Source organism: Lytechinus pictus, chromosome 19, assembly GCF_037042905.1.
Source record: "Lytechinus pictus isolate F3 Inbred chromosome 19, Lp3.0, whole genome shotgun sequence".
Taxonomy (NCBI): Eukaryota; Metazoa; Echinodermata; class Echinoidea; order Temnopleuroida; family Toxopneustidae; genus Lytechinus; species Lytechinus pictus.
The window spans coordinates 952,049-1,024,137 of record NC_087263.1 but is presented as its reverse complement, the minus strand read 5'-3'; the positions used below and the strand labels follow the sequence as shown (position 1 = coordinate 1,024,137).

General features: G+C 35.7%; 1 protein-coding gene across 5 annotated transcripts; it reads right to left on the bottom strand.

Moving 5' to 3' along the window:
• Positions 1 to 12,533: 12,533 nt before the first annotated feature.
• On the bottom strand, positions 12,534 to 71,800 carry LOC129283109 (carnitine O-palmitoyltransferase 1, liver isoform-like). 5 transcript variants are annotated; one of them, XM_064113898.1, is made up of 19 exons: positions 71,688 to 71,787; positions 59,087 to 59,268; positions 58,162 to 58,301; positions 57,415 to 57,586; positions 52,980 to 53,081; positions 49,827 to 50,042; positions 47,728 to 47,924; positions 44,918 to 45,028; positions 43,138 to 43,215; positions 39,219 to 39,342; positions 36,634 to 36,705; positions 31,843 to 31,973; positions 31,231 to 31,381; positions 29,969 to 30,133; positions 28,497 to 28,631; positions 19,849 to 20,001; positions 19,266 to 19,379; positions 18,625 to 18,717; positions 12,534 to 17,214 (listed from the first exon to the last, which is right to left on the bottom strand). In XM_064113898.1, the coding sequence occupies exons 2-19, from the start codon at positions 59,225 to 59,227 to the stop codon at positions 17,140 to 17,142; spliced, it is 2,370 nt and encodes a 789-aa protein (XP_063969968.1). In that variant the 5' UTR covers positions 59,228 to 59,268; positions 71,688 to 71,787; the 3' UTR covers positions 12,534 to 17,139. The 5 variants fall into 5 exon arrangements, with proteins under 5 accessions (XP_063969968.1, XP_063969967.1, XP_063969965.1 ...); XM_064113897.1 differs by having other exon boundaries at positions 31,843 to 31,979; positions 71,688 to 71,786; XM_064113895.1 differs by lacking the exon at positions 71,688 to 71,787 and adding an exon at positions 65,123 to 66,269 and having other exon boundaries at positions 31,843 to 31,979.
• Between the last annotated feature and the right edge of the window lie 289 nt (positions 71,801 to 72,089).

Sequence of the window (72,089 nt, the reverse complement as noted above, 5' to 3'; positions counted from 1 at the left end):
ATACACAGTCTAGAGGGAAAGTTGTCTTTATCATCTCTAATAATTTATTTACCGAATTGCCAATTTAAAAATAACATAGTCTTAGCAATCTCGTTTTCAAAACAGCGATATTTTGTTAATGGCTTGTCCAATTTCTTTCAGACTTTCACCATTCTGTTTATTTTTATTTGTCACATCTCTCGTAATTGTATGAGCAAATGGATTCCCCTTTAAATACCTTGTGGCTTTGGGAACTATGGTAAGTGATGTTGAGTTCTTTGAGGAAATCCCGCACCAACAATCAAAACGCTATTAAAAAATGGCAAGTAATACAATGCCACCACAACCATCGTCGTAGAGCTAACACGGAAAAAATAGCAGAGCTTAATAAACGACAAATTTTGATATCATTGCAGTAATTGATGTTTGTAACCAAAAGATGTTGCACAACGTCACTGTTCTCTATGTTATATTAATACCTTTCTCTAGAACTAAAAGAAGCCAACCTTTAAATAAGATAACAACAGTTGCTCCCAACTGACCTGATTAATTAATCATTTTGGCTGATTTGTTTTGAAAGTGTATAATCTGGTAATCCTAATTGTTCGTAAGTAAATCGTTCTATATTCAAAGCTGTAAAAACACCTTGGCAAAACGTACAAAAGGGAACGTACTCGTATATGACACACTTTTTAATGGATCAAGATAATTTTGACCACAAGGTTTAAAACTAACACATATCCGATGTTGGGACAAATATTGTTCATTAGACAAACCTGACAACATAGGCAATGAATTGTTAAGCAAACATAATAAAACATCCAATATTTCATCGTATTATTGTCACGCAGGTCTTATGTTGCGTTTTTATGATTTCGGATACAAAACAAACAAACTCCAAATACATCGTCACAGTATCTGGGTTTCTTTTTTCAAGGATTGTGGACTTCGTATATGATGACCTGCGGATGGCATTGGTTTACAGGGGAAAAAACAACAATGATTGAAATTGGAACTCGTTTATTGCCTGCGGATATACCGGGCTTGATTGAATGAAATATCTTTGACGTTTCTCATCGGAAACCCTGATACATACCATGATGTCTCTAGCAGTCAGAATTCTTCGTTCTCGATACATAATATCATTCCATCCTTTATCCCTTTTACGATTGAAAATAATACTTTTAAAGTTCGCATACATTATAGAATCTGTATAATGTATTTTGACATTATTGGCAACCGAATAAAATGTAACCTACGTACCAAAATACGCGTATAGAGGATAACATTCTCTATTCTAGATACATAATATTACCACTTCCTGTTCATTCTTATAATAATAATAATTATAATTATAATTATAATAATAATAATTCATAGGCATTCATATAGCGCCATCTATCTTGAAATAATCTCTTCCAAAGCCGTTGTTGTTAAACCCGGCTTTAGCTCGAGCTGTCTTTCAGCGCTCAATGCATTCAAGGGATTAATCCTGCTTGGTACTCATCTGGGTTGAGTGCAGCACAATGTGGGTAACTTTCTTGCCGCAGGAAAATACGCTATGGCTTGGATTCGAACCCACGTCCCTCTGATTCAAAGACGGGAGTCGTATTCACTAGATACGGTGCCCCCATTTGATCAACATTGCGGAGCAAAATAAGCGGGAGATTCAATGGCTAGACCAGTAGAGTAACAGAGGTTTGATAATTTCTTTTCCATTATTATCTTTATAACTGTTGGGTTTTTGAATGCACGATCCGTCTCCTCGATGGTTATCTTGCAAAATGAATCGATCTATTACTAAGCAAATATATCGACGTTTAACCGTGTTACTCGACAACAATTCTGCCATTATTATTGGGATCAAAATCAGAAAACGCCAGACTGACCAAACATTCAGTAACGCCGGAGATGTTTGTGCGACTTGTTACAAAAAATTAAATAATAATTATCTAATTCTATAACAACTATGCGTCTCTCTCCCCTCAGAGCCCCCCCCCCCCCTACCTCTCTGACTCTCTCTTAATATAAACTGTTTAAAAACCTTGTTTTTACATAAAAAAAGAAGCTTTTGCAAAAAGCAATAACAGAATCATTCTGTAAATTCATAAAACAGGAATTTTTCTGCAATAATTATTAAACAGAACAGGTCTGTTTAAAAGGGGGAAAGGGTGTTTTATTAAAGGAAATTTGTAAGGTTCCATACATCAAATACCAATTTCTTGTAAGATTACACAATCTGGTAAGATTACAGGTGTTCTCGAGACTCTGTTGCAGGAACTTCTTTTATTTTAAGGATATATTTTCTAACAGTGTAGGTCTATCCCCCTCTATATTTTCTCTTTCTCTCCCCCCCCCCACATCTATCCCTCTTTTTTTATCTTTACTCCCGTCTCTCCCTTTATTTCCCATCTTTCTCTCTTTCTTTCCGCTTTGTCTTTCTTTCTTTCTCTTTGCTCTTTATCATAACCTCTCTCTCCCTCTCTCTTTATCCCCCTCTCTATTTTTTTTCTCTCTTGACCCTCTCTCTCTTTCCATTCCCGTCTCTCTCTCTCTTTCTTCCTCTCTCTCTTTATTTTTTTCCCCTCTTACATTTTTTCTCTATATATTCTCCTGACATCTGTGCCCCTGAGCGATTCATAATTGATTGGCACTGGTCCAGCGTGATCAATGCAACTATTAGTTTAATTGGAAAGAAATGCTTCACATCAATGCTTGCCTCGAAGAACTCGAGCGTAGCATCTATTCTCTGTCTCAACTGATTCGATTCCCAATGGTGACCTCGTGACCTCACCAACCTTATTGGTCGTAAGGGCCTCAAGAAATTCATCCATCCAATTAATTCGATTTCTCTAAGGATTACATGAGTTTTGGCTTCTCGTAACTCTACAACTTGACTAGTGGCGCCTGCAAGAAGTATTGCAAATGGCATTGTGTGCTATTATATTCTGACCTGTGTTCTCTCAGCAACATCCGGACTTTTCGCATTTACTATTAAGGAGACACTCTATACAACACACAAATTCCTTTGAAAATGCTAGTCAAATCACAATGGAGAGCTAACAGGCTTTTGTCGAAAGTCTGTGGACTGGGACAGCATCGGAATATCTTGACTCTGGACAAAGTCATGTTCGTCCGGTGCAAATCTTCGGATGATCTGCTGTCCCAGTCCACCAACTTTTGACAAAATCCTCTCAGCTCTCTACTGTGATTTTAATGGTATTTTCAAAGGAATCGATGCGTTGTAGAAACTCCTTATTTTGTGCCTAATGCGGGACGATCACATCAACGAAGTCGATTAAAAACGACCGATGGTTTGTCAGAAAACGTAATATTGTTTCCGTCTGAACTGAAGACGGTTTTGCCGGTCAGAATGCAACCCAAAGTCCACCTGTCGGTGGACATGCTGTATGTCTGCTGTAAGTCTGCTGTCGGTCTGCAGTGAGTCTGCTGACAGTCTGATGTGGATCTGCTGTGGAGTCTGCTGTATGTGCGTCTGTTGTCAGTCTTCAGTGAGTCTGATGTCAATCTGATGTGAGTCTGCAGTGAGTCTGATGTCGGTCTGATGCCAGTCTGCAGTGAGTCTGCTGTCAGTCTGCAGTGAGTCTGATGTCGGTCTGATGCCAGTCTGCAGTGAGTCTGCTGTCAGTCTGCAGTGAGTCTGATGTCGGTCTGCTGTCAGTCTGCAGTGAGTCTGCTGTCAGTCTGCAGTGAGTCTGATGTCAATCTGCTGTGAGTCTGCAGTGAGTCTGATGTCAATCTGCTGTGAGTCTGCAGTGAGTCTGCTGTCAGTCTGCAGTGAGTCTGATGTCGGTCTGCTGTCAGTCTGCAGTGAGTCTGCTGTCAGTCTGCAGTGAGTCTGATGTCAATCTGCTGTGAGTCTGCAGCGAGTCTGCTGTCAGTCTGCTGACAGTTTGCAGTGAGTCTGATGACATTCTGCTGTAATTCTGATGTCGGCCTGCACTGAATCAGTTGTCAGTCGGTCTAGGGTCAGTCAGCTGACTATCCAGTGTCGTTATGTGCAGTCTTGTGTCTGCTGTCAGTTTAAAATTAGTCTGTCATCAGCTTTATTCTAGCCTGTTGGCGGCCTGATGTCGGTGTTCTGTCCGTGGGTTTTGGTCTCGTGTTACTAAATTTTGTTTAATGTCGTTCTCCTGTCATGTTCCCGACAACCAGCGCTGTCATGATTACAAGTAAAATCGATTCAGTATAATTATCGTCATCAAATATAATATTTGAATTGTTTTACTGTGAATCCTGTTCGCATTTGCTTTACATACACTCTGAGAAATTCCGGGTCAGATTGACTGGAAAAATCATTCAATTAGAGTAATCTCCGTTGCGGATCAATATCACCCAGACGTCCATTTCTTTCACAAAATATTTAAATAAAAGAGTCGCTGAAGCTGTTGTACATGTATAATTTCTCACATTTGTATAATTTCTCCCATACGTGTACTGTATCTAAGCAATAGCTTTGATCCAGCTGAGGCATGGCGGCTTGTCATTGTTCAAAACCCCACCTACACCCGACAAAGGAAATTATAATTGGTATAGTGTCGAAAATCTGTCTATCTGACGGTCAGTCGGATCGGGGTCGCCCTAGCCAATAACCCGTCTCTGTGGTCTAGTGGTTAAGGCACCGGCGTTCAAAGCAGGGGGCCCGGGTTCGATTCCCGGCAGAGACATCTTTTCGGTATCACAAATTTTTCCAAAGGGCAGATAGCTCTGGGGAACCTTGAGTTAAGCTACGCCTACCATTGTTCTCTTCATCCATTTCTTTCACAAAATATTTAAATAAAAGAGTTGCCAACGCTGCAGTACATGTATAATTTCACACATTTGGATACTTTCTCCCATACATGTACTGTATCAAAGCAATAGCTTTGATCCAGCTGAGGCATGGCGGCTTGTCATTGTTCAAAACCCACCTACACCCGACAAAGAAAATTATAATTGGTGTAGTGTCAAAAATCTGTCTATCTGACGGTCAATCGGATCGGGGTCGCCCTAGCCACTAACCCGTCTCTGTGGTCTAGTGGTTAAGGCACCGGCGTTCAAAGCTGGGGGCCCGGGTTCGATTCCCGGCAGAGAAATTTTTAGGCATCACCAATTTTTCCAAAGGGCAGATAGCTCTGGGGAACCTTGATTCAAGTTACGCCTACCAGTGTTCTCTTCATCCATTTCTTTCACAATATATATAATTAATATATATATATATTATTTATTTATTTATTTATTTTATTTATACATGTATTTTGGTATATATATGTATGTATATATATATATAGAGAGAGAGAGAGGGGGGGGGGAGAGACATTTTATAGGCATCACAAATTTTTCCAAAGGGCAGATAGCTCTGGGGAACCTTGATTTAAGTTACGCCTACCAGTGTTCTCTTCATCCATTATATAATTTATTTATTTATTTATTTCATTTATACATGTATTTTGGTATATATATATGTATATAATCATATACGATCTAGAGTAGATATGAAATCATCGCATGCATACTTAAAACCGGAAATCAGCCCGTTGCTATTGAATTATAAATTCATCAGGAAAGGAATATGCATACAATTTTTTTTTCTAGCAATATGCCAATGCATGCAACTAAAATAATTATTGAATAATAGTCTTAACCATCAGAGGAAAATTAAATATTTCCTTGGTATTCTCCAAAATATGTTTATGTATGTGGGTGTGTATGTATAAGCTTTCACATATATATATTTTATAATTAAAATGTTTATCCATTATTGCTGGACAAACTTTTTGATAAGATAAAAAAATAAATTTAATGTTTACGACATTTATTGCTTAAATGTTTTTTCATTTTGGATGGGCTTACTTTTAGCAAACACAAACATGATTATGATTGGCAATTGCACGGTAAACCTATACCAATGTTTTCTGCGGTAAATAAGTGTTATTTTAGCCAACTTTTAATGTTCGGTGTGGCCAAGAAAGAATAGATTGCATCAACGTATCCAAAACCCAATTAACCCCTTCCTACCCTTCTCCCATTCTTTCTCTGAATATCATTTAAACATCATTCATTGATAACAATTTTGTTTGAAGATTGTTTGATTTAGTTTTATTGAAAATGGAGCATTTTGGGTGAATTTATCTGCGGCTGTAAAAGTAAAGGTCAAATGACTGCAAGTCCGTGTTTGGAAATGCTAAAAGCAAAGAATCATCTTTTATGCCTTCAACATTGTCATATAATGAAATTTGGTTACTTACCTTTTCGCTATGAACGAGGTGTATTTTTCAGGAGGGGAAGAGCTGTATAAAAATATCTGAAAAGAAAGCGTTCTTGTTGGTAGTAAAGCTCTCACTGGATACTGATGAGAAGATGTTTTTTCAGAAGAAAATACTTTTCAGACAATCAGTTGGTGTTTCCTGTCTTAAAAACCGCATCTCTTTAGAATAAACCAGTCAAGTCGCATATGGCCAATACATGAACTTCAAGGTTCAGTTTAATCACAATTCTCTTGTTTAACGCAGTATCCTGTTAAAATATCCTCACTAATGCACGCATCAAAATCAGTTATTTTGTAATAATCGTAATAGGTATTCCACAGGTATCCTTTGCTATGTAGGCGATGAAAGCTGGATGAAATTTTGACGCGATTATAGCATCGATTTTCTGGGCGACCGTCTCGTCTGTGTTAAGATTGTGTGCGTGTCTGTGAATGTGCGCGGCGGGAGAGCGGAATCCGCATAATCAGATAATATTCATTTTATGCATCAGTAAAACCTGTTGACAGGGTAGGAAGACCTCTGACAATATGATGATCGAGTGACTTCCCTTGTAGCCGTTTTGAATGATTCTAGCTCGGTAACTTCCATGAAACGCGATGTGATGCAATTTCATAGAAAAAAATAAACCTAGTATTACTAGTGCTGGTATAAGAGCAATAAAAGTATTAGTAGTATAGTAGTAGTAGTAGTAGTAGTAGTAGTCGTAGAAGAAGTAGTAGTATTAGTAGTATAGTAGTAGTAGTAGTAGTAGTAGTAGTAGTAGTAGTAGTAGTAGTAGTAGTAATAGTAGTAGTAGCAGTAGTAGTAGTAGTAGTAGTAGTAGTAGTAGTAGTAGTAGTAGTAGTAGTAGTAGTAGTAGTAATAGTAGTAGTAGCAGTAGTAGCAGTAGTAGCAGTAGTAGTAGTAGTAGTAGTAGTAGTAGTAGTAGTAGTAGTAGTAGTAGTAGTAGTAGTAGTATTAAAAGTAGTAGTTTGAGTATAGTGGTAGTAGTAATAGTAGTAGTTGATGTTGTTGTTGTTGTTTTTTTTTTTGAATTTTTTTTTTTTTTGAAAAAGTCGTTGGAAATATAAATCATCATTCATTATAATTTCGCGATGAAACGGATACAATCATTGGAACAAGGTCATATATACCTCGTAATTCGTCGGCGTCAAAGTACATTCAAACCATCGTTATGCTGGTAAGATTGGGCGAGGAGTGAATCGACCAAGAGAGCGATTTTACCTTCTTAAAAAGGCAAATTGTTTCCAAAGTAGCCTTAAAACAACATCTAATAGTACATTCTTACGACTTAATAAAAAGTAATCTGAGCATTATCTGAAGATGTCTTTTCTCTCTCTTTCTTTTGCTGTTATGATTAAAGTAAAATAAGCAAAGAAAAATAAAGAAAAAAAACAGATTCAGGAAAAGAATTCCCTGAATCATGTCATGAGTAATTTTTTTTAATCAAGAATAGTATAAGTGGGGTGTGTGCTTTGCTTCTGCGAGAGAAATGAAGGTAATTTGATAATAAAATCAGTGGAAGCTGTCAAAGAATTATATAATTCCCCTCTCTCTGTCCATTTCATTTCTTTCACTTTCTCACCTTGCCCCCCCCCCCCTTCTCTAACTCTCTCTTTCCCTCCTCGATAGTTGTACAATAATTTTCGCTATCCAACACTGCGACGTTTATTAGCGCTGATGTTCGATCAATTACAACCGGTTGCTATAGAAACCATTATCCACCGAAGGGGACTTGTTATCTCCTAACCATATAGCAGGGTTTACATGAAATTAAGAAGCAAACAATAACAATATATGTCTTCCCCATGCCATCATTTGTTCGTTAAGTAGCGTTGCAACGAATCACGGCCATTCCATGTAGAGATGGAATCGTACAAAACGAGCTCTCATAATGACAGTTTATCGCACTCGCATTCAATCTGTAATCTCATTATATTTGCCTGGATGACAATACTACCTGCCTCGATATTTTTTTTAAGGGAAAACACCCCTTTTGTCAATTCTTATGACAACATAGTTTATAGTATGATATCCAGTCTAAATGAACTCCCTTTCTCATGGAATGAATTTATTGCGCCTTGCCACAGGCGGAGACTGTATATATTTATTTCATTGTATTGGCAATATCATATCGCTCTCCTGAAAATTTGCTGTTGCTGCTACTACTACTACTACTACTACTTCTACTACCACTACTGCTACTACTGTGTAGAAACTTGAGACTCAAGGTAAAATTAGCAACACACTACTACTACTACTACTACTACTACTACTGCTACTACTACTACTTCTACGACTACTATGACTACTACTACTACTACTAATAATAATAATAATAATAATGTACTATTACTACAACTACTACTACTACTACTACTACTGCTGCTACTACTACTACTACTAATACTACTAATACTAATACTACTACTACTAATACTACTAATACTAATACTACTACTACTACTACTACTTCTACTACTACTACTACTACTACTAATACTACTAATACTAATACTACTACTACTACTACTTCTACTACTACTACTACTACTACTAATACTACTAATACTAATACTACTACTACTGCTTGTACTACTTTGTATTCTACTCTAATACTACACCACATCACACTTTTTAGAGGAAAAAAACCCACACATCTACATAAATGTAACCCACAATAAAACACATATCAACAAGTATAGTGGAGTCACACAACTTATTATATTTGCACTTAAAAACACAACTCAAAACAGTATACAAAGAAAAATCAATATTATGCGTAAATTAAGACTTTGCCTGAAGAAAACAGAATGCACATAATGTCAATATTTACAATGAAATCAAAGTCTAGGGAGTTCTGATAGGGATTTGCAACTTGCCAAAACTTGTCCTAACCCATTTTTGACATCTTTTGACATTTTGTTTTATTTGACAAGCATGAAAAATTAAAATGGGAACACTACTCACAACAGGTATAGGTTTAATCATAGAATTATGCGGTCAAGGAAATATATATATATATATATATATATAAAATCAAAGGTAAATAAAGAATTAACAAAGAAAAATAATGGTTGAATTTTAAAATATTTGTTGGTATAGAACAAAAATGCAGGTGTGAGGAGGAAGTGAGAAAGATAGATAGTGGTAGAAAGAGATGAAAAGAGAGTGATGGAGATAGAGAGAGGGAGAGAGTGCACAAAGGAAGAAAGACAGAGAAACAGAGAGAGAGAGACACGCATACATACGCGCAGAGAAAGGTAAACAGAGAAAGAAAGAGGGAGAAACAGAGACACTGAGGAAGAGACAGATAGATACAGGGAAATGATCGACAGACAAGGGGGAGAGAGATAGAGAAAGACAGAAAGACGGGGGAGAGAGAAGCAGACAAAAATACACACACACGCACAGAATAAACGCACTTAGAGTGAGTAATAGAAAGACAAATATAGGAAAGGGAGAGAGAGATACAGAGAGAGGGAAAGAGTTTACATAACACAGGTACATGTATGACTAAATTAGTTCAGATTTAATTACCCAAGCGAATAGCAATGACATGTAGTGATGTACTCATTACTCTTATCGCCACAAAAGCACATGATTGAACAACATCAATTGTTATTATCAATGGTACTTGGGCAAGCTGAAAAACCACTTCACAATTATGGTTTATCCAAAGTACTTCATTTCAATCTTTCCCTTAACTTCCTATCACGTTAAAGGGTTACTCCAGGCTGAAAATTATATGATTTGAGCAGATAAAAAAAATCAGACAAACAATACACTGAAAATTTCATCAAAATCGGACAAGGAATGAGGAAGTTATGACATTTTACAGTTTTGCATTATTTTGTGAAAACAGTTGTATGCACACCATCATGAATATTCATTAGTTGGGCTGATGATGTCACATCCCCACTTTCCGGAGCACCACTTTAAAGGAGGAGATGCACTGTAAATCACTTTTTTCTAATAACAAGCCTTAGAAGTGCTCAAAAATTCTGCTCTTTTCAAATGAGATAAATATCAATTTCAAACAGAACACATCAAGCACTACAACGATAACACATGTTGAATGAATACATATCACATGGAATTAAAGGAGTATCATTATTTGGTCAGGAGGAGCTAAAATATTTTCAAACATGTTTGCAAAACCACTTCCACATCAAAGGTCATCGTATAGCAAAGATAGAAAATATATATCAAGCGCCGCTGGGATGTTATCATCAATGGCAATGGACCGCTTAATCAGTTCCCTGCGGTAATAGATCCCAATTCATCGTAAGTGGTGATTGATCATAATGAGTGATCTATGATTAGGGTCGTGGGTTCGAATCCCAGCCATGGCGTAATTTCCTTCGGCAAGAAACTGATCCACAATGTGCTGCACTCAACCCAGGTGATGTAAATGGGTACCGGTAGGAAGTTATTCCTCAAGAAGCTGTGTGCACTATGAACGCCTAGTAATATAGGAGCGCCTTGAGCACCTAACAAGGTGGATATGTGCGCAATATAAATACCCTATATTATTATTATTATGATTACTTGTGAAAACGTTGCGATTATAATAACAAATCCTGATGATACCAATAACAATTTACTAATCACCACTGGTTCTAACTAGGCAGGATAACGTTAATTGCATGGTGACTTTGGAAAATCAAACGTCATGGCACTGCCAATGAAGAGAGTAAAACAATGTTGGCTATTGCAACTGGCAAGCAGTGATCTTAACATGCTACTGATCACTGATCGTGCTATCCATCTCAACCAGTGATAACATGCAAAGTTGTCAACACTTTTTATCGTGGGTAGTGATAATGTCTGCATGACATGTTGCTAATCACAACTGGTGATGGAAAGCGCTATCTATCGAGTGTTGATAACATCTGGAACTTCCCATAGATATAAATGATGTATGATCCATCATACAATCTAACTGCACATCTAATACTCAAACCATATGCACAGCAACACCACACTCAAATATGAATGATTCATTGTTTCATACAGTACAGCAGGGCCCCGTCTTACAAAGAGTTGCGATTGATCCGATCAATCAAAACTATGGATGGCCAGCAACGTCAACATCTTAAATGAACGTTCATTCAAAATATTTCCTACATATGTTCTATATTTATCTATTCATTGTTTTCTTGAAAATTCTATATGCTTCTCTCTGTTTACAAAGGACGTTGCGCAAATTCTCTGTAGAAAAAAATATGACATTGATGGATTTCCATACAGTTAAGGTTAATCGAATCAATCGTAACTTTTTGTAAGGCGGGGCCCTGATCTCCACACATTGCTAACTTTAGATTACAATTTGGTTTTTTTCTTCAAACGGGTGAGTTTTAATCTTCACAATAAATGTGCACCCAGCCTCTATTTTCAGAATCGCATATTGAAAACACATGTAAAGTCAAATCTGTCTATTGAATTAACCTAAGGGAAACAATGTTCCATGACATCTGCTCCGGCGACAACATGTCTATTGACCCTAAAACCATAAAAAACAAATTCAAACCATGATTTTTTTTCATTCATAGTTGTTAGCAATACTATGAAGCATATTTACACCAAAAACGAGCATTCTAGGAGCAATTTTTAGTGAATTAGAGCAAAATGTATGTTTTACACATAAATTAGCATAATTAATTCATTTAAAAAAAATCTAATTTGGGGGGAAACTAAACCATAAAGCCTTGTAGATTAAATCCCACACTATTATCATGCCTATTATCACAGCGTTCATATGATCGGCAGCCAAGATCTCAAGGGAGGTGGTTGAATCAACCCTTCCCCGGGTTTTCTAGTACCCAAAAAAGCCCCGCCTGGTTAGGGTAAGGTCATCCAAGACAAACATATTAAACAGGTTCTGTGACAGATACCTCTTCAAAATGGGAGACAATTTTGGTGGCCATTAATGCCATGCAGGTTTTCACTATAGACAGGTGCCCGCCAAGTGACTTAAAAATCCAGTCAAATCTAGAAATTTGTCATCTTCTTTACCCCTATTTTAAAAATTTCTCTTTTACATCCCCTCTTTGATTTCAAAATCCTGGAAATACCACAGCCACGTATCTCTGAGTGCACATCCCCTGCTCTCTATCAATACATTCTATATATACTCGATTTACAATCATATCAATCAAAATTTCAAGAGAATTGTGCAATAGCTTGGGAAGATCTGAGGAACTTTGCAAAAAACAAAAATATGTACAAAAATATAACTATATCACATCATACACGCTCATTAGATTACGCCATATAAATTCATTAATCTTGATATAATTGTCCTATTTTATTCATTTTTCAGTGGTCTTAATCAGGGATGCAAAGTAGAATCGGGAAAAGAAATAGAATGGGCAATTCTGCACAACTAAAAAAGTGATTTAGAAAATCATGAATTTAAACTTCAGTCTGAAAAAGAACATTCATTTACATGACCATTCCATCTTCAAAGAAAAGATTGATATAGATGATTTAGCAATCAAATCATTACAATCTATTCAAATGGGAGATATTTTTTAGCTTAAAGATCTCAAAACTGGTTTATAGATGATTTTGATTCAAAAACACCTCTTCTTAAACAGTCACAGTGGTTTGAATGTCTAAAACATAAAATTCTGGGTAGTAATCAAGCATTAAGAAAGTCTAGATGTGAATGTGAACGTGCATGCTGAATCAGTACGAACATGATATTGAATTTAAAAATCTCCATGTTTAATCTACCTCAACCAAATAACTACAAAGGTATCAAATATGATACAAGCACTTCGATTTTCACAAAGATAAGAGCCATAGATAGATCTGTTTTCTTCATGTAAAGAAGCATTTCTTGGTCCCATTTTATTGTTTTGCGCTAATCAAACACTGGGGAACATTCCATGGATAAGATATTCACTATTGTGGCTCAGAGGATATTTGTCAGTGAAAATCACTGACAGGACTACTTCATGAAAGACTCCCCTAGCCTGGAGAATGGTTGCATTCATGCTTATCTCAATGTCGGCTTTCACAAGAAAAATGTCCATATCCCTAGACACTTGGTATATATATCACGACACTGCTCATCAACTCCTTGCTTATCCACAAACAAAATGCATGAACTCCGTCCCTACTATGGGGGGCAGGGGGAAAAAAGCATGTGGGCTCAAGGTAATTTAGCTTCCGAAATGCTAAAAACGAGCCACGGTAACTCAAAGAGAATTCCTGGAAAATCCTATTCATTGCAGTGTTAAAATTTTGCTAATGTTGCAGATTTAGGCAGTACGTTGTTAAAAGTAGCCCCCCCCCCCAAAAAAAAAAAGTCAGTTTCTTGTCCTCTTAGGAGTATTGGCCTATTCTTTACATTACTTTCCCTGTCTGAAGACCAAGGAATGTCTGCAGTTGAACACCTGAATTGGCTGAGCCACAATGATTCAACGATATTACATATATTTCCAATGCTATTCAGAGGATCTGGTTTCAGCAAATTATAATGCTGTAATGAATAAATGTTCAACATGGAGTATATAAAATATATTGGTCCCATTGCTAAAGAGGTTTTTTTTAAATAAATCCAAACAGATAGTCCATAAATGCACAAGTCGACCTTCCATAAGTCGAATAATCACCTAACACATTATTATCAATCAGAATATGAAAAACATGAGTCAAATTCTGAGAAAGTGGAACAGATTCCTGTGGTCATAAGAGATTCAACTAGGTGCGGATCCAGGATTTTCCAAAAGGGGGGCATTTTTGTACAGAAAATAAAATTAAAAAGCCCCCCTCACCTCTCCCCAAAAAGGGTCTTCACTCCCAATTCACAGTGATTTATGTCAGGAAAAAGTTGACAAGCTAAAAAAAAGGGTTTTCACTTCAAGATGGAGGTCATTTTGTTCCAAGAAAAATTGTGAAAACAAGCAAAACAAAAAAAGGGTTGCACTACAAAATACACTGAGGTTATTTTGTTCCAGAAACAATTAGACAAGCAATAAAAATCTCTTCATATCAGTCGTACAAGACTAATTTAACAAAACCTACATGGATGACGAAACATAACCATAATATTTGACTTCTTATGGATAAATAAAGGATCGATACATCAGACAGAGGTGTAAAAGGAACAAGAATGAATGAGGTACTTGTTAAGTATGAGGTAAAATTACTGAAAAAAGTCAATCTATAATCTATTCATATGCAAAGCATTCCCTCAAAAAGCAACTGTTATCATTATAAAGCCAGCGTCAGTTTTGAATGAAACTAAAGACAGGATAACAAATTCCCCCAAAACAATTGACACATTATAGACAAATCTAAATCAGCACTTAATTTACTCACCAGTATTCAAAATATACCTCAAGAAAGGAAACTTGGGAACACATAAATTTCTTTTCAATAATACTTTTATCACTCAACAAATATTTCCTTTGATTTGATTACTACAAATAATAATTACATCCTTAAGCGATTTTTGTTGGGGTCACAAAACCTTATACCTAGAATTTCAAGAAAAAGTAATCCCTTTTATTTGTTTTCATGACTAGAAGATCAAACAATATCCTGGCCAAATCCCAACTCTTTTAATGTTCCTATAAAGAGGTTTTCCCATATAATAAAGTGCATTGGTAGCCCCCTTTTTCACTCACTTTTTTCTTTTTTTTTTGGGGGGGTGCTGTTGCATCCCCTAATAGCACTATAAAAGACATCCACATGGCTGATTGATTATTTCCTCAACACACACCTTGCGTAAGGCTAACACATAGCAATACCATACCAGTAATAGAATAACGGCAAGAAAATATTCTACATGGACATCCGTTCACAAACACTTATTTCATACAAGAGTGCTTTTGGCATCACTCGCCTTAAACAACGTTTTATATCTTTGAATCTAATCTCAATATAAAAGAGGATTTAGCAACAACAACAAAATATATGTGAATAAATAACATGCAGCAAAACTAGACTATTTCTGAAACAGGGGGTATTTCAAATAAATGTATTTCTCCCAAAAGGAAAGATATAAACCATGTTTGATATCAAATAGCATTGATAACAATGTTAATTAATAATAGCATAATTAGTAAACTCATCTTGGGAAGTTTACTTCTATCTTAATAATATCAAAAACCATTAGTTCACCACTTCAATTTGAAACACTTCAAAACTTTGCTTATAACCGATACACAATCATGTGAACAGCGGATCATACAGAATACATGATAAGATTAATGTAAAGTGCATCAAAATGTCTAATCAATGTGCCATATACATTGATATCATTATTATAATTATTATCATATTTATTTATGTACATGTACTTATGTCTTTTTTTATAAAAATCTCATTCAAACAAAAAGGTTTGCTTTACAGGGGGGGGGGGGGGTCGGCCAGCTTTACAAACTATTCAAATCTCAAACATTATGCATATTTACTCATTTAACTCTGCAGATTTACATTTGATATTTATATATTATTCATATTACTATAAGTATTGCTCAAAATGCCTCTATCAAGTTAAATACGAGGGTATTCTAAATGAATAGCTTCTAAACGAGTAACTATTTTTGTATGTTCAAGACTGCAGAATAGGTCTTTAAGTGTTAATAAGTGTAGTTTTCTATTTCAGAATGCACTCAATAAATATAGAAGTATGACATAAACTTAATAATATGGTATGGACATAGAAAAATATAGGCCGAAGCAATGATAAAGAAAATACTACTATCCTTTGTTACCAAACTTCAGAATAACAACAAAAAAAACATTAAATAATATGCAGCATGACACAAGAAAGCCTAGAACATTTTGAAAACAATTTCAATGATAGTAAAAACACAAAAATATTCATGGCATAGTATATCAAATATGACATCACTGAGGGGGATTAGTTTAAACCGTTAACCAGAGATCTAGAATCTGTGATATACCACAGGACAACTCAAGGGATATAGTTCTAACTTGATATCATGAACAAAATATACTATAACAACAGAGGCAATAAATGTTTATATTGCATCACTAAAAAATGTATTACCCAGAGAGCATTTCATCTACATTTTGTTGTCCAAGTTTTCAAATCTGACAACTGTCCCTTGATTTGCTTTGCTGAAAAGCATTGTCACTATGGTAACCAAATAAAATAGCATGATATTGCATGATAAAATGCCCAAAAAGTCCCTTCACGAAACAGGCTCACAATTCTGTGAAAGGTAGTAAATATATGGTTTATTTCATGGCAATGCAATTCATGCATATATAGTATAGAGCATCAACTATGTTGCAGAATAGACTAATGCACATGACATAGTCTAACGCCCAGCTCCATTATCAACCAATCAGAGGGCAAGATTCATAGACAGAGGTACATATAACACACTATCATCTGAATGAATGGTTTATAATACATTTTAATTACCTTGATTCTTATGTTCAATCTTAATACAATAATCCTATAACTCTTCCAAAAAACATTATCAGTTGGATATCTGACTAAAATCCTGCAAGGGTTTCAGGTACTTCTGTATATGAGCACCATATCATCTAGGAAATAAATACTCCTGCTTCGTATTAAATGAGAGTATTCTACAGGTTTGCTTATACTAACAACGATTCAGTTATTTCTTTGCTGTATTTACTCCGAGATATATGTGCATTACATTCCAAAACAACATTACATAACATGATGAAATTGAAAAGTAGCCTACGTATTATTGTCTAAAACGGGAAGTGGTATTCTTTCATAGCACAGTACACATGAAATATACAACAGATTATTTATCTATTATTATGTACCAATGTATAGAGGTTGGACTGGGGTTGTTCCTGAACTTGGTTTTTGCTGAATGAATAATAATACATTTTTGTGCTGGTCTTGGTTTGTACATGAATGAAGTTAGTTATCCGTGTTAAACATGGCTAAGATGTCAGCCAGGGCCTTCTCGATGTTATCTCCAAAGCGTAAAGCATTCTGGAAAGAAGCAGAAGAAATAAGAGAAGATTTAATGTTTATGTACAAACTTTCTTGATAATAACTGGATTTATATAGCGCTTTTTGCCTGAGGATACAAAGAGCTTGCTATTATTTACCCCGGCTTTAGCTCGAGCTACCATCACCGGCGCTCAGTGCATGCTAGGAATTAATCCTGCCGGGTACCCATTCACCTCACCTGGGCCAAGTGCAGCACAATGTAAATAAATATCTTGCTGAAGGAAAACATGCCATGGCTAGGATTCGAACACACGACCCTCTGTTTGAAAGGCAAGAGTCAGAACCACTAGCCCATGACGCGCCCAATGGATTCATTGATTCATTTACTTACACACTTTTAAACATATATATGCCAGTTGTCGTAACGATCTAAAATGAGTTCGAATAGAATCCAATACAATGACACCAACATGTTTATACCTATCTAAAAATATGTGTCAAATAATTCTTGTAGAAAATGTGTAATTCCTGAGAAATTAGCAATAAAAAAGGTATTCAAGCCAGATCTGGGGTCTTTTCCCAAGCAATAATAATACACTGTCCCACATGTGATTTTCTGTGTTGGTGATCACCAGTGTGGTCAAATTTCAGCTTAATTTTCATGATTTCACCGAGCAAGGTTTATGTAAATAAATCAGGGGTCTGTTTCATAAAGAGTTGCAACTGTTGTAACTTTGCCATTATGGTAACTACCATGGTAACCTTGATTTTGATTGACTGCTGAGCCCTGATGCCATGGTAGTTGCCATAATGGCAAAGTTACAACAGTTGTAACTCTTTATGAAACAGGCCCCTTATCTTAATCTACCATGATGTGATAATGATGATTGACCTTTATTTTTTTTCAGACTTTGTGATTTATTGAAGAGCTTCTCACAAATCAGGAAATCTTCTTTATATATTTCAATCACAGATAATACTCATCTTTCAAAATTTGTGCACAGTGCTATGTGTTAAAGATAATGACAAATAGGTATTGATTAATAATAATAATATAGGATTTGTATAGCGCACGTATTCACCTTGCTAGGTGCTCAAGGCGCTCCTATATTACCCCGGCTAAGCTAGTCTACCGATTCTGGTGCGCACAGCTTTTTGAGGAATTACTTCCTGCCGGTACCCATTTACCTCACCTGGGTCAAGTGCAGCACAGTGTGGATAAATTTCTTGATGAAGGAAAACACGCCATGGCTAGGATTCGAACCCACGACCCTCTGTTTGAAAGGCGAGAGTCAGAACCACTAGACCACGACGCACCCACATTAATAGAGCTGATTTATCAAGACATATTCTACCCTGAGTTGTAAAGGTAAAATAAAAAGGATAAGAGAGTTCCTAATAGTGTCATGTGACCAATCATTGCTATTTTCAAAGATAACTTTGTCTCACCGTGTTGCCGGCAGTGTTCTTGCATGATACATGAAAGAAGATCAGATTTTCTCCAGCGATGATGTAAGATACGCCATAACCATCATCAGCAACCTATTATCATAACAAAATGAAAATCCTTGCTTATTCAACATTAATCACTGTCTTTATCACAAGAATCTAAGCACTCTACAATAATTGTGAGGTATTGTGGGGGTTGGCTTGTTCTTTTGTATTTTATTATATGAAATTAGGTTTATTCCAAATTTTTCTCCCAAGAACTAAAAAAATTGAATTGACAACTGATTAAGTGCATTAGTTATTTATTGCCGCAACTTATTTCATTATAATGGAGACACATCATTTACACATGTATGAAAAAATGAATCAATTATGAATTCATGTGATAACATAAGAAACAGGAAAGTGGGGATATTACATCATCAGTCCACATAATGAATATTCATGATGATGTGCATATAACAGTTTTCACAAAATATTGATAAAAATTGAAATTCAATAACTTTGTTATTTATTGTCCGATTTTGATGAAATTTTACTCTATTTATTAAGATATAAATATTTTCAGCCCGGACCATCCCTTTAACAAAGTCAAATCAATCCACTGTGACATCATAAAAGATAATAAAATGAAACCTTACCGGTCCAAAACCTCCTCCTGCTGACAGGCATCCTGGGTTCTTGTTGACGTTGACTTTACCTGACTGTGAGGGCGCTGTCTGACTAGTAGACAGCCGCCATGGTTCACTCAAAACCTTTAAAGATACACACAGAAAATGAATATAATCAAACTTCAAACAGAGGTCAAATCTATGAGTCAAATGTTATTAGAGTCAGATTATCAACATTCCTTATAACATTTTGAGAAATTCATTCATAAAATAATTTCAGAGCCATTAGACTTAGTTGTTTGCTTGTTTGTTTGAATAATAATAATAACATTTATAACAGATAACTGTTTAAGGAAACCAAAGAGAAGACAATCGTTATAAGCCCAAAATTTTCACAACGATATCAGACTTGACGGGGGATTGCTTGATTATACAATGGTTCATTCATACAAGTACTAATGAAAAAGTGTTTAAAGAGAGAGAGGGAAAAATATTAATGTTTGTTTTTTGGTAAAAGTACAAATTAAATATATTTGTGCATTCTTACACTTCAATTTTCTACCTCCTTTTCCATACAGTGTACTTTAAATCATGAATCTTGATGATGTTTTACCTTCTTCAAGAACGGTGAATCAAGGTTCAGATATTTAGAGACGACATAGAGACAGAAGAGATGCCTGTCAACTCCCTTGCCACACATAGCATCACGGTAGCTCTGTACATGCTTGTTAGCAGCAATCCTTAACTTGGCCAGCTTCTCTTCTTTCTGTAAAAAAAACATACAAGAGCAGACAAATGAATTCTCTTCTCATCTGAAACTTTCAAGACCAGCTCAGAAAAAGCTTTATGAAGGATAACTCATTCCCTGGGCGAGAATGATGGTAGAGTCCTAGAAAAAGCCAATGAGATCCTGACCAACGAGAACCATGCTCTCCATTAACATAATAATTTGATGAGATCAGGCAAACGTCTAAGATTACTTCCCTGTAGAACCTCACGCTTCGTAAATTCTTTCGTTCCAGTTTCAATCCGTGCATTTAATAGCCATACTTGAAATTATATTACCCCCCCTTCTTGCCTTTATCTTAATTTCTCTTATCTTTGTTTGTTGATTGGTCTAATGCTTACAGATATGCATCGTGCAATCTTTGTGTGTATCATATGACATTCTAAATGATTTTGTGTGAACAAATTAAATTTCCATTTGTACCTGATTGAATAATGGACATTAAAAATATCTGAATCTGAAAACACTCTCCTAATTGCTGCAGAGATTAATACCTGGTTAGGTTCATTAGTTTGTCATATTTCTAATGCAGCTACAACATATGGATACTTGCACCTTACCGGCCAATCACGTTTCTGCATGATATGTTCTAACACCACTGTAGTGCATATGGAATACTTTCTATCTAGGGAGAGGATGTCGCGAGGCAAGACAAAGTCTCAGCGGACGATATCCTGACCAAAATAGACTGATTTTTCGGTCTAGGTCTAAATGCGAGGGGGTTTTAAAAAAAAATTTTTTTCTCTATTTCAATTTTGAGGTGCAAGGTTTGAACAGCCCATGGACGCATTATTTTATATATCATAATGATCATCAATATTAAAGGAAAAGGATTATTAGAAGGAGAAATAGATAATGATAACTAGATTTTAATTCGTCATGCGGACGAATTAGGTGGTCTGTCGTATAGATAGATAAACAGGAAAAAAATATTTAAACAGATATTAGATTGAAAAATAGATAGACAAACAGATTTACATAATCAAACAGATACATACAAGAAAGATAATTATATTAGATGGATGGAGTGATGGATGGAGAGATAAATTATAGGTGGTTATATTAATAAAACATAGACATATAAAGATAGATATAGAGAGACAGACATATAGATAGAGAGACAGACATATAGATAGATAGAGAGACAGACTTATAGATAGAGAGATAGATTGATAGATATATAGATATATAGATAGATAGAGAGATGATTGGTGGTTATATTAATAAAACATATATAAACATATAGATAGAAAGAGAGACAGACAGATAGATAGATAGACAGATAGATAGACAGACATATATATAGATAGAGAGACAGACATATCATGAAGCTATTACGAGCTATCTCGTAATAGCTTCATGCTGCGTGGTCCTATCGCGTTATGTAAGCGGGCTCTAACTTTCGCCTGGCAGCTCGCCAATTGATGTTAGATATCGTTCCTTCGCCCGAAGGAAGCGATAACAAAGGATTAAGAGAGAAATTGGAAGATGGTTCTCCTTCTCGTGATAGCTTCATGGATAGATAGACAGACATATAGATAGACAAACATATAGATAGACAGAGAGACAGAAATATAGATAGATAGAGAGACAGACATATAGATAGATATATAGATAGATAGATAGATAGATAGATAGATAGATAGATAGACATATAGATAGATACAGAGACAGACATATAGATTGATAGAGATCGAGACAGAGATAGATAGAGAGACAGACATATAGATGAATAGAGAGACAGACATATAGATAGATAGATAGATAGATAGACAGATAGATAGATAGATAGATAGATAGAGAGACAGACAGACAGATAGATAGATAGATATATAGATAGATAGATAGATAGATAGAGACAGGCAGATGGATGGATAGATAGATAGACATATCTAAACAGATATATACATATATATTAGACAGAGAGAGAGAGAGAGAGATAAACAGACAGATAGATATACAATGTAGGTAGATAGACAGACAGACATATGGATAGATAGAGAGAGAGGGACGTATTCAAACAGAAAGATATATATTAGACAGAGAGATAGATATGTCATGTAGGTAGATAGACAGACAGATAAATAGATATGATATAAAAAAGTAATTATAATCTGTTTTATTTTGCAATATTTTAGCTATTATTTGTTAGAATTCTTATAATTGATCGTGGGCAAGATTACGAAAGACCATTAGTGCCACGGAGAAAAAAAACCACTATTTCTACTAATCTGTTATAACAGATTACGGTATTTCTACTAATCTGTTTAAACAGATTATAATCTGTTATAACAGATTACGGTATTTCTACTAATCTGTTATAACAGATTACGGTATTTCTACTAATCTGTTATAACAGATTACGGTATTTCTACTAATCTGTTATAACAGATTACGGTATTTCTACTAATCTGTTTAAACAGATTATAATCTGTTATAACAGATTACGGTATTTCTACTAATCTGTTATAACAGATTACGGTATTTCTACTAATCTGTTATAACAGAATACGGTATTTCTACTAATCTGTTTAAACAGATTATAATCTGTTATAACAGATTACGGTATTTCTTCTAATCTGTTATAACAGATTACGGTATTTCTACTAATCTGTTATAACAGATTACGGTATTTCTACTAATCTGTTTAAACAGATTATAATCTGTTATAACAGATTACGGTATTTCTACTAATCTGTTATAACAGATTACGGTATTTCTACTAATCTGTTTAAACAGATTATAATCTGTTTAAACAGATTAGTAGAAATACCGTAATCTGTTATAACAGATTAGTAGAAATACCGTAATCTGTTATAACAGATTAGTAGAAATACCGTAATATGTTATAACAGATTATAATCTGTTTAAACAAATTAGTAGAAATACCGTAATCTGTTATAACAGATTAGTAGAAATACCGTAATCTGTTATAACAGATTATAATCTGTTTAAACAGATTAGTAGAAATACCGTAATCTGTTATAACAGATTAGTAGAAATACCGTAATCTGTTATAACAGATTAGTAGAAATACTGTAATCTGTTATAACAGATTATAATCTGTTTAAACAGATTAGTAGAAATACCGTAATCTGTTATAACAGATTAGTAGAAATAGTGTTTTTTTTTCTCCGTGGCACTAATGGTCTTTCGTACAAGATAGCTAAAAAAAAAAAAAAAAAAAAAAAAAATCATGTTCACCCGCGGACTCGAACCCCTGCCTGCATGATGGAATGAGAAGTAAGTCTGACGCCTAACCGATTGAGCTAGAATATTTCCCATAGACTTAACACGTAAGCAAAACACCAGAATCTCAAATCCAATCTTGCAAGTGAATTACGGGCATGATCCCGACATCTGATCGGAAAATGAAGGAAACGCAACCGAAAGCTTAGAATCTCAGCTACAACATACTAAAAGCTCAGGGATAACTAGCAACAAAAATTGGAGATATGGCTTACGAAATAGAAGAATGTAGAATCTAGTTTTGAGAAAAAGTCATGTCCCATAGAGATTACACGCAAAATCAGTAAAAATGACATGCCATTATTATTTGCAATTTTTGAGGATGATTTGTCTATCAAAATGAAAAATAAAGGCAATAACTCAGAAAGAGTAAGAACTAAGCTACAACATATCAAAAATTGGGTGAAAATTGACCAATATTCACGGAGTTAGAGCAAGATTTGCATAATTATAATGACGTCATAATAGGCAAAATGGATTTTTTGAATTCCGACGCCATTTTGATGACGTCATAATATAATTGAGGGTCAAATGAGACATGAAATTATATCTCTAGTTCATACTCTATCAAAATATGAAAAAAAAATTGGGGGTCCCCATGCGTTCTGAAGAGCTACAGCGGATTTTCTATAGGCATGTTTTTGCCCATATATGGCCTATAGTGAGAGCTCGCGCGCACACGTGCTGCAAACTTTAACGGGTGTTAATTTCCTTATTAATGGTCGTAGAAGGTTGATCAAGCTATCAAATTGCTCAAAATTATATGATCAATGCAATGAAATAAAAAAAAACGGTGTTTCTGAGTTGCATTGAGGCGTTACGCGCGGAAACGCGCGCGCATACGTTTGCGCGCGCAATTTTTTGAAATGCTTAAAATGACCTAAAACGTACTCTGTTTTGGTCAAAAAGTGATTTTTCGCATTTTAAAATTTTGACGCGCGCGTACGCGCGCGTCGTGACCTTCAGGTGACCTTTGATGACATGACCTGATGACCCTTGATCTGATGTTTATGTCATGTGAATTTGATTTATTTTTGATAATTGATAATGGAGATATGATTGATAATGTGATTTTACAAAATGGCGTCTAGATGACGTCATGACATTAAGATTCTTGCAGAATTGAGGTCTTATTGATGTTGATATGTGGTGATATTTTGATGATTATTGAATATGAACTTTCTGAGATTTGCTGTCCACAAGAAATGGAGGAAATAAAAATAAGAAATAAAAATAAATAAAAACTAGATTTTAATTCGTCATGCGGACGAATTAGGTGGTCTGTCGTATAGATAGATAAACAGGAAAAAAATATTTAAACAGATATTAGATTGAAAAATAGATAGACAAACAGATTTACATAATCAAACAGATACATACAAGAAAGATAATTATATTAGATGGATGGAGTGATGGATGGAGAGATAAATTATAGGTGGTTATATTAATAAAACATAGACATATAAAGATAGATATAGAGAGACAGACATATAGATAGAGAGACAGACATATAGATAGATAGAGAGACAGACTTATAGATAGAGAGATAGATTGATAGATATATAGATATATAGATAGATAGAGAGATGATTGGTGGTTATATTAATAAAACATATATAAACATATAGATAGAAAGAGAGACAGACAGATAGATAGATAGACAGATAGATAGACAGACATATATATAGATAGAGAGACAGACATATCATGAAGCTATTACGAGCTATCTCGTAATAGCTTCATGCTGCGTGGTCCTATCGCGTTATGTAAGCGGGCTCTAACTTTCGCCTGGCGGCTCGCCAATTGATGTTAGATATCGTTCCTTCGCCCGAAGGAAGCGATAACAAAGGATTAAGAGAGAAATTGGAAGATGGTTCTCCTTCTCGTGATAGCTTCATGGATAGATAGACAGACATATAGATAGACAAACATATAGATAGACAGAGAGACAGAAATATAGATAGATAGAGAGACAGACATATAGATAGATATATAGATAGATAGATAGATAGATAGATAGATAGATAGATAGATAGACATATAGATAGATACAGAGACAGACATATAGATTGATAGAGATCGAGACAGAGATAGATAGAGAGACAGACATATAGATGAATAGAGAGACAGACATATAGATAGATAGATAGATAGATAGATAGACAGATAGATAGATAGATAGAGAGACAGACAGACAGATAGATAGATAGATATATAGATAGATAGATAGATAGAGACAGGCAGATGGATGGATAGATAGATAGACATATCTAAACAGATAGATACATATATATTAGACAGAGAGAGAGAGAGAGAGATAAACAGACAGATAGATATACAATGTAGGTAGATAGACAGACAGACATATGGATAGATAGAGAGAGAGGGACGTATTGAAACAGAAAGATATATATTAGACAGAGAGATAGATATGTCATGTAGGTAGATAGACAGACAGATAAATAGATATGATATAAAAAAGTAATTATAATCTGTTTTATTTTGCAATATTTTAGCTATTATTTGTTAGAATTCTTATAATTGATCGTGGGCAAGATTACGAAAGACCATTAGTGCCACGGAGAAAAAAAAACACTATTTCTACTAATCTGTTATAACAGATTACGGTATTTCTACTAATCTGTTTAAACAGATTATAATCTGTTATAACAGATTACGGTATTTCTACTAATCTGTTATAACAGATTACGGTATTTCTACTAATCTGTTATAACAGATTACAGTATTTCTACTAATCTGTTTAAACAGATTATAATCTGTTATAACAGATTACGGTATCTCTACTAATCTGTTATAACAGATTACGGTATTTCTACTAATCTGTTTAAACAGATTATAATCTGTTATAACAGATTACGGTATTTCTACTAATCTGTTATAACAGATTACGGTATTTCTACTAATCTGTTTAAACAGATTATAATCTGTTATAACAGATTAGTAGAAATACCGTAATCTGTTATAACAGATTAGTAGAAATACCGTAATCTGTTATAACAGATTATAATCTGTTTAAACAGATTAGTAGAAATACCGTAATCTGTTATAACAGATTAGTAGAAATAGTGTTTTTTTTTCTCCGTGGCACTAATGGTCTTTCGTACAAGATAGCTAAAAAAAAAAAAAAAAAAAAAAAAATCATGTTCACCCGCGGACTCGAACCCCTGCCTGCATGATGGAATGAGAAGTAAGTCTGACGCCTAACCGATTGAGCTAGAATATTTCCCATAGACTTAACACGTAAGCAAAACACCAGAATCTCAAATCCAATCTTGCAAGTGAATTACGGGCATGATCCCGACATCTGATCGGAAAATGAAGGAAACGCAACCGAAAGCTTAGAATCTCAGCTACAACATACTAAAAGCTCAGGGATAACTAGCAACAAAAATTGGAGATATGGCTTACGAAATAGAAGAATGTAGAATCTAGTTTTGAGAAAAAGTCATGTCCCATAGAGATTACACGCAAAATGAGTAAAAATGACATGCCATTATTAATTGCAATTTTTGAGGATGATTTGTCTATCAAAATGAAAAATAAAGGCAATAACTCAGAAAGAGTAAGAACTAAGCTACAACATATCAAAAATTGGGTGAAAATTGACCAATATTCACGGAGTTAGAGCAAGATTTGCATAATTATAATGACGTCATAATAGGCAAAATGGATTTTTTGAATTCCGACGCCATTTTGATGACGTCATAATATACTTGAGGGTCAAATGAGACATGAAATTATATCTCTAGTTCATACTCTATCAAAATATGAAAAAAAAATTGGGGGTCCCCATGCGTTCTGAAGAGCTACAGCGGATTTTCTATAGGCATGTTTTTGCCCATATATGGCCTATAGTGAGAGCTCGCGCGCACACGTGCTGCAAACTTTAACGGGTGTTAATTTCCTTATTAATGGTCGTAGAAGGTTGATCAAGGTATCAAATTGCTCAAAATTATATGATCAATGCAATGAAATAAAAAAAACGGTGTTTCTGAGTTGCATTCAAGGCGTTACGCGCGGAAACGCGCGCGCATACGTTTGCGCGCGCAATTTTTTGAAATGCTTAAAATGACCTAAAACGTACTCTGTTTTGGTCAAAAAGTGATTTTTAGCATTTTAAAATTTTGACGCGCGCGTACGCGCGCGTCGTGACCTTCAGGTGACCTTTAATGACATGACCTGATGACCCTTGATCTGAAGTTTATGTCATGTGAATTTTTTTTTTTTTTGATAATTGATAATGGAGATATGATTGATAATGTGATTTTACAAAATGGCGTCTAGATGACGTCATGATGACGTCATGACATTAAGATTCTTGCAGAATTGAGGTCTTAATGATGTTGATATGTGGTGATATTTTGATGATTATTGAATATGAACTTTCTGAGATTTGCTGTCCACAAGAAATGGAGGAAATAAAAATAAGAAATAAAAATAAATAAATAAATAAAGAAAGAAAGAAAATTCGGACAAACATAAAAGGTGATCTGTCATAGACAGACCACCTAATAAATAATAAAGAAAGAAAATTCGGACAAACATAAAAGGTGATCTGTCATAGACAGACCACCTAATAATAGGCATTTATATAGCGCAGAGCTGCCAAGTTGTATTTTGCATTTTCAGTATTCTTATCCCCCAAAATCAGTATTTTGACAAAGAAATCAGTATTTTTACCGTGTGAGATAAATATTTTGTATTTTTCACCAAAAAAGTGTATTTCATAATAAAATGCTTGGCGCACTCGCCCATCACGGCGCTCAAGCTGCATGCAAGCTAAAATGTGCGCTGCTCTTGCAGATGAAAAAAAAAAAACATTGAAACTTGTGTATATCTCACCCTGGTTTTCACAAAATGATTAAAAAAAAAACAAGTTACCTGAAATTACATTGATCTAATAACCATATTTGTGTACGTTTTATGAAATAGAGACATATAAAGATGATTTTTCTCAATAAATTTCGATTTTTTAATACAAAAACGTATTTTTTAAAGAAAAAAAGTACTGCCGTATTTTGGTTGCAAAAACGTACTAAATACGGAAAAATCGTACTACTTGGCAGCTCTGATAGCACCATCTATCTAGAAATATTCTATTCCGAGGCGCACAAAGTACAGAGAAAGGGTTGGGCCAGAAAGATAAAGGCGATGGCCCGTATTCTGAAGTCGGGTTTAACTTAAACTCAAGAATAATCACTTACTGTGCTATCAGGGTCTTCCATGGTGCGTACAAAGTCACATGATTCTACTGTGCACGACCTGACGGTCTCCGTACGACCTTCTCGGTATAGGCGGGTCATGGATGACTCGTAAGTCAGGCAGAAACGACTAGCATCCTGTTCAAAACAATTGCATGATATTACAAAAAAAATTATTGAAAGAAAGAAGAAAAGCAAGGCACAATAGAGTACCTAAGTGTGACATCAATTTTCCCTTTTGTAATCCAACCATTTTTTTTTATAGCCCCATCGAAGTCAATGTATCATTTGCCTGGTTCCTAACAGATCCAGGCCAATAATTATTGACTTCAATGCAACTAATTATGTATTTATGAGGTATTATCTAAGGCCCTATGGACCGATTCCCACCAAATTTGGGTTGTAGAGGAATTTCATCATGCTCAACAATATGGTATCAAAAAAGCTGTACTCTATAGATGAGAAGTAAATTGTAGACGCGGGACAAATACCTGTTTGACTTCAATTGCTTGTCAGGGGAAACAATCAAATAGTTCAAACAGGATTATCAGAAATCACAAAAATGTTGGCCTTTTTACATTGTCTACCAGTGGTCATACATAATGAGCTAGAATGTCCCAGTACACTGTCTAATGACATGCACATCAAGACAGCTGGATGTCTTTGTCGTGTCTTGAAAGTTAGTGATTGGAATTCATTAAATTTTAGCATAAATGTCATTTGTTATCTACATCTTACTCCTTGTTGTCAAATATCATGAATATCAAAGATTATGGCCATATACTTTCAATAGTCGAATGTCTCAAATCAGTAATCAACATCTGGTGAACATTTGATTAGGGTAAAAGTAATATTCGGTTGGCGATCGTTGGTAAACTAATCAAATGCTTTGATGGCTCGTTGGGGCATTCCAAGTGCCCCTTTGTATTTTTTATCACTGCCTTAAAGTGTTTATTATAAGTATCATAAGTATTTGATCTGATGATGCTCTTATACCTATAATGCTTTATCTTGCAGTATACTTTTTCAAACATGATCACCTGTTCTATAGAACCTTCCTCTTTGTGATTTTTTTTCCCATTTTACCGTTGTCTAAACTTTCTCCAAACCTAATAGATTTGTTTATGGAATTTCAATGTTTGCATTATGTTTTTCATCACCATATAGTAAAATGTTTCTATTCTATAGATTTAGTTGTAACGCATTTGTATCATGTTCCTGTCATGTACATGTATATATCATAATTGAACTTATAATCTGTACATTCAATAACTCACTATTATTATTTCATTATTTACATGTAGCTTCACTTATCACAATATGAATTTGCAACCTTTATTTCTATTAGTCTCCCAACTGTTTAAACGAGGTAGTTTTTTGCAATAAACCGAAATGAATTTGAATTTTTCTAACCATGTGTTTAAAAATATTAGCGATATTTTTCATTACTCCTCAGTACCGGTACTCATACTTACCCTGTAATAGGCAAGTTGCATAGCAAGCTGAATGAAAGCATCTGGACTAACTTTACACTTCTTCATAGCACCTTTACCAAACTTGTTATGAACACGGACATGAATCTGAACATCATCCACAAGCTTCTTGGCGACCTGGTAGCTTGTTTCTATGATGTCTTCCAACTGCAAACACAAAAAGAAAAACAAAAGATTATTAAAAACAAAATGAGTGATCATCTACCTAAAACAAAAAGAAATATCTAAAGATAATATGAATAGTCTTAATGATGTGAACACCATCTACAACTGTACAAGCTTCTTAGCGACCTGGTAGCTTGTTTCTATGATGTCTTCCAACTGCAAACACAAAAAAGAAAAACAAAAGATTATTAAAAAACAAAATGGGTGATCATCTACCTAAAACAAAAGATAATATGAATAATCTGAATGATGTGAACACCATCTACAACTGTACAAGCTTCTTAGTGACCTGGTAGCTTGTTTCTATGATGTCTTCCAACTGCAAACACAAACAAGAAAACCAAAAGATTATTTAAAACAATATGGGTGATCATCTAACTTGAACAAAAAGAAAAATCAAAATAATCTGAACATCTACTACAAATTTCTTAGCATCTTGGTAGCTTGTTTCTATGATGTCTTCCAACCGCAAATACAAAAATAAAAAGGGTAAAATAAAAAATATAATCTGAATGATCTAAACATTATCTACCGGCTTCTCAGCAACCTGGTAGCTCATTTCTATGATGTCTTCCAATTAAAAATACAAAAGAAAATATCAAAATTTAAAAAAATAATCTGAATGATCTCAACACCATCAAAAAGCTTCTTAGCAAGTTGGTAGCTTGTATTTATGATGTCTTCAAATTAAAAACAAAAAGAAAAGGATCATAGAATACTAATGGTGTAAACTTGAATGAGCGCACATACTGTCCAATGTAATGTATAGTGTTACAATCCTCAATTGGTCAGGGGGGAACAAATGTGCTGCCTACAACAGAATGTAGAATCAGTCACCACGTCCATTGTAATCCAAATCAGACATCTAGAGCAATCCCCTTCCCAATCCCCCTCCCATTCCTACATGTATTCTGTTGTGCAATACCTTCATTTGTATTAGGTGGTCTAAGTGCAGTCTACGATGACTTTTATACGGAAGACCCCTTATAAACCAGCAAATTTTATAAATCAAAGTTTCAATCAGGGTCTGTGCCTGCAACTATACCTTCCCCCTGCCAACTACTTTACAATGGGCCTACCTCCTTTGGAACCTCCCATTGTAGTCTCTGAGGGGGTTTCAGCACTCTTGATGATTCTCCTTTAGTGTGTCCCTCCGGAGTGTAACCCATGAAGAGGATGTCCTCTGCGACAGCATCCTCAAACGTGTGACTGTAGATCGGAGCATCAGCCCTAAAAGAACAATAAAAAAAAAGACAAAAGGAAACATTTAAAGCATGTACATGTAGATTGGAGTATCAGCGCTTAAACACGGAAACAAAAAATAAGGATGTAAAATATGTACATGTACATCGGAAGCATCAGCTCTAAAACAAACAAAATTGTAAGCACTAAACATGTTCTGACATCAGAATACAGTGTGGTTTAACCATAACTAGGCCCCCTTTGACGATTTATGCAAAATGTTTGCAACATGAAAAAATTCTAGCTGTGATGTGTTGTCCGTTTCCTTCAAGTCTTCCGCATCTTTCAAGATGAAATTTGCGACACCTGGGTATGTGGTTCTGAAGTTGCATATAATTTTGTACAAGTGTGTTGCATCAAAAATTCATCTAATTGGGGCCAGTAAGGCGGTTCAGACACATGTTTGAGGACAGCTCAGAAGGAAATACATTCTTTACCAATTGACTTACAGTGAGTGCTCAGCGTTGACTCCCATATGACCGTTCTTAAAGACGATGAGATTGAAGCACTTGTCAAACCAGCGGTTGTAGCAGTTGCCGTGGAGAAGTGAAGCCGCATACTTGTCTAACTTTCCATCACCCTCATCCTGTAAGGGATCAAAGGTTAGGTCAAAGGTCAGGTCAAAGGTCATCTATCAATTGAAAAAAAACTTAACAACCAAAATTCACAAAATGGGATTTAAAATAGGACAGGGTATAAAATAATGGACTGTATGCATTTCGTGTAATGTATAATTGTGCTGAATTCTACCTATTTTAGCGCCCTATGAAGCAAAATGTGCACATTAATCATTGGACCTTTCTCAATAGGCACGCTGAATGAAGCGCAATCATGTCTTTGAAATCTGCATAGTCCATGGGTTTGTTGAGAACAAATTTGTGTGAATACAGGCCAACATTTAGGAATTACACATAAAAATTTAACATGCTGAGAAGTGATTTTTTTCTCCAGAACTCATTCAGAACTTGTGCACAACTAAATGCACAAATGGTTCACTCTTTATTAACCCTATTTTGACTGGGCTATTTCAAACCAGATTTTACTGGGAGTCAAGATAGTCAAGTGGAGGTGAAACACAAGGGGAATCTAAAAAATATCATTCCATGAGCAGCGTGGAACAAAAATGAAATCAATAAGCAATACTGAATGAATACAGACTAAAAATATTAAGATACATTTCTTTCAAAAGGCCACAAAACAAAACAACTTTTAGAGCAGACATATCCTGCAGTTAAATTCGCAATTGTACATTTCACTCTTTCCTGCCATGTCAGGTATCCCTCTCATAATGAGCTAATGTGTTAATTTATGGAAACAAAAAGCTAAGGATAAGGCAGTTAACAGTGGAAAGCTAAAATAGAGTTTAGATTGTTAGTCACACAGACATGTTAGACCATTGTATTTATAGCATGAAAAATTTGGCAAATAAATGAAGCATGTACATGTTTGTAGAATTAAATTCTGTGAGAGTTTTAAGCCTGTGTTTGCAGTAAATGACGGTGAGAGGGTACTGTCATTATCATTGTATGTAGACATGAAAAGGTCCATTTAATAAAATTTGCAATTACATACATCTACATGTAAATTAAATAGAGTGGAATGTATGAACTTCTATTACAGGAATAAAGTAATAATGATTAAAATGACATGACTTTACAAGCCTAGACGATGGATACACCAAAATAAATGTATAATGCAAAAAAAAAGGCATTGCTATGATAGTTCTAAGTTATCACTAAAGCATTTGATAATGTACAAATAGCAAAGGGTTACTGCACTAAAAATAATGAAATACAACATGGAATAAATTACAAGCTAGATAACATCAACTTAAATAATATGGTTAGAAATGTGAAAACTGATATATTCAGCAAACTTAAACCTACAGCATGCTACATGTATATTACTCTAGCAGGGATGTAATCATGGCTGGCGATGAAGCCACATTTTGCTGACCTTGTACTATGTCACGTGTAAAAAGTATAGGCCTATAGGAGAACATTTTCATCAGCGGCCTCGTGACTCAGAGCTACCCAGCTTGACTGCATCCCTGCACACCAACAGGGTGCTACATAACATTTTAGAAGCACTTAAAGCACTTTTAACTAGTTCAAATAAACATGTACTTGCCAAAAAAAATATATATTTCACTTGCCCGGAAAAAATCATTGAAAAAAATAGTTTTACCTCTTCAAAAGAAAGTATTGCGGTTTTATAAACCATTGACCTTTTTCTCTCTTTTGACTTGAAGTGATCTACCTTGTTATTGCAATGACCAACATTAGGGTCAATATCATATCATATCGACCCTAATTTTGGTCATTCTACTGTGAGAATTTTACTTGCCCCGGGCAATCGGGCAAGTGCATATGTAGCACCCTGACTAACTACAGCTACAATCTACATGTGGCTTTGAGGCTAATCAATGATTATGTGCTGAAGCTTATATTTTAGAGAGGAACTTACATTGAATTGATGGAGGTTGCAGATGAGCAAATGAGAAGGAAAAAATGTCAACCTTGTGTATTTATCTCACATAAGATATTATTAAAAAAGGAAGAAATTGATAATTGAATATCATTTACTATTCACGGAAGTGGTTTACAGAACATCATGTAGTGGTGTATCGTAAACCAACTCCGTGATTGTCCAAGCCACCTAAACATTAAAACATTATCTCATTTATTATTCATTATCATTGTTTGAATATATATAATTCATAACTACCCCCTAACTGCCTTTCCTAACTCATTTGATATTCATTATCATCATTGGAATACATAATAACAAAATAATAATATTCCGCATTTATATAGCGCTTAACATCCTTAAGATCCTTGCATGCCCGCATACAATGTATGCACTTCTCCACTCCCTGGGGAGCATTCCAACAAGAGTTCCAAGACTCAAATGCTAGGCATACTACATAGACTTTCGCATCCTACCGGGTACCCATTTAACACCTGGGTAGAGAGTGGCAATTGTGGATTGACGCCTTGCCAAAGGACGCTAGACCGCTGTGGGATTCGAACACACGACCCTCTGATAACAAGGCGAGAGTCAGAACCGCTACACCACGGCGCTTCCACTACATGTATGTAATTCACTCCTTCGCTTCCCACACAATGCCTCTCCTAAGTCCTAACTCAGTTATTATTCATTATTATCATTTGAATATATAATTCCCTGCTTATTACATCCCCTCTCTTCATTCTTTCCTATCTCTCTACCTCTACGTATACCCCCCCTCCCCCCCCCCCCCAAAAAAAAAGCATAAATTATGTCATATCTATCTTTCTTTCCGTTTATGTACCTATTCCAACCACTGGAGAAGTTCATCTAATTGGTGCGATGACATTTTTTTTTAATCCCACAATCATGAAATTTACCCTTTTTTGGTGAACATTCACTTGCAAAACTGAAAACTTCATGGAACCTTTGTCGTATATGCAGTACCCAAATCTGATCTAAATACATGTTGATATTTGTTCAAAATACTAGTACATTGCCCTACAAATCAATCTATGTTGAAAGATTGTTTTACAAAATGAAAAAATATGAAATTTTAGAAAAAAAGGAAAGTTGGAAGTTAGTTTAATCTGTGTATCAAGCTGTTAGCTTAAGATGTACATAATTTGACAAAATAATGTCAATATATTACAGACATAATGGAAATGTTTTATCAGTCATGTTCATGCAAGAAAATAATCACTTGTGACCCTGGCAACAATCATATTCCCATGACAACGGAATTTGGGTTTTTTTACTGTTCCATCGTTACTCTGAAGATTAAAGGGGAATCCAACCATGGTAATGTGTGGAAGGAGAAAAATATCAAGAGAATCAGAATGGAGAAAGTTTGAAAGTAATCGGACAAAGAAGAAGAATGTTTAAAAAGTGAGATCGCCATCCTATGCAAATTTCAAACTGCCCAATCCCCGATTTGTCAAGTACTTCATAATCAAGATCAAGAATTAGTGGTTTTCTCCAAAGCCTCTATTCCATTTGGGCAAAAATAAAAACAAAGCTGTCTTAACCCTAAAATGGCCCCCTCAACATTTTCTGCGATCATTCCGCCGCGCAACTTTTTTTGACCGCGCCACTCGCAGAGTTTATACTTTTAAGTCTCGCGCATCTTTTGAGACCAAATTTACGACGCCCGGGTACGCGGTTCGGGAATTACGCAACATTTTGTAAGTGCATGTCAGACCAAAAATTGTTCCAAAACGTGATTTTGTGTACAAAGTCAATGCAAATTGAGTTTTCTCATCTTATTCATAAAGATATGATTATTTTTACTTTAAACAGCTGAAAGCAAGTGATTTTAGCATAATTATGCTTTAAAAAGGTTGTGCAATAAATCTGGTGAAAAAAACAAAGAAAAACAAAAGGTTGAAAAACATAGAAATACATAAATTCATAAAACAATAAAATACATAAGAAATTGATTTCCAAACCGAAGTTTTTTCAATTGCCATTGTTAAGAATGCTACAAAGAATATTTTTACAAAAGTTTAGCATTCTAGGAGCTTTATTTAGTGAATTAGAGCAAAAAGTACGATTTATGCATAAATTAGCATAATTAATTCATATAAAATAAAATCTCATTATTTTGGAAAATTTTACCATACAGCCTTGTAGATTACATCGCACACTACCAGCGTGCAAATTTTTGCGACGTTCGCGCGAGCGGCGGCCGAGATCTCAGGGGGGGTTGAATCAACCCCCCCCCGGCCACAGAACAGCCAAAAAAGCCCGGCCTAGTTAGGGTTAAGAGGCTTTCACAATCGCTCTTGCGATCGTTTGCGATCATTTGGTCACAATATATGTTGCACACAATCGCAACGGTTGTAAGCAGTCACACCACCAATTGTGAAAGGGCTCAACTCTTACATGAAAGTAAAATAACATTCTGAGTATAAATTTGGGGTAAAAATGACATATTTTGGGGGTTATTTTGTATATTAAAGCATTCAGAAAATTTGTCACTACCCGACATCCAAATGAAATCACCTGTGTGGCCAATTTGAATTCACCATAGGTACTGAATAGTGATTTCTGATTTGTCTTATAAATCCCTTTTAAACATTAATAACTTTCTTATTGTATTGTCCATTTCTGTTAAAACTTCAACTGATCTGCTTCTTGAACATTTTTCTGCATGTATTAAACAACTTTTCACCTGAGTTGGATACCCCTTTCAGACAGAGAATAAATATGACTTTGATTGATTAGATTACCTTTGGTGCGAAAGGGTCTCCCTTGAACCAGGCTGGTATTGATTGGTTCTGGAGAAACTCACGGAGTGGTTCCTAAAGCAATGATTAGTGGAGATTATGAGGTGAGAAGCTTTCAACTGCAATCGGGTGATCTGGGGCCCGTAACACAAAGCTTGACAATCATTGTAAAACATTTACTTACGATTGATTGCATTGATTACAATGTATAATCAATCGTGAAAATCATGCGTACAATGAGTTGTTATGCTTTGTGTTACGGGATCCTGAGGCGTTATATGAAACTTGTCAGCTTTGGCGATTTCAGTGAAATTCTTGGTTTTGATTGGCTGAGAAACACTGGTCTCTGACTGTTACTATGGTAACAGTCAAATAATGACTTGCCATCGCTGACAAGTTTCATGAAATGATGCCCCAGTTGTCATGTAATATGACCGGAGTGAAAACATCCCACATTATTTGAGAAAGGCCGGAATGGTGTCTCATAAAGCTGTTCTTAAGTTACCAGCGACTTTACGAACGACAGGTGTTTCTTTCTCAGAAACTACATGATAATCTGGCGTACATCATTTACCATAGGAAAAGGTAACAAGTCGTTCGGAAAGTCGCTCATAACTTACAAACAGCTTTATGAGACACCCACCAGTTCCCCCATTCAGAGAACATACCCATTAGAATATGGAAATGATTGGTCCATAATTGAAGTAATAACCCTTTTTCGTGCCAGAAAAATTGTTCAAAAGTGACTGGGAAAGTGGACCAGACCATTCAGAGATTTCAGGAGTGTACTTCACAAATGGACGACCCAAACTTGTAGCAAATAATGCTGGATGTTTTCAGAGGTTTGGCTTCATAATTATGAAGCTCTAAATGATCACCCGATGAGTTTTTGAAAGCCAAGATATGAGAAGTGAGTAAGAATGAGATCATGAAGGTTGTGTCATTGAATTCAAGTTTAGTTCTATGCCAAAGCAATAATAAAATAAAATGGCCGTAACTTTATATGTTCGTTTAGAATAAGTTGTTTAACCTTATACACTTTTACTGATTAAAATGAATAGTTTCATATTGTCTATGATCAGTGTAATGCCGCAGACAATTTCCATCAATCTGGTATTAACAGTTTGATTAAACTTCAGAATGTTGTGTCCAAATTGATAATGAAAAGATGTTACAATTCAGAAAAAAAATGGTCAGTTTATTTCCACTAACAATTTTCTTATATTTTCTTACATTCCATTGGAAAACTGTAAATTTGTTATTACGCTGCTTTGACTAAATTGAAATAAATGACACAACTGTCCATAAAACAAAGAGTTGAAATAAGAATACAAATAGAAAGCAAAAAGCTGTAGAAATCAAAGAAACATCTGATTATAGAGTTAGAAATACAGAATCTACATGTAGATACATGTAAGAATGCATACATCATTCACAAAATGTTAATTAAAACGGAGAAGTTAAAAATATATGTATATATATCATGTTATGATTACTTATTATGTAATCCTCAAATGCCCAAGAATAGAGAGAGTAAGTAATAAACCGTAACTTCCAGATATATGTAAACAAAAATATGAGAATGTCAAAATAACGGCCTAGAGCAACAACCATTCCAGTGCAGCTTTTACACATAAATGTGTATATTATAGAGGCAAAAATACATAAGAAAATAGCTGTTCTCACAAATCAAGCTAGCTAAAATGTTAACATTTATTTGAAAAAGAAATGGTCATATCAAAGTGTAATTTATGAAGATATAGATGTTTCACTTTCAAGAGATGTCACATGCGAAATGGTAAAAATCTTATAAAACAAGATTATTCTATGAAATTGCATGAAACGAAAATCATGTGATGACATTGTTGAAAGAAATGACATATATTTCACTAGGAATGTATGTATGAAGCAGCTGGATTTCATTTAGCGAGTAACTTTACACTGCAATTTTCAATTGGAAAAAAAATTCTGTCATTTCTTTTATCCAACTGCAATTGGAATACAGTGCTTCTTCCATTGCCATTACTTCAAATCATCTTGGATAATCTCTAAAACCAGCAAAAAGAAAAGAATGATACACTCTTATTGTTCATGTGGAGCTCAATAAGAAGCGATAGTTTTTTCTTTTAGATATTGTAATATCTTGGCCTCAGCTTACAAGGAGATGCAGTTAATCCAATCAACCCCACCTATGGATATCCATCAATGTCATAATTCTTCACTTAGGAAAGGTACAGAACATCCCTTTGAAAATAAGGAGGAACAAATTGATTCATTTAGACAATGACACTTGCATGAAAACACTTTGCATGGATGTATATATTTTAGATGTTGGCATTGCTGGATTTTCATAGTTGTGAATAGTATTGTACAGTATTAATTTTCCGTATAAAAAACACCCCAAAAATGCAAAACGGATGGATAGCCCATATTCACTTTAGTCGACATGACTGTACTGTTCTTCCATGGGGTCCGTGGGGTGAATGATCAGATCAAGCGCAACTCTTAGTAAGGCATTGCCCTGATAACCACAGCAGCAAAAAAATGACAGAAAAAAAAAATTATTTGATTTTTTTTCAACGACTTACGACATCATACTCATGCTCCTCTTCATCCAAGACGACAACAAACGCAGCCGTTTCTATGGCAGCAAGAGAAGACTTGTTCACACCGGACATGAAGAATCGTTGGCGCGCAGCAGCCCAGGGAATTCTGTGGTGTGGAAGGGGGCATAAGATTGTAGTAAAACAACTAGTAGTTATAACAATTGCTTATCTAGGGCTTCACAATCATACTTACAATATATATTGCATTAAAATAACAAATTTTATGGTACTCACTCAAAAGTATCATATTTTTTTCATTAAATTAATTTACATGTACTGTATACAAATAGCGAATAGGCATGAGTGCGATGGTGCGAGATTTCGCATGAGGTGAAAGAAAGATGCTCAATTCAACAAGGCGTTAGCCGAGTTGAATAGAGCGTCTCTTTCTTTCACCGAATGCAGATCTCGCACCATTGCACGAATAAGAATATTCACTATTTGTGTCGTACAACGCCTCAGAATTTAGCGAAAACATGAAAAAACAAGAGTATCTCCCTTTAGTACATGTAATCTATGAAAAGGGGGCAAAAATACTGAAAACGGAAAGCAATTCCCACAAGCGCACATGACCTTGGGCAGCATTGCGCATTTAGCCAGCAGGCTTGTACGCGTATTGCACCTTCATTTTTACTGAGCGCAATTAATTAAATTGTATTGTGACGTCACCTCCTAAAGCCGTGCAACGGTACATCTTGGATGGTACGTCTTTTGTGCAACGGTACGAATGTTTGACATTCAGCCTCCCATTTGCTTGCGTACAACAAGCTAAGTAGGCGTTGTACAATATGTACTGTATAAAGTTCACACTGATCAGGCTTTGCTTTTTGAGCAATGTTAGAGCGAGAGTGATTCCACATCTCAAATGAACTCCAAAGAGCTTGCACGGTCGATGACTGAATCTAACCCAATCCTTTAATCTTATTTGCTATATCATAACCCATAAACACTACCCAACCTTTGAAACCTGATATAGTGACATCATTATTGTGTCATAAAGAGATAAAATATGAAGGTGACATTCACACGATGTTTACATGATGGAGATGGAAATGTTGCCTGACATTTCCATGACCTTTCAATTATAGATATTGGTCATAAGATGTACATAACATATGTTGTATGTGCTATATATCTGGTGAAATGAAGTTCATGTCCAGGGTCAATTCAATGTATCATCAAACATGATTTAGCAGCTTATTGTATGTGGCACTCTAATGAGACTCCAGTCTTAACCCTTAATAGACTGGGCTATTTTGACGCCTAAGAAGACTGAGGGGGGGCTGATTCAGTCCCCCCCTGTCTTCTTAGGGTTAAACGATAAGGGCCCAATTTCTCATGAACCTCGTTTTAATAAGTAGTTTGCAATAATGGTTATAAGCTACTGAAATCATTCAATATGATTGGTTGATGTTAAACATCGTCGGCGTTCATCCAAACCGATGTATTGGTTAATCATTGTTTTTAAAAAATTGATTTGAGAATTTGCAGTAAATGTAAGTACAAGTCCTGCATAAAGCTGTTCGTAAGTTAAGAGCGACTTTAAGAACAACTGGTGATCCCTTCTTGCGGTAAGTGGTATATTGAATCGGCGATGGTTTAGCGCGTAAGAAAGGATCACCAGTCGTTCTTAAAGTCCCTCTTAACTTGCGAACAGCTTTATGAAACGGCCCCGTTCTACACATAATGAAACTTCTAGGCCACAATTTGTTTTAGTTTCTGGGATGTGAGGGGATTTCCATGGCGATGTCATACAAATTGCCGATAAAATGCGCAAATCCCACTGAAAACATGTACTGTAGTAAAGCAAAACAACATCTGTGTGCATTTAATATGCAAATGCTCGGTCAGCCATACTGCTGTATCTGCACTGCATTGACTTAGCACGTGAAAGAGCGAATGTCACGCAATTGTCTAGATCTTTCCAACCATATATTTTTCTATTGATGAAAAAGTTGTAAGGCTGGGGATCATAGTGTGGAAATTATAGTAAAATTTCAAGTTGATTTTCTCTGAAATTGATTTGCACTGTCGTAGAACCCAGATCTGTCAGTATCATAATCTCACAGCTTCAATAGAGGATAAGATAATTCGATGGATCAAGAGCACTGAAACGAGGAAATCAATTCTTTAACTAGAATACCTTTACATGTAGATTACAGTTGAATATGAAATTTCCTAGTTTCTCAGTATAATGATGTTTTCTATTAACTACCACATTCTCTTAATTGTGGAAAAGGGTTATAAGTAAATATTAAAGATAATGAATGTGTATATTAATGACTATTCAACATGATGACAGTGTATAATAATGACTATTACACATTCAGAATCTCTTGGTTATCATGACAAAAGGTGTATAATTATAGTGACTTCCAAACATGCTGCATGTAAGAGTGTATATTAGTGACTATTCAACATGAATGTTTATTAGTGACTTCCCAACATGATAAGAGTTATATAAATGACTATTCAATGTGACAAGAGTGTATATTAGTGACTTCCCAACATGATAAGAGTTGTATAAATGACTATTTAATGTGACAAGAGTGTATATTAGTGACTTCCCAACAGGGTATCTCTCTCTGTTGAGTCTTTCAAAAATGTTCTTAAAACTTTTCTTCTTACTTCTTAATTTCTTTATGCGCCTTGAGCACTCTACATGGTGAATTTTTGTGTTTTATAAGAGACATGTATTATTATTACTAATATCATTATTATTTTTATAATTTAGTGCCTATTCAACATGCTGAGGGTGCATATTAGTGACTATTCAACATGATAGGAGTGTATATAAGTGACTATTCAACATACATGTAAGAGTGTATATTATACAAATAATGAATGTGTATGCGTGCAATGGGAAGAATATTTTCATGAGATGAAAGATGTAAAGTTCCATTCAACGAGGCGTTAGCCGAGTTGAATGGAACTTTTAATCTTTCATCGAATGTAAATATTCTTTCCATTGCACAAATATTTACATTCATTATTTGTTTTATAAAACTCATATAAGTTACAAAGTTTTTAAAAATGTAAAAAAGGAATAAAAAAGATAAAGATTAGGTTGGCCAATTTCCAGCAACTAATTTTTCTCTGATAATTGCTAGTCGGAGGATAACACCATGTATCGACAGCTCATCAGCCCTTTGCTTTCATGTTTGTGACGCGCATTGCTTCATGGATACCGTGTTTACACTTAATCGGCATTTGGTTCAGAACCAAAAGCCGATGCAGAATCGGCTTTTGGTTTGCGTTTACACGTTGTTACAGGTCGCGGTTCAGAACCGCGAGCCGATGCAAAAACCTGAAATGATATGCACACCAGCAATATACGTCATAATAAAGACAACACTGGATCAGTGCGCTTACAATTACGTCACAATGAAAATGCGCACAAAGTGCCAATGCAGAATCGGCTTTCTGTTTACACGTATTAAAAAAGCTGATTCTGCATCGGCTCGCGGTTCAGAACCTACTACTTTGGTGGTGCGAATTGCCGGTTCTGAACCGCGAGCCGATGCAAGTTACTCGCGTTTACACGCTATGAAAAAGCCGATTAAGTGTAAACACGGTATAGTCGAGTGCGCACAGTAAGTTTGATCTGCGCTAACTTCATGCGCGCAAACACACACACACACATACACAATAAGTAGACGTACACATGATTATACTGAGGGAGCGCTAGCGCGCGTACCGTGCAATGGAAAAATAAAATATGCACGGTCACCGTGCAATAGAAAATTACAAAATGCACGCAGTAAAGAATGGACCAAATATTGAACACCTTTCAACCAATCAGATGGCAAGAATCTTCGTTGAGTTATATAATAGTGACTATTCAACATGCTAAGAGTGCATATTAGTGACTATTCAACATGATAAGAGAGTATATTTTTACCTATCTCCTGCAGTGAGTGCTGCTAGACGCTGCTCACCATGGTGCTCATCAGGATCATCCAATATCTGCTGATATTGCCTGAAAAAGAAAAAAATAAATTATCATATACAACTGTATAATACATAAATTCATATAACACTTACATGTAATACAATGTTTCCAAGCGCTGCATACTATTACCCCAGCTTTGGCACGGCTACCCTGATCAGGCATTCAAGCCTTCTAGGAATTTCTTCGTACCAGGTACGTATTTGCTGGACCTGGGTGGAGAGTGACAAATGTAGATGAATTCCCTGCCAAAGAACATGAGTTCTGCAGGGATCTGAACCCTGGACCTTATGGTTTTAAGTCCAGAGACTTGGTGGTGGTGGTGGTTATGATGATGATGATGATGATGATGATGATGATGATGATGATGATGATAGGGAGCAGAAAATAAATACTTCTTATAAAAATCAAATTGGTACTACCAGCAAAATTAATATCAGTTGCATATAACACCATTGGGTGATTTCAAGTACGGTGTTGAAATCTGGTGTTGGTGTTGTCACAACACCAACACCAGCCACAACACCGTACTTGAAATCAGGCTGGTGTTGGGATTGACCTCGGAAAATATGACGTATTTCCGGCAGTTCGTGTTGAAGGCTGGTGTTGAATGTCGTCTGCTGAACCCAGCACTGCGGCTGGTGTTGACGATCTACGTGCAATTTCCCCATTCACCAACACCAACCCCCAGGGATTGGGAAAATCGTGATTTCAAGTTCGGTGTTGGTGTTGATGAACTGTAGCTCACGAACAGGCAGCGAACACGATGAAACATCTCCGTAAAATTATCTTTTACAGATAAGATGAGCGAAAATCATTAGAGTTTTACACATTTAAGTGAAAGATAATATTTATGCTTTCTGATTATTGCAGTGATTTTAACCTTTGCATTCTGTACGATAAGATTTTATTGCAGTTTATTCCCGATTTCACTTTCGTCGTCGAGAATTTCTTGCGTAAAGTTGAGATGATCAGCGGCGCAACACAGGGGCGTGACGTCATAGGTTATCGATAACGCGATCGGTATCGCTCCTCTGAACTCAGCTCGGTGTTGGAGCTCGGTTTAGCAGCCTTTTCACGCTCTCAACACCAACACCAACCCCGAACACCGTACTTGAAATCACCCACTGTTCTACCATAACACACATTTACATCAAATCAGGGGGTCATTTTATAAAGACTTACAACTATGTTAACTTTGTCATTATGGCAACTAACATAGTAATGTGGCTTCGCAGCTAATCACAATCAAGGTTTCCATGGTAGTTACAATAATGGCAAAGCTACATGTAACATAGTTGTATCTCATTTTGAAAACGGACCCCAGAAGTGAAAATGAAGAGGTGAGGTGAATGGGTACCCAGTAGGATTTATTCCTTGAAAGCTTTACCGCCTTTATGGGGGCTCAGCTATTATGATACCAAGTATCAAGCGCAGTAAAATCATACATGTAATATAATAAAATACAATATAGGATTTGTATAGCGCACGTATAGGCGCTCCTATATTACCCCGGTTAGGCTAGTCTACCAATTCCAGTGCGCACAGCTTTTTGAGGAATTACTTCCTGCCAGTACCCATTTACCTCACTTTATATGCATAAAGTAACTGCACTATATAAATGGACGTACTTATTCTCATCCATACAAGTTCTCACTCCTAAAGGGGGGGGGGGGGGTTCTCAAAAGGTGAAACAAAAACTTTTGTTTTTTTTGGAATCTCAGATACTTACTTCTCCAGTTCACATGGTTTGATGATACTTCCATTTGATTGGATAATAAGCTTGTAATAGCGCCCTCTAGACATGACGACAATGTGGTTGCTCGTTTTGTGATGGATCAGTCTATGAGGTGGTAAAGAAAAGTGTTTCAATTTAAACAAAGAAAAATATTACTATCCTTATTATAGTGCTCTCCTCTGTAATTAAAGGGATGGTCTGGGTTGGAAATATTTATATCTTAATAAATAGAGTAAAATTCACACAGCAAAATACTGAAAATTTCATCAAAATCGGATAACAAATAACAAAGTTATTGAATTTTAAAGATTTGCATTATTCCGGTCAAAAAGTTCTAGGCATGTCTTTATGAATATTGATTAGATGGGCTGATGATGTCATATCCCCACTTGTTCTTTTGTATTTTATTATATGAAATTAGGTTTATTCAAAATTTTTCTACTAAGAACTAAAACAATTGGATTGACAACTGATTAAGTGCATTAGTTATTTATTGCCGCAACTTATTTCATTATAAGGGAGACACATCATTTACACATGTATGAAAAAAGGGACATTTATAATTTCATGTAATAACATAAGAAAAAGGAAAGTGGAGATGTGACATCATCAGCCCACCTAATGAATATTCATGACGATGTGCATATAACATTTTTCACAAAATATTGATAAACTTTAAATTTCAATAACTTTGTTATGTGTTATCCGAGTTTGATGAAATTTTCAGCATTTTGCTCTGTGAATTCTACTCTAGATATTTAGATATAAATATTTTCAGCCCGGACCATCCCTTTAAAGAAACCAACAGATACAGGTAGGCAAACATAATAGGTATGTACTTTTAAAAATAATGGAAATTTGTAAGTTATGAGCATACATGCACTGTCTTTAAAAACTTTTGGTGTAACAATCTCTGATTTGTGAAGACAACCCACTTTCATTGGTAACAACTCATCAAGATATATGTTACTTTGTTCAGGTGACTATTACACAAGCGATGAAAGATAATTTCAATTTCCAATGTTCCTGTAAGAAGTACACAACTGTGTAGCATTCTTTACTGGCTTTTTTGGCAACAGAATTGACAAGGTTTTTTAGTTCTGATTTTCCTGAACCCATGTTTTTAAATCTATAATTTAATATGTCTCCTATCTATCAATCAATCTTATCTATCAATCAATGTATCCATCAATCTATCTATCAGTCAATCTTACCTATCTGTCTCTAAGCCTTGGATTCTAGTCGTATTAAAAGTTCTTTCATATTGTTGAGAGCAGAGAGGGACTGTTTTCTGGACCATGATGGGTTTAACAACCTCGTGATCGATCTCTTTATTTCATCTATCCGCCCATCGATCAATCTATCTATCAATGTATCTATCTATCAATCAATCTATCTATCAGTCAATCTTACCTATCTGTCTCTAAGCCTGGGATCCTAGTCGTATTAAAAGTTCTTTCATATTGTTGAGAGCAGAGAGGGACGGCCTTCTGGACCATGATGGGTTTAACGACCTCGTGATCGATCTCTTTATTTCATCTATCCGCCCATCGATCAATCTATCTATCAATGTATCCATCTATCAATCAATCTATCTATCAGTCAATCTTACCTATCTGTCTCTAAGCCTGGGATCCTAGTCGTATTAAAAGTTCTTTCATATTGTTGAGAGCAGAGAGGGACGGCCTTCTGGACCATGATGGGTTTAACGACCTCGTGATCGATCTCTTTATTTCATCTATCCGCCCATCGATCAATCTATCTATCAATGCATCCATCTATCAATCAATCTATCTATCAGTCAATCTTACCTATCTGTCTCTAAGCCTGGGATCCTAGTCGTATTAAAAGTTCTTTCATATTGTTGAGAGCAGAGAGGGACGGCCTTCTGGACCATGATGGGTTTAACGACCTCGTGATCGATCTCTTTATTTCATCTATCCGCCCATCGATCAATCTATCTATCAATGCATCCATCTATCAATCAATCTATCTATCAGTCAATCTTACCTATCTGTCTCTAAGCCTGGGATCCTAGTCGTATTAAAAGTTCTTTCATATTGTTGAGAGCAGAGAGGGACGGCCTTCTGGACCATGATGGGTTTAACGACCTCGTGATCGATCTCTTTATTTCATCTATCCGCCCATCGATCAATCTATCTATCAATGCATCCATCTATCAATCAATCTATCTATCAGTCAATCTTACCTATCTGTCTCTAAGCCTGGGATCCTAGTCGTATTAAAAGTTCTTTCATATTGTTGAGAGCAGAGAGGGACAGCCTTCTGGACCATGATGGGTTTAACGACCTCGTGATCGATCTCTTTATTTCATCTATCCGCCCATCGATCAATCTATCTATCAATGCATCCATCTATCAATCAATCTATCTATCAGTCAATCTTACCTATCTGTCTCTAAGCCTGGGATCCTAGTCGTATTAAAAGTTCTTTCATATTGTTGAGAGCAGAGAGGGACGGCCTTCTGGACCATGATGGTTTAACAACCTCGTGATCGATCTCTTTATATCATCTATCCGCCCATCGATCAATCTATCTATCAATGTATCCATCTATCAATCAATCTATCTATCAGTCAATCTTACCTATCTGTCTCTAAGCCTGGGATCCTAGTCGTATTAAAAGTTCTTTCATATTGTTGAGAGCAGAGAGGGACGGCCTTCTGGACCATGATGGTTTAACAACCTCGTGATCGATCTCTTTATATCATCTATCCGCCCATCGATCAATCTATCTATCAATGCATCCATCTATCAATCAATCTATCTATCAGTCAATCTTACCTATCTGTCTCTAAGCCTGGGATCCTAGTCGTATTAAAAGTTCTTTCATATTGTTGAGAGCAGAGAGGGACGGCCTTCTGGACCATGATGGGTTTAACGACCTCGTGATCGATCTCCCGTCTGAATTTAAGCAGAGCCACAGTAGAATTCGCAGCCCGGGCAGATTGAAGGTAGGTTGGCTTCATAGCTATGCCATCCTGAATGAGAAATCAAAGAAAATTGTTCCTTAATTGTGGATTCACAATAGGGTGCGCCATCTATCGGTTGCAGTGGACAGGCCGAAATTCGCAATGCCTCATTGGAAAAAGTCTACATACATTGCGGGCGCAAGTACTATTTGCATGCGATTATTCAGCCCGGACCGACGCAGCTCGACGGATATGCTGTTTACTAGGGTCCAGGAGGTGGGAGAGAAATTTGCCCGCATATTTCTTTGCGACATTAAGACCGTATTTTGGTGAATTCTTGCCGTATGGTTTTCATTTTTGAAACATCAGTCACACTACAGTATACTAGCACTGTTCACTGTCTGCGCACGATTTCGACCCTTCAGTTAGAAATTTGGCCTGTTCGCTGCAACCAATAGATGGCGCACCATATTGTGAATTCACAGAATTATCGTTGAATAGAGCAGCAAGTAGAAGGGCACCAGCCCCCTTCGGGATCTTACCATGAATTCCAATGAGTGATGCAAAAGACAAGCAAGTGTCAGTAACTTTTGCAAAGTTTAATTCTTGGGAATTTCTTTTTTTTCTGTAGAATTGTTTATATTCATAGCATGTTTAGATACTATTGCATAATTTGTATTCATCATTGTGAATATGTTCATTTTTATACACCTATTCATTATTGTACATTATGTTCATTTTTATGCACTAATTCATTATTGTAAATTATGTTCTTGTTGAGACTCTCATACTCCCAATCGGGGGTAGATAGATTTTAATCAAATCTTATCTTATCTTATAATAGTAGCTATTGATCAAAATTGTCTGCATACCACTTCGAAACAGTGGTTATGGACCATATTACTGGAGAGTACCCTCGAATGAAAACAAATTCTTCCCACCAAACACTGAATTAAGCCCAGCTCACACTATTTGATTAGTTGCGATCTGATTTTCAAAGAAAACATGAAAATATTTGACATAAACATTCCAATACAATCTTAGCGATACGAGGTCAGAATAGTTGTAAGGCTTCTGAAATCAAAATCCAATGTAGTTTGAGCCTCAATTTCTTTGTGGAACTTTCATATTTCATGCAAAATGTGATTTATTAAAAAATAATGTGTGAGACGGGCTTTAGTTAGTAGACACAAGCTATTTAAGGTGTGTATTATAATAGTCTACATATTATTGCTAATGTTGCAGTCACATTTCCACTATGGTGTCCACACATTAAGATGAAAACAGAGGTTTCACAGATTTCTATATGAACCACATAAAGGAAGCTGGTACAAACATTACAAAAACTGCTGTTTTTGACTAGCCATTATAGGCAAAATGTGACTGCACCTTAAATATTTGCTATTGATCCACATTGTCTATATATACCATTCAATAGTATACGAATAGCGAATAGGCATGAGTGCGATGGTGCGAGATTTTGCATGAGGTGAAAGAAAGATGCTCTATTCAACAAGGCGTTAGCCGAGTTGAATAGAGCGTCTCTTTCTTTCACCGAATGCGAAATCTCGCACCATTGCACAAATAAGAATATTCGCTATTTGTTTTGTACAATGCCTCGGAATTTAGCGAAAACATGAAGAAAAAAAAGTTTTTCCCGGTAGTAATCTATGAAAAGGGAGCAAAAATTGAGAGCGAAAAGCAAAATCCCACAAGCGCACATGACCTTGGGCAGCATTGCGCATTTAGCCAGCAGGCTTATACGCGTATTGCACCTTCATTTTTACTGAGCGCAATGAATTAAATCGTATTGTGACGTCACCTCCTAAAGCCGTGCAACAGTACATTTTGGATGGTACGTCGTGTGTGCAACGGTACAAATGTTTGACATTCAGTCTCCCATTTGCTTGCGTACAAAAAGCTAAGTAGGCCTTGTACAATATTAACTATCAACCCAAATTGTCTACATACCATTCCATAATAGTTGCTATTGACCATGATTGGAGAGCGACCCCTAAGGTAAACATATTCTTCCCACCAATCACTGACGTAGTTTGTTGACCAGAGCCATTTCAGCTGTAGATATCGCTGGAGACGATCACCGATGGACGACTGAAATTCTTCAGCGAGACGTTCCATTTCAGCGTACTCTTCCGTGCTTAGGAAACCTTTGACTGATCTCAAATACTGGTAAAGAAAAAGAAAGTATGAGTAACCATCAGAAACTGCATTCATGCTAATAGTTCAATCATGCGCAACCAGCTTTGGCCACATTTCAATTGTTACCTAAAAAAATAATGCAACGATGCACATGTATTTATGATATACATAAATATGTACATGTATCTATAAAGACCATAATTGCGCAGTCACATTTTCACGTACGGCGAGTAGAAAAAGCTGCTTTAACATTTTTTGTACCAGCTACAGTACATATACCTACATGTAGGTGGTTTGAATAAACATGACTAAAACGGCTGTTTTGACTTGCTGTACGGCAGCAGTAGGGGAAATGCGACTGCAGCATAAGTTTGGTTTTAAAGGACAAGTCCACCTCAGAAAAATGTTGATTTAAATCAATAAAGAAAAATCAGACAAGCATAACACTCAAAATTTCATCAAAATCGGATGTAAAATAAGAAAGACATGACATTTTAAAGTTTCACTTATTTTTCACCAAATAGTTATATGCACAATTTTGTCACATGCAAAAGAGAGAATCAATGATGTCCGTCACTCACTATTTCTTTTGCTTTTTATTGTTTGAATTATACAATATTTCAATTTTTACAGATTTGACAGTAAGAACCAACTTGACTGAACCATAAAATGTTAAACAATAGTTATTCCACATGTTCAGGGAGAAATCCAACTTTGTTTCACAGGAAAACGAAAAGAAAAATTGAATATTTCATATTTAACATAATAAAATACAAAAGAAATAGTGAGTGAGTGATGTCATCAGTTCCCTCATTTGCATACCGACCGGGATGTGCATATAACTATTTTGTGAAATAACGCAAAATTTAAAAATATCATAACTTTCTTATTTTACATCCGATTTTGATGAAATTTTCAGTGTTATGCTTGTGGGATTTTTCTCTTTTTATTCAAATCAACTTTTTGTTGGGGTGGACTTGCCCTTTAACTTGACTAATAACTTCATAAAAATCATCTATTTTAAGAACCTTAAAAAATGATCAATCTCCCTTGAGTGATCTGACTGTAATTTCTTAGGGAGTGTTTCAACAACATTTTCACGGTGAAGCCGGTATTCCGGCTTTTCAGGTTCAAAGGGTCTAGAGAATCCAATATATACACCAAAGGGCAATTGTGCGATTACAGGAATACAGTCATTTAGGAGTCAAGAAATGATCCCGAGGGCAATTGTGCGATTACAGGAATACAGTCATTTAGGAGTCAAGAAATGATCCCGAGGGCAATTGTGCGATTACAGGAATACAGTCATTTAGGAGTCAAGAAATGATCCCGAGGGCAATTGTGCCATTACAGGAATACAGTCATTTAGGAGTCAAGAAATGATCCCGAGGGCAATTGTGCCATTACAGGAATACAGTCATTTAGGAGTCAAGAAATGATCCCGAGGGCAATTGTGCCATTACAGGAATACAGTCATTTTGGAGTCAAGAAATGATCCCGAGGGCAATTGTGCGATTACAGGAATAGTCATTTTGGAGTCAAGAAATGATCCCGAGGGCAATTGTGCCATAAAGGAATACAGTCATTTAGGAGTCAAGAAATGATCCCGAGGGCAATTGTGCCATACAGGAATACAGTCATTTAGGAGTCAAGAAATGATCCCGAGGGCAATTGTGCGATTACAGGAATACAGTCATTTAGGAGTCAAGAAATGATCCCGAGGGCAATTGTGCCATTACAGGAATACAGTCATTTAGGAGTCAAGAAATGATCCCGAGGGCAATTGTGCCATTACAGGAATACAGTCATTTAGGAGTCAAGAAATGATCCCGAGGGCAATTGTGCCATACAGGAATACAGTCATTTAGGAGTCAAGAAATGATCCCGAGGGCAATTGTGCGATTACAGGAATACAGTCATTTAGGAGTCAAGAAATTATCCCGAGGGCAATTGTGCCATACAGGAATACAGTCATTTAGGAGTCAAGAAATGATCCCGAGGGCAATTGTGCCATACAGGAATACAGTCATTTAGGAGTCAAGAAATGATCCCGAGGGCAATTGTGCCATTACAGGAATACAGTCATTTAGGAGTCAAGAAATGATCCCGAGGGCAATTGTGCCATACAGGAATACAGTCATTTAGGAGTCAAGAAATTATCCCGAGGGCAATTGTGCGATTACAGGAATACAGTCATTTAGGAGTCAAGAAATTATCCCGAGGGCAATTGTGCGATTACAGGAATACAGTCATTTAGGAGTCAAGAAATGATCCCGAGGGCAATTGTGCGATTACAGGAATACAGTCATTTAGGAGTCAAGAAATGATCCCGAGGGCGATTGTGCGATTACAGGAATACAGTCATTTAGGAGTCAAGAAATGATCCCGAGGGCAATTGTGCGATTACAGGAATACAGTCATTTAGGAGTCAAGAAATGATCCCGAGGGCAATTGAGCGATTACAGGAATACAGTCATTTAGGAGTCAAGAAATGATCCCGAGGGCAATTGTGCCATTACAGGAATACAGTCATTTAGGAGTCAAGAAATGATTCCGAGGGCAATTGTGCCATACAGGAATACAGTCATCTAGGAGTCAAGAAATGATCCCGAGGGCAATTGTGCCATACAGGAATACAGTCATTTAGGAGTCAAGAAATGATCCCGAGGGCAATTGTGCCATTACAGGAATACAGTCATTTAGGAGTCAAGAAATGATAAATGTAGATAAATTATAGGTGACATGACATTTGCTCCTGCGACATTTGCTCCGGTCTTAACATCTTAGAGGGTATTGGGTTAGAGTTACGATTGTAAGTTTTGGGTTCAGAATAATGCAAAGATAAGGATTAGGGTTTATTTAGTTTTTGAGATTAGGTTTATGCTTGGCTTAACATGCAGATTTTCCTTCGGAGTAATTGTCGCCGGAGCAAATGTCTTGGAACCGAATAATTCATTAGCTTACCCTTTCCATGGTGTCTGTTAGCTTTGGTAGAGGTAAGTTTGGTAACGAAGCTTGGTAGCTGTATAGCTTAGGATGTCTAGAACAAAACACTCTCAGGCTCACCTGAAACGGGAAAAGAAAGAAATCAAAGAATATTTACATGTAAGTGGATAGAGAGGTGTTGTGGCTCATGGCGATTCCATGCTAGAAATATCAGCCATTTTCACAACACTTTTTAACCGGCTGTCCAAACAAACGAGGATCTTCAATTTCTTTTGTGGTAATATTAAAGTTCTACTCGGTAGTGATGTAAAAAATGACAACTACATGTAACAAAAATATGTTTAATATCATTAATGAATTAGGGGTGAAAGTGTGTGTTGTATGCAACAATTTTGAGTCCCTACACATTTAATTCACCCGTACTCAAGCATTTTTTGTTGGTTATCAGTTTTTCACATTTACTACCCATTCTAACTTTATCATTGACAAAAAAAAGAAAGTTTAATTGCTCAAGCATTCAGCTAAGAGACTATACATGTACAACACATTTGGAATCGCCCCTCAATGGATAAGTCTCCAGGCTTTGAACCACTTGGCTCGGAGTTCAATTCCACTGCAGCACTCGCGTCCTTTGGCAAGGCAATCATCTAGATAAGCCACTCTTCACCCAGGTGTAGTAAATGAGTACTTGTTAGTAAGGGATTCCTTGAATGCTCAAGCAGCTGATCAGTGTAGCCGTGCTAAGCCAGGGACATAGTATGCAGTGCTTAGAAACATTGTAGTAAGTGCTACATACTTTTAGATGTTGCATATTATTATGATTCACGATTACAAATGCCAGTTACGGCAAAGACAAACTACAAGCGGAAAGCTGGACACAATTCTTTTTTAAATACTCCATATCGTACATGGGGAAGTGTTTCCATTGGCATTGGGTAGGTAAACTATTGCATATCAGCACACCGGTACGGTAAATTGCTGATTCGTCCACTGTCTACTTGTCAACTAATCACATGGTCTATCTTGACGCCAAAGGCTCTGTCTGTATGAAATAAGCCAGCCACAGTACAGTGGATCTAGTCTCACTACTTCAGACTCTGCATTATGCGAAAACCAAGGGTCTGTGAATGCAGACTACATCAGCACAGTGCTGTGTATTTGGGATGAGGGAGGGGGGGGGCAGGGTTGGCACAAGGGGAAATATCCAACATCTTATTTTCCAGAAGATAAATTACTTTCTAATTTTGTAATAATTTTTGTAATTTTGTAATTTATATCAACCAAACATTGTTGGGCACCCATTCCCAGCATTCCAAGTGATTTATCTATCTATTTATTTATTTATCTACTTACATGTTTTTTATTTATTTACTTAATCATTTATTCATACTTATTTCTTATATATTTATTCATTTATATATTTATTTATTTATTGATTGATTTATTAATCTACTTAAAGGTATTGTTTAACTTTGTGAGCAGCCGATTTAAAAAATTCTCAAACCAAGATGAAACATATGTACAAGTGCATGTATTAGAACTAATAAACCCTGAAAACAACCATTATTGAGAATGAAAAGCTAAAACTACAAGGCAAACCCCGATTTTGTAAATAGGCGTCTTATAGACGCCTTAATAGTACACATAAGTGTATGGGATGAAATTAAGATGGTGTTTTCGGTCACTTTATATTTCAATTTTTGAAGCACTAAATAATTATTTTCGAACGCAATTTTTTCTGGGCTTCATTTTTGTAACATATCACAGACACAGGTGACAAGTGTGACCTTCTAGCTCAGATTTTTTAAAAGTGAAACCAATGTTAACCAATCACTTTAATTGTTTACTTATTTTTTATTTACTTATTTATCTACTTAATTACTTATTTTTTATTTATTCATGTACATGTATGTATCTATTCATTAATCAATTTATTTATTTATTCATCTGGTTTAAAACACATGATACAACTCTTTTGAGTGTCTATTCTTCCCAGTGTAGTGTCTTATGTATTAAGTTTTATGTGAGTAACTCAGGTATACATGTACATGCATATCACCATGTATATCACAAGAAAGTTCAAGGCCTACCACCAGAAATTATCCCAATTATGCCCCTTCCCAGTCACCAAATAAAAGTCTTTTTCAGGACAGACTTCTAAAATGAGCTCCCCTGGGAACTGCTTTCATAAGATACATGTAGGTCAGGAGGAGTGAGTCACAAGACAGAATTGATTTTGCTATTAAAGATGTCAAAGGCATTTTTTACTGTACAGCAGACCTGCCAACCTCTGGGAATGAAAAATTGTTTTCTGTGATAAAAAAAACTTTTTACCCAAAAAAGTGTATTTCATAATAAAATGTGTGGTGCACACGCTCATCACGGTGCTCAAGCTGCATGCAAGCCAAAATGTGCACTGCTCTTGCAGATGAAAAAAAAAACATTGAAACATGTGTATATGTCACCCTGGTTTTAACAAAATGATTGAAAAAAAACAAGTTACCTGAAATTACATTGATCTAATATCCATATTTTTGTAGTTTTATGAAATAGAGACATATGGAGATGATTTTTCTCAATACATTACGATTTTGTAAAAAAAAAAACATATTTTTTAAAGAAAAAACGTACTGCCGTATTTTCGTTGCATAAACGTACTAAATACACCAAAAATGTACTGGTTGGCAGGTCTGGTACAGTATAGGGTAAACAAGGGGAGCCTCTTCAGTACATGTATGTTCAATGGCATACAGATGGAGGGGCTTGGGGTCTTTGCCCCAACCCCCAAATTTTTCACGACCAAGAAAAAAAATAAAAGGTACGAACAGGAAAGTGATAAGGGTACAACATGATATTATTTTCTAAATATTGTGTCAAAATCTATCACAAACATGGATTTTCTTTATAAGATGTCAAAGTTTTTACACGATAAACCAGATCGAGCGTCCTCAAAATGTTTGGCTCATTATGCCTCTGTGTACTGTAGAAGCTGTTATTTTCGCGGGGGTTTTATTTTCGCGAATTGCCGATCGGCCGCGAATTTAACAACACGCGAAAATATTGACACATTTCTTAGTCAGTGCCAATGCCCGTAACAGCAAAGCTTTACTGTAGAAAACATCCTGTGTAGTGAGAAATTGGAGATATGCACCTGTATATGTACAAAAAATAAGGATTAGAAAGTACAGTTAGTGATTCAAAAAGTTAGCTAGAATTTCACTTTTTTAAATTTCTCAAACAAAATCAGAGCCTAAACTATTTTCTAATATCATTTTATCAATATTCATACACTCCCTGTAATATCAAAATGTATTTTTCATGAAATAATTTGATTTTATTTTCATCTAATTGACTCTATACACACGTATTGGCAGCTATTTGCATACTCATTAATATTCATAAGTCACATGACCAGAGCTTTTAGAGGTGAAGATTCTGTTCACAAAATTCCAAATTTTTGCACTTTTACCAACTTTTTGAAAAATGAAACGAACAAATCACAAATTCCAAAGATTGCTAAACCCTGTAGATTACAGATCAAATTGTGGCATGATGAATTTTCAGAACTAAAGGTAAAAAAAGGTGAAATTCAAGCCACCTTTTTCCACAGTTTGTAACTGTTTTTACAGGGACATATTTATGTACAAGAGACACATCAGCATGAGGACTTTGAAGAGTATGAATTTGTACGTAATTTCCACTAGTTTTGCTTCTTAGGAATGCTGTGGAAATGTTTTGTACATCTTCCGACGCGAAAATGTCGGGACCCCTGCGATTCGCGAAAAATTCTGTACGCGAAAATAACAGCTTGTACAGTATGTTCAAGCTTTCTAATAGTTAATGTCCTTCTACAGGATGACAAGTAGACCTAATAGATTCCAAAGTAATCCAGGTTATGAAAATGCTGACAGACAAAAACTGTAGATGTCATGGTAAATTACTTTCCCAAGAAACATCTATACCCTGAGCCATCAAATCATGAATGTCAAATTTATCGTGTGTGAGGGATTTTATCATGCGCTACAGAAATATATGGTTCATATGAAAATGCAAATATGGAAACATAAAATTTTAACAGTAATGACATCACAATCCAGTATTCTATAGTGCGTCTCAAACAAATTGAGGTTTTTAGCTTTAATGATAGTGATATATGGCTTCCAAAATGCAAAAATAAAATGCAAAAGATGATGTCATTCCACTTCAGTATTCTATAAGGTGTCCCAATGAAAACTGAGGTGTTTCATCATGCGCTTCCAGAGTGTGGTTATCAAAATGTTGAATTGCCAAAAATAAAGTGTAAAAAATGATGGCATCCCACTTTATTATTCTAAAGGGTTACTCAACAAATCGTACCTACCAACCATTTGCCGCATCGTGAGACAACTGATTATTTCCTTTACCGATTCTATACTACCACGATGATCAACATCTTCTGTAACATTGTACCTACCAGCCATAACTTAGTTTGCCAAGAAATTTTCCCATGCGCCTCATACATGAAACCTCTATAGGAGAGAAGTAGCTTGAGTATGTAACGTAGCATGTAGATTATGAAGAGCCAAAGGAGTGTTACATAGATGATTACGGAGATGGAGCGGGTTGCCATGACACCCAACAGACTCCTGTAAACAAACAATACACAAGACAATATAGTCAGAGATGCAAAGTCTCCATTAGCTTTGTAAAAGTTTGAGGATCAAACATATGACTGCATGACGCGACTTAAAACCAATAAATCTCTGTGAATCAACTCATCCTCATCAAATTAAAATTTGTAAAAATTAACCTCTAAAAAACAACTTGGATTATTTACTTTAGCTTTTAATAATTGCCGGATTCACTCTCATTTTCAATTCTCACTCTACCCATGATTTTGGATTCCCCTACAAGTATGTCATTTTGTTTTATAGAGCAGTTGAAGAGTTATCCTTATATCTTTGTGTAAAGAATATAAACCAAATCAATTTATTACATTGGTAAATAATTATCCTTTTGAAATAATTTATGTTTCATAAACCTTGGGAAAAATAAACATTTTGCTGGTTTTCCAAGCCTGTTATCATATTAATAGCTTCCTCAGCCATATATGGCAACAGAACCCTCACAAAACAACAAAAATGAAATTCCCTTCGACTATAAAAACTCATAAATTTTTAATTGTAATAGTGTAAATGGAAAAAACGAGCTGAAAACTTACAGCGGAAGTAAATGGTCTTTGATGAAATCGATTATACCAAGTGATGGGTCCATTTTGGCTACAAGACAGGCGATGATCGCTACCAAGACGGCTAACCAACTAGCAGGACTCGCTGGATAGGTCGTTGTCACCATATGATTCTATGGAATAAACATAAACCATTATACATGTATAACACCATTTAAAATATATATGTACATGCCAGGTACAGATGTACAAGTAGGGGTGCTGCTTGCTTTTTAACATAAGAAAAACAACTTTTAAAAAATCAAAAGACTGAATTATGATGATGATCATCATCATTGCCGTCATCATCATCATCATCCTCATTATCATCTTTATCACTATCAACATTATCATCTTCAACATCATCATCATGTTGATGATAAATGGTAAATGATGATGCTGATGATGATGATAATGATGATGATGGAAATGAAGATGGTAGTGATGATGGTAGTGATGATGGTAGTGATGATGATGATGGTGATAATGATGGTGATGATGGTGATGATGACGGTGATGATGATGATGGTAGTGATGATAATAATGATGATGATGATAATGATGATGATGAGGATGATGTTGACTATGACGATGATAATGATTGTGATGACGAGGATGACGATGGTGATGATGACGATGATGCCGATGATTACGATGATGCCAATGATGATGATAATGATGGCAGTGGTGGTGGTGATAATGATGATGATGATGATTATGCAGGTGATGACTATAACGTTGATAATGATGATGACGACAAGGATGGCGATGATGGTGATGGCAAAAATGAAGATGCCGATGATGATGATGGTGATGACGAGGATGATGGTAATGATAAGGATGATGATGGTAATGATGATGATGATAATGATGATGATGATAATGATGATGATGATTATCATTATTATTCTAAACTCACCTGGAATCTCCTGAACTTGTCAGCCCATGATCGTTTGCCGCTATCAAAGATAGCTTTGAGTACTTCATGATTGACGTTAAGATCGATTCCCTCAGGCGTGACAGTGAACTGAAACCCGACAGCAGCGTGCGCTTCGGCCATGATGGGGCTCTGATACCCGTTAACTAACTTGGGAATAAAATCTATAAAGAAATTTTGTTTAAAGAAAAAAATCATTAAATAGAATATCAGTACTAAGTTTTCTGCGACACAGAAAACAGAACATTTTCAGCCATGATGGGGCCTTTATACCTGCTATTAGGAATGAAATCTACAAAAAGAAGCTCGGAGTAGAAAAACAAAAAAAAAACATTCTTATAGACAGATCAAGGTCCATACACTGGCCCCTGTTGAGTACTATTAATAGCCTATCTTAAAGGGAAAGTCCACCCCAACAAAAAAATTGATTATAATAAACAGAGAAAAATCCAACAAGCATAACACAGAAAATTTCATCAAAATCGGATGTAATTGTAAAATAAGAGAGCTATGACATTTTTAAATTTCACTTAATTTCACAATATCTAGATCTATTCTATATGCACATCCTGGTCTGTATGCAAATGAGGAACTGATGACATCATCCACTCACTATTTCTTTTGTATTTTATCACATGAAATATGAAATATTCTAATTTTCTCCTCATTGCCAAGTGAAACAACGATTAATTCCTCTCTAAACATGCGGAATTAGCATTGTTTGATACTATATGGTTCAGTCAAGTTGGTCCTTATTGTCCAATCTGTAAAAATTGAAATATTGTATATTTCAAACAATAGAAAACAAAAGAAATAGTGAGTGATGGACATCATCGTCTGTCTCATTTGCATGTCACTGAGTTGTGCATATTTTGTGAAAAATTAGCTAAACTTTCAAATGTCATAACTTTCTAATTTTACATCAGATTTTGATGAAATTTTGAGCTTTATGCTAGTTTGATTTTTCTCAATTTATTCAAATCAACATTTTTTTCTGGGGTGGACTTGACCTTTAATTAAACAAGGTTTCTGGAACATCAATCATGTCATATCAGATCCCAAACAAACAAGATTACAAGTATCTTTATCACACAATCTTTTCAGCAAATACTACATATAAAGATATGGAACGTGCCTCACTCGAGTTTATGGATTCCAGTTTCATTTACGATTATTAATGCCATATAAAAGCCTAATACTATGTAGGGAATTATTTTAATAGTCTTTTTGGTAATATCAATGCTATACGCCAGGGTCGGTATTCAATTTGATACTTAATTATTAAGCCATAATTTTTACTTAGTATTTTGCTGAAAAACTTAACCATCTCTGGTATTCAATTGTATTTTTGGGGTAGGCATTTTTCTTAAAGGGGAATCCAACCCAAATAAAAACTTGTTTTTATAAGAAAAAGAAAATTCAGATATTAAGTTGATAGGTGAAAGTTTGAACAATATTGGACAAACAACCAGAAAGTTATAAATTTTTAAAAGTTGTAAATATTGGTAATCACTATACCCATGGAGACTTCAAATTGGCCGCATATGGGATGTCATAGTGATGTAAGGCAAGGACTACTCTTCCATGTACTCCAATACATATTATGGCTAAAATGTTGTTTTTCCCAAAAGTTTTATTTCAAATTGTATTTTTCTTTCATGAGGACATAAAACAATATACTACCTGGATTATATTTAGTTTACTGCCCCAGGGGAATGGGTAATTAAGAGAAAACCACAAATCCCTGATTATAAAGTACATGGCCTATGGGAAAGTTGTCCTTGTCCCTTGTCATAATTTACTTACCCAGTTGCCAATTTGAAATCTACATACTATTAGTGATCTCAATTTTAAAGCAGCTATAACTTTCTTATTGCTTGTTCGATTTCTTTCAAACTTTTGCCATTCTGTTTAATTTATTTTTCTCCTTCCCAACACAACATTTTATGGCCAAGGCTGGATTCCCCTTTAAATCTCTGTTGCGTGCAGTTTACAAACATGCAGTTATACATATACATACACTGCGCACGGAAGATACATAAATGTACATTGGATGTTATTTGGCATTTATGGCATCACAATGGTAAATATATTAGTAAATATTTTGCTTAAATTTTAATAGCTTGATGTGATCTGAATAGAAATTTTTCATAGCCAAATAAAATGCTATTAAAGTAAAATACTTCAAATTTTCTACCGAATACCGGCTCTACACCATATAAAAGCCAAACAAGAATTTGTACTTTACAATGTATGATTTGGTGCTTATTGGCTTGGGTTTGCATATAACATACCTTTTTGTTTGGGGTAAGAGGTCTGAATATGCAGCCTACAGGCTTGATTGGAACTTGTGTACATCCATGTCAATGAAATAGTAACAAATTTGACCTACATGTACATGTATAATTTTCTCCCAACTCACTAAAAAGTTTCAATCAGCTCTGTGACTCCCGGGGGGGGCACTCGACCAAAAAAGTGGTAGGGGTGTGCCGCGGGCGAGGCAAAAAACGGGGGCCTTGGAGCGGGCTTATTGTAAAAAGGAGGGTCCTCGGAACGGGCTTCGGAAACACAAATGTTTGTGAAAACGGGGGTCCTCGGAACGGATCTCCGTATCTCTGTGAGTGCGTATGCATCCCTATGGAACGGGCAATCGTGCATGATGCAGCTAGCGCAGCCTCCGCCGGGTGCACTCGCGCTTAGGCGATGGTCGAAAAGCGCTCTACGGCCGCTTTTCACCAAAATTGTAGCAGATCAATGCGACCGGAACGGCGTAACGAAAAATATGCGAAGCTTTGGAGCGGATTTCTTTCTTCTTTTTTTCTCGATAAGAAGGAAATGCTATGCCTTGGAGCGGCTTTCTTTGTTCTTTTTCTCAATAAGACAAAAATGCTATGCCTTGGAACGGAAATTTGAGTGTAAAAATGGGGGTCCCCTCCGCGGCACATACCCACTATGCATTATATACTGAGTGCCCCCCCCCCCCCCCCCCCGGGCTGTGACTGCACTGCCCTGCAGACTACATGTACTTTAATACATGTACAGTACAATGTATACCGCTTTCAGTAACTAGCTGATCTGGACCAGTCTCAAGCTATAAAAAGGTCGTGAAATTAAATTAGTTTATGAACGGCGCAGGCTATTTCAGGCCCGAGATATTTTCACACTGCTTTTATCAGCACCAGACCAGCGCCAGGCTCGCGTGCCAGAGTTTTTTAATGGGTGATCAAAAAAGTAGTACGGCTATGCTATATAGTTACTGAATGCTTGTGGTGCGGACTATATTGAGCGTGGGCCTGGTGCGGACCAAACAATCATGAGTTACTGAAAACAGTACAACAGCCCTTAATTTCTAAAGAGGATATCGTCTTTACAGGGGGTCCTCAACAAAGAACAGGATGCGCTTAACTTTGAAAAGGGAAACATCCCTTTAACACAAAGAACTGAGTTCTAATCTTCAAGTTTTCACCAACAAATAGAGCATAGTTTAATAGGATGAATCATTTTATTAGCAAACTTTAATTTCTTACTTCTCAAAAGTAATATCCTGTCATGTAGGCATAATTAGCAATGTTTCCAATAGCTTAAAAAATGATAAAAGTTTACACTGTACGTACAAAAAAATGGGAAAAAGAAAAGTAGAGAGAAATTTGATTCTGCACTAGCTCAGGTTCATCAATCTCTCCCTGTTAATGATATTCAGTTACCCGGTAGTCTTTAGAAATGTAGACTTTAATAAAAATTTCACCTTTTAACCCATCTGTATCAAATCTAGATGTAGTCTCTAAATTCAGACTTTGAATTGCAATTAAAAAAACATAGATTTGTGCCTGCAGAATTTCAGACAAGTGCACGTTGTACATGAAGAGGTATAGAGATTAGACTAACCTACATGTACATGTATATATCCCTCCCAGCTGGTATGTTGGTCATGTGACTTGTTTCAATATTTATGACCCCCTGCAATGCAATGCCATGGAGAGGGCAATACAGTATATTATACCCAGACATCCTCAATGACAACACAAAGTCATTAAACGTGTTATGTGCTGGCAGAGAATACTACATTCTGTTCCATTTGTAAAGTCGATGACGGTACTGAAACAAAAAGCTTGCTGATTGATTATAGAACAGATTTTCATGTTTGATTGCATTATTAAATGTGATCAATCATCAATGGCTGCTAAGCTAGTTCTTGCAGAGCCATGCAGGATAATACTGTTCACGTCTAAACTTCAAAATTCTGCAGCAGATGCCAAATTTAACATAAAATAATTTGACACTTCTTTTTAAAAAAAATTAAGCTGAATAGCAATACATATGTGTATGTGCAATAATGCACACCGACAAAATGACAATTCCTAATACAGAGTATATAAATTTACAAGTAAAAGGCAATAAATTTTGTCCCCCCCCCCATACAGTATTCAAGCAGGACTACACCTCGAGGGCTAAATACATGTAGATCTACACATGTACGTGAAATGCAGTTTACTTGGAAATATTTGGGGGCAAGGCAATTTTTCTATCTAGGGCACAAATTTTGAATTTTTGCTTTAAAAAAGCACAATTTTTTTCCAAAGCCAATTAAAGGATCATTATGATACCAGTCAATGGGACATTCAAGGTTACATGTATGGCATTCAAGATCAATGCTAAACAAATCCTTGGGCATTACAGTCCTACATGTAGGTCCATGGTCTTGCCTATGAACATACAAGCAGATATCTATCTAGACCAACATGAACAAAAGGATGTATTGATCTGTTTCCTAAACAATGTACATCTACCCCATAGTCTGTATTGTTCATGTTTTGGTAAACAAGATCTTTGCGTGAATGGTAGCTCGCTGATAATGGCATCATAAACCTACATGTATAGGCCTACAATGCATAAAGCAAAGAGGATCATGATACTTCTTCTAATCAAGCACAGATAGATGGGGGTTACATACTGCCATGCCCCCCCCCCCCTCTCCCCCACCCACATTGGGCTACCCCCCCCCCCCCCCACTTTTCGGATAAATGCCCATCCTGCTTTGATTTAGATTATTTTGAGGGATCAGCATCTCTTGGAGGGGATTGGTTTGTCATTAATTTAGTTTTAGTATTATCGCTGCTTAATTTCCTTGTTTTGCCTCAGTTTTTGATGTTGTTGCTTGTCAAAAAATGAAAACAAAATCAATCTACTGTATCTTTATTTTTTTCCAGAAGAAACCAAACCTAAAAACTGTTGAAGCTTTAAGCTGTCAAACTAATGCCATGTGCAATGAAATACATTCCTACAGTACATTACATTTATTATGTCACTCTTTAATTGGGCATGCACCAGTACCACAAATTGAGGAATCATTCATGAAATATGTACAGTATACTACTTTACTTTGCCCCTGTCAACTTTTTATAGTTCCATCTTTTTATTCTTTCTTTTTTTTTCTTTTACCGTAGTCTAAAATTGTCTTTACTTTTCATATTAAAAAGCAAAAAAAAAATATTACTATCAAAGGTAATTTTGTCTCAGAAAAACATGATAGGAAAACAAATGAGGGAATAATCTTGTGATACAAGTGTGACAGTCATTATGCAGTCAGGATTCCTGACTAGAAAATACTTATACTTTCCTGAAAAAAGTTCTAAAAATAGATTTCCCTTCTTCCTATGTTTAACTCTTTTCTTGCAAGTAATAGTAATGACCACCATTTATACATGTAATAGTAGAGACAATTGCCTTCATGTACATTATTGCAATGAAGTGAATATTTCATATCATAGTATTGTAATATCTGTTTGCCATCACAAAAAAAATGTCTTCATTCATTCCCTGTAAACTGTTTTCAAAATAATATTTTTTCTAAGGTTTAAACAATTACTTTGTAGACCCTAAATAAAGTGATTAAAAAAAACAATTTTTATCACGGTAAACTAACAGTATTACTTTAATACTTACTTTTATCCCTAAATAAAGTGATTAAAAAAAGCAATTTTTATCAGGGTAAACTAACAGTATTACTTTAATACTTACTTTTATCCATTGTGAAATATCACTCCGTTGCAGTCCTCTTTTAACAAGTTCAAAATTTAGGCAAAAAAATTGTATGATCAGCTGAATTTCTGCAAGATCAGCTTGGCAGCTTGAACAAAGAACCACTATGAATAGCTAGGTACATGTATGCAAGAGATCTGATCGGTTGAAATGCAACTTCAGCTATCAAACTTCTTTTTCCAATACTTCTTTTGTTGAATCAGAATACGCTGGATCATCACTCCTCAAATTCAATACCAGAGAGTTCCTCCCAAATCTCACATGCTAATGTGAAATCCAAATGTGATAACTTGCAAATGCTTAGAAAATACCCTTTTTCCAATAATTTTGTTGAATCAGAATACAACAGAACATCAGAAGTAAATGTAGAGTGCATCAATGCAATATCAGAGTTCAAGCTCCAAAACCTTAATAGGTGTTCCTACGAACTCCAAATTTGAAAACTCGCAAGGGCCTAAAAAGCACCTTTAGAATTCTATTGGATTCAGTGAGAGTTTCAGAGTATAGCTTTGCTTAACTTTTAAGAAGTTGAACTTTGAAAACTCGCCAAGAGAGAGCACCTTTAGAAATCATGTTGGATTCTGTGTGAATTGACGGGAGATAATCCATGTAACATTGTAACGCTGAAAGTCCGGTAATAGAATCCAGATAGCACGAGACTAAAGTTAAACCCTATGATATCAAATCCAACTCTGGCGAAAGACGAGCAGAATATCTCTAATTTCACTTTCCAGCAGTGGATCCACCGGAAATATCAGCTTTCATTTAAAGGACAAAAAATCACAAAAATTGCAAAGAAAATGTTACTGCATCTATGCATATTCCACGTTCATTAGACTCCCTTAGTCACAAACCACAGAAAAGAAAATGTTCAATGCACAAAAATATTTCTTTATTATTCAAAGTTGAAATTACACAGCTGGATGGAAGGGTCCGTTCAAACAGGCATTAAGGGATGCTTCAGGCCAGGGTACCACCGAGGATTATGAAATGAATGTACCCATCCACTTGATTAAAAGCCATCAATGATTGCTTTCACTTCATAATGCTGGTATGTACATGTAGGTATTAAGAATTTGACAGCCAGCGATTTCAAAATATTTTTATCCTCACTTTATTCAACCCTAATAACTGTGCGTAACTTTTGCCCATCACTTTTCACATATTCTACCAGTAATAATTTTGTCTACATGTATCTGTACCTGTATAAGTGTTAGAAATAGGAAATGTCTCTATCTTTACGAGGGAGTATGGAATCACATATGTACTTGTAGATCCGGTACGAACATTATAAATATATATATATAGATCTGGCCTTCCCTTCATAAAGTAACTTCAGGGTTGGAATTCCGAGAAAAAATTTCACAAATTGGCTATTAGTATGACAGGCAGGAAGAAGTGAGCAATCTACATAATGTATAGTGACTACAGTCGCAGTGTAATTATTATGGGGAACAGCAGTATGTACATGTATGTAATTTTCAAATTTCCTCACACTCACTATAAAAAGGTGTCATTTTAAAGGGGAGCTCCAGGCTGAAAATAATTATATCTATAAATGGAGTAAAATTCACATCAAAATCTGATAACAAATTTGTACGCAAGTTATTGAATCTTAAAGGGATGGTCAGGGCTGAAAATATTTATCTAAATAAATAGAGTAAAATTCACAGAGAAAAATGCTGAAAATTTCATCAAAATCTGATAACAAATAACAAAGTTATTGAATTTAAAGTTTATCAATAAATTGTGAAAACAGATATGTACATCGTCATTAAATGTTCATTAGGTGGGCTGATGATGTCACATCCCCACCTTCCTTTTTTTTAATGTTATTTCATGAAATAAATAACTAATGCACTTACATATAATCAGTTGTCCATCAAATTGTTTTAGTTCTTGGTAGAAAAAATCTTGAATAAACCTAATTTCATATAATAAAATACAAAACAAGTGGGGATATGACATCATCAGCCCACCTAATGAATATTCATAAAGACATACCTACATGTATGTAGAACTGTTTTACCGGAATAATGCTAATCTATAAAATTCAATAGCTTTGTTATTTGTTATCCGATTTTGATCAAATTTTTAGCATTTTGCTCTGTGAATTTTACTCCATTTATTGAGATATAAATATCTCTAGCCTGGACCATCCCTTTAAAATTTAGCAATCATGCAAAACTTTGTCAAAACAGTTTTATACATGTATGATCATGTATGTGTACACATCATCAATAAATATTCATTAGGTGGGTTGAAGATGGGCAATTCCATAAAATACATGTATGTACGTCCGACCCCTCTATATGTGGGACCTTCATGAAATTTTCTGTCTCTAAATTCTTGTTCTTTTGACAGTGAGCAGGTGAGTAGGCTCCATGCACAAATGAAGTAACTATTACTATTAAGTACATAAACTTAAGACAAAGTAACCATAATTTTATCTCCTGTCAAATAAACTTCAGGTATCGTGATAACGTTATTAGATAAACCTCTTCAATCTAGCCACTGGTATTTCGCTCTTGAAACAGAATCTGTTCTTAGGTGACTGTGCAATCACAAAAGAAATGTAGGTGAGTGATCTGGACATACAGCGAAGCATGTTGGTTTGTGATTATGTGTTTTAATTTAAACTAATTAATAAAAATATAAACGATAATTAAATAATAAAAACAATAAATAAGTAAATGAATCAATGAATAATCAATAAGTTATAAACAATATCGAAAATGAAATACTATAATAAACAAACTAATTTTGTCAATAAATAAACAAAGAGAAAATAAGAAATAACCAATGAAAAATACAAGGGATATGAGAAGGAAACTACATGTAGGCTAATCTTATGACCCTTTAAATGTGACCTACATTTCTACACTGCCCATGGCATCAAACACAGACACACAAAGCTCAATGATGTCATTCACAATACTACACCATGACTAGTCTGAGATAACAGACCTTTGTCATTGTGAGTTTACCCATAGAGGTAAAATTTCTCCTTTTCAGGACACATTTTTGCAGTTTCTGTTTAAGTCTGACTTTGAGCAACTCAGATGGAAAAAGATGAGAAAGAGAGAAATGTGATAAAAATAATGATATCAAATATCAGTGCGGTACATACTACATGTATGCGGTGCCATTCCTAAATTACATGTACATGAGAACAACAAAACGCTAATTGGCAAATTATATATTTTGACTCATACTAATAATCCAAATTATTTTTTTTAAGCCATGCACTGCTAAAAAGGGAGCACACACATACATGTATTATTTGAACTTGACCTTGTGACAGCTATGAACCTATATGGGTTGGATTGATTCAGAGGTTCAAGCCCTACTCAAGTCAAAGGTCAATACACAAAACTTATCTATTAAAGGTCAAGTCCACCCCAGAGGAATGTTGATTTGAATCAATAGAGAAAAATCAAACATGCATATTGCTGAAAATTTCATCGAAATTTGATATTTAATAAGAAACATATGACATTTAAAAGTTTTGCTTCACAAAACAGTTATGCACAACTCAGTGATATGCAAATGAGAGACTCGATGATGTCCCTCTATATTTATTTTGTTTGTATTTTATTGTTTAAATTATATACAATACTTCAATTTTTACAGATTTAACAATAAAGACCAACTTAACTGAACCATAAAATAATATAACAATGGAAGTCCCACATATTAAGGGGGGAATAAAACTTAATTTCACATTCAATGAGGATAATATTTCATATTTCATATAATGAAATACAAAAGAAATAGTGAGTTGATAATGTCATCAGTTCCCTCATTTGCATATAGACTTGTTTTGTGAAATTAAGCGTAACTTTGAAACGTCATACCTTTCTTATTTTACACCCAATTTTGATGAAATTTTCAGCATTATGCTACATGTAGTTGGACTTTTCTCTTTTACTCAATTTAACTTTTTGTTGGGGTGGACTTGTCCTTTAAATATTTGCATAGAAGTCAGAGGGGTTTGTTTTCAATAATCAAGGCGTATAGCTGAGCCTTATTTTTTCAATGTTTATAAAATTGATATTATTAAAAATGTATATGTTTAAAAGGCCACAATGGGTCTGTGCAAGCAGACCACAATTACTTAACGCAGTGCATGTATTGGACTTTGCACATACAATTACGAAAGTGGGTTCTTTACAATATTATTTACACTTAATCTTGAATGGTTCAGATTAGAAACTACATGTGTGCAATCCATCTGAATGTTATGGCCACCACACACCTTTAATACGTGATTATAATAATTATTAGAATAATAATATTTATAATCACACATTAAATTTTAGTATTTGTTAAATAATAATTTGTATACTATCTATAAATTGTTCTTCAAAACGGCATTTTGTAACATCGCTATTAATGGGATGTACGTCATTACGAAGCGGTTCAAGGGTCAGACCTATTGTATTTGCTTTGTTGACAAATGGATCAAGGGATCTACACGAGATCAGTCTGGGAAGAAACCTTCAAATTTTCACTTTTTTATTAACCAATTTTTGGAACCTTCATATGCATTAATAGTCGTTTGAAGGTTCAAATATAAATAAAATTCACCCGTACAAACCAATTTCACCCTCTAACTATGGATTTCCTAGGGAAATCCATCCGGGTGTCTAGGTCTCGCTTCTGCGTCTATGGGAAGAGTGTCAAGGCTCCATGATGAAGAAGTATATGTCAAAATATTTAAAAAACATCATCATGGAGTCCTCAAGGCTAGATTCGACATGTAAAAATCCTTACGATTTTCCTTGTGATTCGTCTCTGACTGATCTATGACTCTCAAGCTGACAAGATCTATAACGTCACATTTTCCTTCACTCAGTCGTAGACCAGTCGAATTATAATCACGTTGACTACAGTGCTAGTCATGCAACTTAGTTAGTCACTCTCAGGTCTTCAGTCTTGGCGAGGAAAATGGCCGAATCATGAGGCCTTGTGAGGCTTGTCAAGACAAAAGGCTACATTGTTTCTGGGTTGACTTGCTTGTGGTTGTGATTTTTGAATAGATCTAGAGCCTTAATATGCTAGCAAAGTCTAACATTTAAGAGCTACTACCTCGGGCGAAGTTTGTGCAGGCTCCACTCCACTTCACTACCGCTACACTACGCTCCACCTACCCGAACTTCGGGACGGTGAACCATTTCGGATATACCGAGTGACAAAGGTGGGATGAAATGATGGTTTATTGTAAAAATTACAGAAAAAAATATAACGAGAAAGATAAATAGCTTAATATCTTACTCTACACCCGTATTTCACTCCGTGTCCATTATCCGGTTATCCTCAAAATTTTAGATTTTGGGCCAGTATCAAATTCCTCACACGTATTATTCACGGCCGATTTCAAAACATTGTATGCGCGTATCGAGTGGACCTTCCTGATCCTAATATAATAGCAACACTGTCACTGATGTGTGTTGCTGCCCTCTAGCTCTACGTTCGTTGCATACAAATTACAATACGGGTGTAGAGTAAAGCTATTTATCTTTCTCGTTATATTTTTTTCTGTAATTTTTACAATAAACCATCATTTCATCCCACCTTTGTCACTCGGTAAATCCGAAATGGTTCACCGTCCCGAAGTTCGAGTAGGTGGAGCGTAATATAGCGGTAGTGAAGTGGAGTGGAGCCTGCACGAACTTCGCCAATGTAGAGCTACAGCCAGGCTACAGCATACTTTGTAAGTTGATGACTTCCATTTCCCCCATAATTAAATATTATTAATAAATAATGCCCACACTTTCTTTCTCAAATTTAGTTAAAATAAATTGTAATTCATGACGACAATGATAATTATTCAATGACAATAGACTACCTACAGTACAGGAGTACAGCCTACAGGACTACCTTATTTTTACCTACTTCTTCCGTACAACGATGATGATGATGAATAGTCAATGCTCTCTCCACTCACACGTATTGCGAGGTTAGTATTAGTATACTAACCTCGCACCACGAACCGCGTTTGGCAGTGGATTTCTAACTAGTGGGTCGCGCGTGCTGGGATCTCACTTCTTCGTTCTTGGGTCCACAACACACAATTTCTATGCCACTAGTAGTAAAGTAGTAGTATAGCTATGGCTTGAATTTTCTGTGCGCGACGGCATGTAATGAACCCTTGGGTGGCTCTCTCATCCCTCACGTTCACTTTCTCGTTTGCATTACATTCTATTACATTCTATTTAGATTCTCATTTTCTTTTCATCATCGTCGCACACGTATTAAAACGCGGCGTCGCGTCGGAGCTTGAACATCGTCATCGGTCTCCCAGAGGCAGCGGGGCTTTAGCCTTTAGCTTAGCGGCTAGCCGGGCGCCGTGGCCGGTCGATGACATAACAACAATACCGGTACACACACACTCACAATACAACCGGCATGACGCAAGTCAAACTCCATACATGCACAAGCCTTTTTTTCTACAATCTAACCATTCAATACGTATAAATTCAATTTTAACATGTTACTACCTTATTAAAGATAATGGTACTGTTATGCAATATGTACTTACTTTATTTTCGTGTAAATTCAGTCGTGTAAGTGTTATTTTGTTTCCTTCTTTTTTGCCGGTATTGAGATCGCTCCCGTAGATCCTCACGTGGCGCTAATGCGCTTGCGTAAAACAGCTAAAACGTCACTAAAGGTTTGCACAGCTCATAGTATAGGGGTGCTTTTGAAATTTAAATGAAATTTCTTTTAAGTATGAATTGAGTTTTGTATCACAATCATGAATTATAACGTTTAAAAGTCCTTGTTTATATGAATAATAAGATATAATGTACGACCTTAGCTCATCAATTATTCTGTATACTTAACTCATCAATCTGTATGCAATTTTGTTTTGTTTACACCCCTAATTACAAATGCACTAGCCGAAGGCGTGGAGGAGGCCAAACATAGAGCTGGCTGAATT

Bases quoted from the DNA above. Each gene is read 5' to 3' on its own strand.
- LOC129283109 (XM_064113895.1), bottom strand. The intron at 57,587-58,161 runs GTAAGTTTTCAG...GTTTGTTTACAG, and splicing joins AAAGACCATTTACTTCCGCT to GAGTCTGTTGGGTGTCATGG. The intron at 31,980-36,633 runs GTAATCTAATCA...GATCCCTTACAG, and splicing joins GAGACCCTTTCGCACCAAAG to GATGAGGGTGATGGAAAGTT.